The 64,008-nt window shown below is 40.4% G+C and overlaps 2 protein-coding genes across 2 annotated transcripts; one reads left to right on the top strand and one right to left on the bottom strand.

Annotated features, from left to right (window-relative positions):
• Positions 1 to 9,486: 9,486 nt before the first annotated feature.
• Positions 9,487 to 16,089, top strand: NELL2 (NEL-like 2 (chicken); the record flags this gene model as incomplete). The annotated part of the gene is made up of 4 exons (XM_008945950.1): positions 9,487 to 9,680; positions 10,622 to 10,798; positions 12,944 to 13,168; positions 15,294 to 16,089. Coding segments are annotated over 4 exons (647 nt in total), but the record flags the coding sequence as incomplete, so codon positions are not given.
• A 34,863-nt stretch (positions 16,090 to 50,952) lies between these two features.
• LOC103778366 (transmembrane protein 117-like) lies at positions 50,953 to 59,988 on the bottom strand (the record flags this gene model as incomplete). Its single annotated transcript, XM_008945949.1, is given in 2 exon segments — positions 50,953 to 51,593; positions 59,801 to 59,988. Coding segments are annotated over 2 exon segments (829 nt in total), but the record flags the coding sequence as incomplete, so codon positions are not given.
• Between the last annotated feature and the right edge of the window lie 4,020 nt (positions 59,989 to 64,008).

Below are 64,008 nucleotides of genomic sequence, written 5' to 3'. Positions count from 1 at the left end.
CCTAAATTATTCTATGATTCTATGATTTTATGGACTTAGAGCTGTGGCAAGGTGCAGGGGACAAGAGAGTGAGAGAGGGGACAAAGAAATGGGAAGGCTTTCTTTGTTTATGAACAGTGTTAAGGACAACAGGAGGTTACTAAGTCCACAGTTATTTTCAGATGCAGGTCTCTTCACATGGAATGTTATTCAGCTCTTAAGATATTGCATGCTGCTGCTCTTACATAAGAGAACAAATGAGTCTGTTTTCCCATGGACTACGTAGAGCAAAATTAGGAGCCTTTCTCCCTTCTGTCTCAATGCCGAAATATTCCGTGCTTACACAGTGTAAGCTTTCCTGCCTTGCTGTTTAAACTCACTTTGGTGGGCTGCATCGGTCCCAAAGGGAAGCAATTGAATTAATTTCACTAAGGCAGGCACACAGACAATTCTCCAGGAGCGAGAATGACCTTTTCAGTATCCCCATCATCAATACTTTATTTCAACACATTTTCACCACAGCTGAAAGCCTGTGTTCCCAGGGGGAATCAGCAATTTGAGGCAGCCATTGCTTTTGTAAGTTGAGCTTTCTTTGTCAAGAGCTAACTAAATGTCAGTGTTAGCTGGCTAGGTGTTAGGACAAGGAGGTACAAAGAAGAAGCTGTGATCCTTCTGATTATAATGTTGCCCTTCTGTCACTTGTGGCACAGATAAAGCTCTAGCCAGGCATTTATGGAAATACTCTCTATACCTCAAGTTTTATCTTCAGTGTCAATATAACATTTGTTTTGTGGGTTGAAGATAGTGGTTTGGCACATGCTATCTCAAGAGATATACGTGCTACACCGAGACTCTGTTAAGATGTGTGTGAACATGCAACAATTAAGAAGCAATTTCTAAGCAAATGAGAAGCTAAGGAAGAAGAATTATGGGGATTGCTACATGTATGCAGAAGTGGCAATTATTAGAATGTTTTGACCTTTTCTACAAAGTGCCAGCAGCTCTTTATTAAACATACACAGAGGATATCAAGTAATTAGAATTAAATCACAGATGCCAGGAACCTCTTTTCATTGCTGATAACTCTAGTCACAAACAGTGGAACACTTTCATTTTGATTGATTGCAGCTCCAAATTTTGGAATGCGTAGCAACTTGAGGTGGGGAGGAAGGCTTGGTATTTTTTTAATCTTACTATATCACATTGTATTGGATTGAAGCCTGTGACACAGGTGTCTCGGACAGAAAGTAAGAGACAGACTAAAATCCATTGCGGTATGGAAAGTTGAACTTCCAGTAGCAGAGCACAGTAGCACAAAAGCAATGGGCTTCTCTGCTGTCAGATCTCTCCACAGTGAGAGATTCCCCTATGAGGTTTAAAGACATAAGAAAATGGATTTCTTTTGTCAGTTCTTCAGTATCCCCTAGTTAGATGTAATTAGATTGAGCTGTTGGTGGATGGTCTTTTAGGTACTCAGTGTAACTGGAGAGCAGCATCCAGGCTGTACTAATCTCAGAATTCAAGTCTTGGTTCTTCACGTCTCACCTTCAACTCTATGAGCTTCTTGCTGTGTCCAGGACCAGTGTCCTCTGAATCTTTGTAGCTTGTGCAAGTGCTACAGCTTGCAGATCTGTAGAAGAAGCAGTGCAGAATTGCACAGAAGAGGAACTGGTCCTACCTTGATTTCTTGGTGGAACAAAGAATTTAAACCTCGTGGGGATTAGGAAATATTCTTCCAGGGCTTGTCTGTTTTACTTTCTGCAAGTAGTATTTTATATAGAGTGCATAATAGGCTTGCCTTTGGCTCATCTTTTGTACGTTTTAGTTGCTTTGAAGAAAGTTCCCACTTTCAGTGCAGAAAAACTTTAAAAGCTAAGGAAGTGTGCGTTCAAATCTTTTTTTTTTCATGATTGTTCTATATGGTCTGCCTCAAATCTGGGTCTGTTTGTGTGCCCTGGACATGTGCTGATAGTGCTACAGAGAGCACTTCTGTCATCAGTGTTAGTCAGCTCCTTGTTTCCTTCAGCAAAGCCTACAATTTAAAAAATTAAAGGGGAAACACCTCTATTAAGATCACAGATGCACAGGGGCATTTCCTTAACCTTATTTCAACAGAATACCAAAACTGCACCTACCCCTTTCACAGAAAATGGTCCCATTAGGACATCATACTAAATATTCAGAGCTAGAGGTGGACTCCTTGGTAGCATTAGACTTTGTCAGTATTCGATAATGAAATAATAGTTGCTGAATTTCCTGTTTTACACATATATTGACCTTGGCTATTGCTGCTTCTTTGGCACAAATGAGAATATTGAATATTTTGACTAATGTATTTGAATGCAGAAATTCATAATCCTATTTTATTGTACCTACAGGCAATGGAAGACCTAGAGATTCCTTTGCTATTAGTTTTGCTTCACATTATACTCCTGGGTAGACCTGTGGTCTCTATAACAATTACCAAGAGAAATTATGGGAATTGCAGCTTTAGGGCTTCAACCTCTTACCAGCACTTGCTGTTTTCCCCTTGGAAATAGGACTATGTTATGCATCATCCTATTTCCAGAAATGTGGTGAAAGATCAGCCATGGCTGATCTTTCTTTGAGGACTGCATGGCTTTGGGAAGTCTTAAATTTTATATATCTGTAAATACAGCATTCAGCATAGTATATTACCTGGTACCTTCCTCTTTGCCCCCCTACAGCTTTTCTCTGTAGTTTCTTTACACAGTCTTATTTGTGCTCTGAAGGTTGTCGCTTATGTGCTATTTCATAAAAGAGAGCTAGGCTAAGATAGTACATATTGCAGCTTCAAGCTTCATTGCATTAAAAAACTGGAACCACTGAGGGCATAATCCTAAAATAAGAACGTGCAGGCCCAGTTCATATTTGGTCTGCAGTTCTCTGCGGGATCACAATTCCTTTGATTTTGTCCCCTGCAATGTCTAAAAGCTTCCAAAATCAATTGAAGAGAAGGGCTGTATTGTTTTGTACCAGAATAGTGCAGGTTACACCCCATCAGTTGTTGGACGTTTTGCATACTTGCACATGTGAGGAATAGCTCACCTAATTAATGCAGCCCCTTAGGACTTAGTAAGAGTATCTGGCAGGTGCCAGCTGTTGATACAGAATATGAGATCAACATACCTTCGCTCTCAGCAGGTACCACATTCCTTAAAGGAGGCAGATGCAAATGAAAGGATTGGAAAGCATCAAACCAGAATGCCAAATTCAAAAAAGGATCTTTTTTGGTTGTGAGGGTTTATCTGTATGTGGATCTTGGTTGTAGTGAGGCTGGTGTTGGTCTCTTCTCCCAGATGACTGATGATAGGATGAAAGGAAATGGCCTCAAGTTGCATCAGGGGAGGTTTCAATTGGATATTAGGAAGAATTTCTTCACTGAGAGAGTGGTTAGACACTGGAATGGACTGCCCAGGGAGGTGGTGGAGTCACCATCCCTGGAAGTGTTTAAAAAATGAGTAGATGTAGCACTTGGGGCTATGGTCCAGTGGTTAGGGACATGTTGGGATGGAGGTTGCACTTGATGACCCTAGAGTTTCTTTCTAACCATAGCGATTCTATGATTCTGTGAACTCACAGTTTAAAATTTCTGTTCTGAAATTTCTTGCTATGTTTTTCTTTTGCTTTCCTGCTTCCAGAAGTAGAATCACTTCCTTCGCCGTGTGCTAGAGCAGGCTTCATGGCAACACAGAGCTCTGGGGCTGTACTTTAACAACGTTTTCCACAATCCGGGACAATGAGGGATGGAGGAATGTTACAAGCCTCAGGATGCTCCCCAGCTTTAATGAATAACAAAGTCCAAAACAGTCACATCAGCATCCATGTCTCTAGGTCTGGAAGGCAGAGGAATTGCTGACTGTCAGAATGTCTGAATTTATCTCACAGTACATCCAGTATTTTAACTAGTACAGGACATTTCTTGTAATTGTAAAACCGCTGTCAGTTTGGAGTCCTACACTTAGACCTTTCTACAGTGCTGGTAATGTTTAACAGATGCTTTGTTATTGATAGCACTAAAGGAGACAGGAAATAAGGAGTCACCACTCTTCAGCGGGCAGTCTTACTAGCACTCATAAAGCTCCATTGAAGTCCTTTTGTCTTTATACATGATCATAAAAGGTCAACAAATAAAGTAACTTTTTTTCCATCCATTCCAAACAGAGCTATAGGCATTAAGGCTTCATTTTTCAGTTTGTGAACCTAACTTAAACATCCCCAAACAGAAGGCAGATATGAAGACAGATTAGTACTCCATATTCTGGAGTGTTGGCAGAGTTTCTCATCTTTCATGAAAGAACTAATAAAACAGAAACTCAACCACTACATTTTATAAGACAGTAATTTGAGCACATTTACTGTTTTGGAAAACAGCATTTCTGTGAAGCTGGTGTTACCGGCATTTGAAGTCTCAGCTCTTCATCTTCCACATCTGTTGAGCACTCTGACAGCTGGCTTGCATGAAGTCAGAAATAAATTATTCAAAATTCACTTGCTCTTTGAAGAATGATTACATCAGTCAGTACATTTACTTAGGACAGAGAAGAACAGAAACCAAACTTTCTGCTCAGACAAGCTTGGGCTCCCTATCAAATGCACCCTTTCTTTTTTTTGCCTTAAGCAAAAAGTACCCTGGTATCCTGATGTTGTCACCTTCCTGAGCTAATGCTACTCCTCAGAGCTAAGGTAACAGAAATTTCAGTTGTTTCAGAGCAAAGGAACTCTCCGCCCTCCCAGCCCATTTCTTCCAACAGCGTATTTCTGAGTGATACAAGTGTTCATCTTTTCTTTACACAGATGACACTCTAACTGGTATCAGAATGATTCTGGTAGGAAATAATGTCTGAGAGAGACCTTTTGGGGCTTCCTGTGAACATCCAGCATATAGGTATGGGTAGCTCATCAGAGGAGGGAAATTTGCAACTTTCCATCAGCTGTATCAGAATGGGTCTCTGAGCCCTTTGTCACTTCCTAGCAAGATGTACACAGGTTTTTCTTCTAATCGTGTTTTGTGTTCCTTGTGAGATTACTGCAAGTTTTCTCATCTGTTGTCATCAATATTGTTTTTGTGTTTTTTTTTTTTGTCCAAAATACTACTGAGCTGTCATTTTTTTAGAGCTATCCACAGTAGCTCCAAGATCTCTTTCCAGAGCAGATCTGGGAGACTAATGTTATCTTTGAATGGGTATTTCCCCATGCACCTTACAATTCAATCTCATCTGACATATTATTGCTTACTCAGTCAATATCATGAAATACTCCTATATTTCACTGTCATTTTTTTTTGTTTTAATACTTTCTTATCAACAGTCTTTTTAATCTCACTTTTCATCCATTCTCCCAGATGACAAGTATATTGGGCAGAACATATTCTGGCACATTCTTGGGGAACTTCCCTAAGACAGCTCTTCATTCTGACAACCTGACCATTTGTTGCTGCCTTTTATTACTTACTAATTTACCCACTATTTATCTGTGAATCAACAACCTCTTTTATTCCATGGCACATAGTTCCTTTAAGAGTACGTATTATGCAAGGAAGCTCATGAAGTTTTCAAATAGTAGTATTCCTTTAAAGGCTTTTTAATTAGTATAGTATATGTTTACTCTGAATCTGTAATATAGTATCTTTAAACAATCTTCTTTCTGTCTGAAAACGTGTTATCTTTTTGGTTGCTAGTTTTAATTCAATTTTAAAACATCATCATTTTAACATAATCCTGTCTTTGAAGTTAACCAGTACCACAGAGGTTTTTTGCAGCCCTTTAAATTCCTTTAAGGATATTGAACTTGCATACATAGTGGTCACTGTTGGTCACCAATACAGAGTAGTTGCTCAGCAGAGACATTTTGAATCAGAGCCTGCACACTCCATAGGGCCAAGTTAAATGACACTTTGTGCCTTTGGAATTCTTTGTCTATCTATTCTAAGAAACAGCCAGGAAATCTGTTAAGTACAGCCTGGGGCCATAGTCTATTGGGGCAATTGAAAGTCCCATTTTTATGGAGTTTTCTGCCTTTGCAGTCCAGGTGGAGTTTAGTCATTCCAGGTACTGTCACCATCTTGTATGGCTTTCGTGCACTATTATTCCTATGTAGGCATGAAACTACTTGTGACACAATTGACTCCTAGTGTTCTGTAACATGTATTAATACATTGTCATTGCAACCTTAGGTTGTAACAAGAGATGATGATAAGAAAAGGAAGATCCTTAAGAGCATGCCATATCAAAGCTGCTATAATTTTTAGTGTAGGTTAGATAAATAAGAACTGGTCTTCAATTTAGCACTAGATAACTAGTTACATTTTGTTTCCATTTTTTTTTTTCCTGAGGCAAACCTCCGAGTCTTTCGAGACTTAATGTTCTAATGTCATAACATTCAAGCTGCTCGATCCCTAAGCATTGTGTTGTAAATTGCCTGTAGTGAATTTTTTTTTTTTGCTTGTTTCTTTTGTTGTGTCTTGTTTATTTGTTTGGTTGGTATTTAAGCAACATGAGAATGATAATAACATGCCTCTGTGGCTGGATATACTGGAAGCATGCCACATGTAATCCTGCCCTCTCCCTTTTTCAAATACAAAAGATAGAGGGACCAGTGTATCCTGTCCATATGGTTATGGAAACTGGAGAACGGGTTATGTGTGTAATTAACATGTCAGTAACATAATTCACCTTCCATTACAAATCCAAAGTAAAAAAGCTGAACAAAGTTTTGCTTGGTGTGGATGATTTGTGTGCAAGTTCTTCTGCAGATAATGCCTGAAGTGCAGTGTGGATAAATAATGCAGATGAGAATTTCATGCATGCAAAGTTTGTTTCCCTTGCTGCATCATAAACACACTGCTGTTTCTGATCACATTAGAATCAAAATGTAAATAGCTCCTGCTTTATCCAGGGATATTTAAATTGCCCTATCCTGAACATTTGTTTTCATGAATCAACTGAAAAAAAACAGGGTTGGGATTTTTTGTTAGTTCTCAATGTTCGATAAGCTCGGTTCAGTACCGGAGTCAATGATGAAACCTCAATTATATTTAGTAACAATGCACTAACAGTTACTGTGTTGGAAAACAAACCCTAGAAGCCTTTTTTTCTCATGGGAGAATTGTTAAATACACTTGTACAGGAGTGCCAAATGCAGACTTGGTGTTTAAACAAATGAACGCAAGTGTCAGAAAGTAATTTATTAAAAATTGCTTCATTGATAAAGAGAATCCTGCTGTTAATCTGAATAATTATATTTAAATAGGATTTGTGTTCTCTTGATTGGATAACTTAAAACCAGTTAGACTGAGTATATCGAGATCTTAATTTTAAGTTGCCAGATTATATTACTTTCAGTATGGATTTAAGAGAAAGTAGAGGAAGAAGGGAGTAGCTCTTCCATCCCTCTGCTCTGCTCAGACCAGCAGCACTCAAACCATTCTTGCTAGCTACTTGTCTAAAAAAACCTTCAAGGCTGGAGATTGAACAACCTCAGCAGGACTGTCTGTTCCACTAATTATGTATCCTTAATTTTTGAGTGGGTTTCCCTGTGTGATATGCCTGTTGACATTTAAGGTGTTCAGGTCCATGCAAAAGGCCACACTGGATTAGGTTCATGATCCCAGTCCTTCTGCCCTGCTGCAACAGTGGCTGACTCCAGATGTTTCAGAAGATCATGAGGTAAAGGATGTGGAAATCTGAGATGATTTGCCTCTTCTGGATTATCTGGTACATAAACAGGGGCACCATGGATCCTAATGCATGAAATGTAATCTCTCTTCCAAAATCTGTTAGCACTGAAAAATTAATATTCTTGCTAGCTTTATATTCTTTTGGCTGTGCAATTATTTTTCTCCCCTCTTAACATTCTGTGGCAGTGAGTGTCATAGTTTGTTTACCTGTAGTATGAGAAGTTATTTCCTTTTATCAGGTTTAAATTTGTTGTCTTTCAGTTTCATTCGCTGTCCCCTGTCTTGTGTGTTGGGCAATATGGAGAACAAAAGCTCTCAACATGTCTTCTCTGGAGTACTCATTACTTTTTTTGTCATATCCCTTCTTGCTGATGTTCTTTTAGAGTTGAACAATCAATTTCTTTTCAGTTCTTCTCAAACAACATTTTCCTCATCTTTCCCATAAGCCCTAGTAATTTTGCAATACTTTATTTTTTGAGACAGTGCTATGGTTATTGCACATGGGATTTGAAGGAAACCCACAATGCTGATTATTTATACAACGGAATGCTAATAATTTCCCTGCTGTTTTTCATCCCAATTCACACTTATATTAGCAACTTGTTTACTTTTTTTTTTGACTGCAATCACATTTGGAATTGGAATTTTACTTATTTTGCTTTAAACTGAATGTATTTGAGGTGAATTGGAGGTTTTGTTTCCATTATTGAATCCAAAGCTGATTATTATATTTTTATGCTGATGGTGAAAAGATACATGCCTGACCTTATTGCTTATTTTGTCTTGTACTGTTCTGCTGTATAGTTAAATATCCCAACGCTACTTTTTAATGAACTCTTATTAAGAACTTGGGCCAGACTGTTCTGAAATTATATTTAGAGTTGAACTCAGTGTATTATATTTACAATTGCCATAGACCTATTCTTTACTCTTCTAGTGTTTTCCACATTTTATTGCATATAGCTTTTTACTTCATGCCCTTTCAAAGATTTTTTCCCAGATAACTTTACTGTATATGGACAGCTGCAAGAGCTAAACAAAGACTATTTAAGTAGAAGTCAGTGTGTACTGCTAGTTTGCCCTTGCAAAAGAAATGTGTGTGTAACGGAGGAATTCACTCAACAGGAAAACCTGTTACTGATGAAACAGGCCTGCAAAGGTGCTCTTGAATTCTTTGAGATAAGATTTTTTTGAAGTCATTTACCTTTTTTCACTGGAGACATTAATTTTTTATTTTCTATGCCAGACACAAGGGCTATAGATGTCACTGCAACTTGAATAATTAAAATATTCTAGTTTGCGCACCCTAATAAATGATGTAACTTAAAGCATGGTGAGCTTGCTGGAATGAACTTACAGGTCAGATGCCACCTTTCACATTAGCTTTTTTGGCAGGTGAACTCACATATGCTAGACAGAGCCAGCAAAAGGGTTTGAAAACAAGGTTCTACAGCTTTCCTTGTTTCACTGAACATGCCTCACGAGTGGTTGCTACAAACTAATGCTCTTTGAGGAGCTGAGAATTACCTTTGTTCTTACATTTCCTGTGATTTATTCATTCTACCTTTCTTGATAACAGTCAGTTAGAAAGATGTGCAGGAGAACTCAAAATATCATGTTTTAAAAGTTGATGTGACTCGAAAAATATTTTTTGCAAACTTGTAAGTTATTTCTTCCCATTGTCGTGAAGTGCAAATTAATTTTCAGCTGAAGGCTTTAATGGCCAAGAATAATTTATATTGACTGCCGCAAGAACATTTTTGTTAATTGAATGTGGTTTAAGAGCATTACATGGCATGTTTTTGCAGACATTGATGAATGTGCAACTGGAAGGCATAGCTGTGCCAATGACACCGTTTGCTTTAACTTGGATGGGGGGTATGACTGCCGATGTCCCCATGGCAAGAACTGCACAGGAGACTGTATCCATGAAAACAAAATCAAGCACAACGGTCAGATATGGGTGCTGGAGAATGACAGGTGCTCTGTCTGCTCGTGCCAGGTCAGTAGAAACAGAAGCAGCTGCTTCTGCAAGATGGTGGAAGGGATGAAGGCAAGAGTTTCATGGTTCAAGTGAAATTCCTTGTTTAGCTGCCTTCTCAGGTATGCATGTGGTGCTACAGAAATATGGAATTCTATATTATATACAGTTTTAGGGAGAATTTCTCCTCCAGCTTACATGAGCAGAACTTCCATGGGAGGTTTGTTATGGGATACTGGGAGAAGGGTGATAGTACTGTTTTGTTAGCAGAGATGCCACCTGTGTTTTCTTGGTGAGAGTAACAGAATTTCCATGGAATTAAACCGCTATCTAGACACATACTGGGGTTGGTGACTGACTTCAGTGTCTCTAGCAGATGGCTATAAATAGAAATAGGTTCTGTATCTGCAGAGTAATTCAGCTTAACTTTCTCAAATGTTTGCTGTGGGAAGCTTGATCTGCAAGCTAAGTGCTAGTGGAGAATAAAGGCCCAATAGACTGCTGACAAAATCCTAAGCATTTCAGCAGCTCAGGTTTCATGGGCGTGAATTTAATTTCAGAATTCCTATCATCTTCCTTATGTGAATAATTACAGATGAGAGGGATTGCTCTGGAAGCTTAAAGAAAGGCTCAGCCAGGCATCCATATGAGACTGACATAAACAATGCAATCCATTAAAATTTGACCCTTGGGAAAGACACTGTTGGGTTTCATCAACTTAAGTGATGAAGGTTGGTTTTATGAACAGTGTGTATCAGACAACGGGGGAACTTCTTGATGAGCGTGTATTGTGGTTTCCACCTCTGTTGAATTGTGTTTTGACAAAGATTGTATAGTGGAAAAATTTGTGAGCTGCTAATGGCTTAGAATCATGCCAAAAAATCAAATTTTGGTTGACTACTGCTGGAGCTGGTCACATTTGTGCCATCACTCTATGTGATGTCTTGCCTGTCTTCCAACAGAGTGGCTATGTGATGTGCCGGAGGATGGTCTGTGACTGTGAAAATCCCACCGTTGACCTATTTTGCTGTCCTGAATGTGACCCAAGGCTCAGCAGTCAATGTTTACATCAAAGTGGGGAGCTTTCCTACAACAGCGGTGACTCCTGGATACAGAACTGTCAGCAGTGTCGCTGTTTGGTAAGGCTCCTGACTGCAGCAGCAGAGGCAGGATGGGAAGAGGATATGAGATGTTCTCATCTTTGAATATTTAATTTTCATGCATTAACGTCTATTTAATTTCCTGTGGAGTATGTGTATAATGAAAATCTGGTTTTCATGAGTATTTGTCAGTATTGTCAAGTTCCAGTCAAAAATGCGTTTTGACACAATAGACACAACAGAAAATATTTAATCATGAAGATTGTTTTAGCAAAGACTGGAGGACATTTGGATGTGGCACTTACACAGCAACACTCATGTTTTCACTCATTCAAGACCAATGAAGCTGTATAAGGAAATTCTAAATATGTATTTATTATCACGGTTGATAATTTCAAAGATGCCCATAGACTAAAATTTGTTTATTCATTCAGACATTCTGAGTCACAGAAAAAATAATAAGATTTGATGCAGTTTTAAAATAGTGAAATAAGGTTTGAAAAAAAAATCTGTTAAAACTCGTGATCTTTTTCCTAGGCATGTATTTCAGACTCAAAAAAAAAAATATTCTGCATAATGCTGCTCAGGAAGTTTCCATGACAGAAAAAAATACCAAGATAAAAACAACTAGCTTTTATCACAGGTTCTCTCCAAATGTAAAGCTTAGTCCATCTAGCTGCTTTCCCTTGTCAGACTATCATGAAAGACAGCCAGAAACCAACTTGTGTAGACACTGTGCTTTCAGTGTTACCACTGCTAAAATCCAGTGAAATAGATTCCCAGGTGCTTCATTAAATGTCTTCAAAACAATCTAAAACAACTTACAGTTTGGGATCTCAATAGATGTCTCTTTTTTCAAGGTGCTACTTCTGTAACTAAAGCTTCCTTTCTTTCAGTTGTCAGGGATTTTTTTTTTTTTGGGTGACGGTGTGTTGTCTGCTCTTTGTACTGTCCACCACTACAAAAAATAAATAGAAATATCAAGATCAGTGACTGGGTTTAAGATGGATTTCATTCTTATTATCAAGTGATTTAAAAAGACTAAAATTGACCCAGATGAGAATTTTTTAAAAGTCTAACTTCACAATACTGTCTACAACAAGGGAAGTAAATTTTCATCTATGGCAAATCCCTGGGAATTTTTTTCAGCTTTTGCTCTGATGATGTTCATTCATTCTCAAAGCCTTCAATACAGTTTTTGTGAATAAACTTCTTTTCTAGGGCCAAATGCTGTTCTCTTTGCCTTCCTTAAATCCAGACTACTCAATCTGTTCTCAAATGAGCTAAGTTGGAGGTCAGAGATGGACCTGCTCCAAAAGAAAAATGTAGTAATGACTTCTGTGAAGTCTTTACTTTGACCGATAGATCTGGAACTGTGGTGCTTGCCCAGGGTTGAAGGGAAGCTGACCCCAGCTCCTAGTAACTGACATGTGTAATTAGATATCTTTAGATTTGTGGACAGGCATGGAGTAACTTCCCTTAAGAATATTCTGGCCCAGCTCGAGTCTCTCTTTTGACCTTTTCATACCCTGACTGTACTGAACCCATCATGCAGAAAGTGTGATTAAGTTTGGAAGTTCAGATTTTCTGATCGTAACATCCTAAATGGATGGTAAGGGGGTGAAGGTCCTCTCACTGAAAACATGCTGGTGTTCTCTGCTGCACTGGGCTGCTGGTAGCTTGACAGCCTTAGTTCAGCCAATGCATTTGCAACCATGGCAAAGATGAACTCAAGCCCATCCAGAGCTGAATTTGAGGGCTTTCTACGGCCAGCCACCAGTCTGAATAGAGTTAAGAACTAGATGAAAAGGAAGATTTTGAAGCAGTTTTGCGATACAGCCCTATTATGGCTTGTGTCACTTCCAGAAGTAGGACTTCCCAGGGACATATCCGTATTCTGTATTGCATGATGTTTGTATAGAATTTTCAGCTGCAGCTTGATGCAGAGAGTGTTGAAGAAAGTTAAATCTAATATACTTCATGAACAGCACGCAGGAAAAAGCACCTAACTTGCTGTGTCTCCCACAGGCAGTGAGTATCAGTGTTCTCTGCACTGACTCCTGAGTAGGACCAGATGGATAACACTAGCCAGCTAAGAAACTCTCTGCTGGGTCAGAGGAGTGGGTAATGAAAGAAAAATAAGAGCTAATAATCTTCCCTTGGTCTTGTCATATTTGTAAACAGCAAGGCGAAGTTGACTGCTGGCCCTTGCCCTGCCCAGAGGTGGATTGTGAGTTCAGTGTCCTCCCCGAGAAGGAGTGCTGCCCACGCTGTGTCACCGACCCCTGCCAAGCGGACACCATTCGCAACGACATCACTAAAACTTGTCTGGATGAAACCAGTGTTGTTCGCTTCACTGGATCTTCCTGGATTAAGCACGGCACGGAGTGCACCCTCTGCCAGTGCAAGGTAAAGAGCAGGAAAATTAAGCTGAGAGCTGAGATGCTTCTTTCCCAGCTTGTTCTGTGGCATATAAATGTGAATGCACTGAGTCTGGTCAGTGGATAGTTGGTGTCTACATGTGTTTTAAAGCAGTGGAGATAACAGTAGAAATGTTCTGCTTAACGAGTTTTACTCTTGCATGTATTAGAAGGATGGTTTAATGTGGTAGCGGGTCAGAAGCAGGACAACAGCCCATGCTGCACTGTGCTGTGGACACAGTAGTGGTCTGGTTTCCCACCAAGCTATCTCAATTCAGGTTTGACCAGAGCTCTCAGTGTATGGCTCCATGCTATCTTGGAAACATATGCCATAACAAACAGGTATGCAAGACTTGACTTCACAAAAGAAAGTTGTTCTATGTGATACTGTAGTATTAGCAGAACTGATTTAATTGCTTTTTGAGAAGAATAATTGTTTTGAGAATTAAAGGGCTAGTTACATGTTTACATAGCTTTCTTGCTTTAAAATTAATAGTAGAATCAACGTGTTTAGAACATTTAAGTTTTTGTCGTCAAAGGGATTCACTGAGGAGAAAAAATGGCTATGGGTTTGATGTGAATTCTGTCATCTCTTTTTAAAGATGCAGAAGAAAAGGAGATTAAAATAAGTTTTTCAATTCAAAATAAACCTGTATAGTGAACTGTATTTTCCATCATCTAGCACTGAAGAACGACAGTGTTTCTGCAGTAGTCAAGGAGAGAGAGACAGCAGGATTCATCCAGAGGTGTTTATTAGTGAAATTCACAATTGATTTTGATCTTTATCCCATGTCCTTATGAAGGAAGATACTTTCCAAACTCAAGTACATGATACAATTAACTGATCTGAAAAGATGCTAATAAAGTATATCTAACATCAGCACCTCCTGCTGGGAGAGATGGGAGGTAACAGATCTCGTAGCAGCTGTTAAGCACCAACTTCTTCCACCACTTTGTCTGATGCAATGGTGTGCTCAACAGCAGTTACTGCTGCTGAGGCAGAGTCCTTTTATGAGAGAAGTGGTACGTGCCAAATAAGTGTAGGCATTTGCCTTGATGCCAGAATGGTGGTTAAGAAGAAAATTATGTGACCTAACAGAGTGGTTAGTGGTTAGAAAGCCAGCTGCCACACAAAGGATGTTGGAACAGGTTTACAGGCAGAAGCCCGTACTTTTTGGGTCTGTAGCTGGTGGGATACACCAATTCCAGTGCTTGAAGTTAGTTTTTGCTTGGGCAAGTTGCTGAGGTTTATGTGCCTCAGTTTCTCCATCTTTAAAACAGTTGTGTGTGGTTATTCTCTAAAGCACTTTTGAGATTTGGGGGTAGGAAATGTGTTGCTGTTGTACTGCTAATCAATGGCCGTGCAGAAGCCATGGAACAGTTCTGCTGACGGTCACCTGTGTGCTGCCTCTAACTGCAGGAGTGAAAGAAAATGTTGGAGTGATTTGGATGGTCTTTAATCAATCCTAGCAGTTTAGTTGACTGAAGGTACTTGGAATAATTTAAAAACAATACACACTTTTTGTTTGCATTGTAAGAATCTGACTTAAGAAGTAGCAGAGATGCAAAAAACAATTTCTCCAGTACTTTAATAATGTCCATAGGCAATTTGTTCCCTTAATTGCTAGAATTCTCAGAAGAATGCCTAGACTGTCAGGAAAAACTTTATGGATTAATATTTGCCTGTGTTATAGCCAGGATGTATTAACTTGAATCATTCAGGGCTAGATAAAACCTGGAGTCCCTTCTGCTTGATGTAAATAAAACTCCCAAGTACCTTGTCTTGTACAACAGCTTTGTGTACTTGCTCAGGTGCCTGACACCCTTTAGTCAGGAGTATTTCTCCCATTGATCCTAGGTTTCAGTTTGACTGTTGTAGCTCTGGGATACAGACCACAGCAAACTAGGCAGTTAGAAGAATCATAATAGCTCATTCCCTTGGGCAAAGGAAGGACACGATGGCAATGTCATGAATCTGATCAAAACCTAGAGATGTCTTGTGTTTTCATGAATGTGTACGTGGATGGGGGATTGCAAACAGCTGAGATTGTTAAATGGACTTGGTTTGTACGAAGCACTCATTGTTCCACTCTCTCTGTTTTTCTTTCCTTTAGAATGGCCACGTCTGTTGCTCAGTGGACCCACAGTGCCTTCAGGAACTGTGACAACAACAACCATCTCTCACAAGCAGTTTCTGGTTAAAGAATTTTCCTTCACAAAGTAGACCCTTAGACCAAAAATCGTACAAAATTAAAGCTAAAATGAGATTGGTTTTGTCCATTTAAAGTGCAGATACGTGATGGACTCAGTTACTTGAATCAGAGTAAAATTCGTGGGACTCGAGACAAGCTCAGATGCGTAAGCCTTTGTATGAGGTCAGGCCCAAATCTTCTGGCTATTTGTCTGTCTGACATCATTATGCAGAATATTTAGGTTAGTGTAAAGTGACACATTGTATTCCTGTACATAACGATGTCAAGATCCAAAATAAACTAGGAGCTCTTACAGGGTCTTCCAAAGCTTTGAGAGTCCAACACTTGACCAGATGCAGAGATTTTTACCTATTCATATTTGAAACTGAAAAATGTGTTTGATTTTTCACTGCAGAATTTAGCAGATGTTTGAGTAAAAGGATGAAGCCTTCAGGTATAAAGAACCTAGCAGCTAAGATGTGATATGTACAGTATGTGTGCTGAAAAAAAAATAAAAGATAGACGTTATTGTAAAAACAAAAACTAACAAACAAACAAGAAAACCCGTGATGCACAGGCATGGCTTCTTAATGTTTTCTGATGGGAAAAGTCATCAATATTTCCTTGTTTTACTGCACTTACTATTATTTCTTGATTGAATTTGTTCAGTATAAGCTCGTTATTGTGCAAATTTAAATAAATATTTCTCTTACCTTAAGTTTCTGTTTTTGCTGTCTTTTCTTTTCAAGGATGTTGTTTTAATGCATGTTATTACTGTTTCTTCTTTGCCAGAATGAGTAGGTAGGTGGGCCATACAAGTGGAGCATTGCTTGTCTAGCTCCTCTATGCATGGCAGCTTCTTCCAAGCACAGCCTCACGCCCGTCATGTCTTATCTTTGTTATTCTTCTGGGAACACATAAGTAGCATCAAACATCTGAGTCATTACAGTGGATTGAACAGAAAATTCATCTGCCGAGAGACCAGACCCTGCATGCCAGCAGGGTGCTGTCAGGCAGAATGGGTTACAGACCATTTCTGTGTGGCTTGCATCTGTTCAGATTTATGGGGGATCTTCGCAGATTTCTCCTCTCTCCAGCTGCTAGGGGTTGGTTTGTTTTCTGTAAACTCCACAGCTGTTTTAGTTGTTTCTGTAAAGTATCTTAATGCATGGGGATAGCTTCAATATGCAAACCCTATTTTCCCTACTGTACTGTTGGGACAATAAATAGAAGAGGCTTTGTGACCAAAGCTGTGCTATTCTGGAAGAGAAAGAGTAAAGCAGTGCTTACAGATTATGGGCTGAAAAGGCTGAATTTGTAAGGAATACCTCACAAACACTTGAGACAAAACAGGAGAGGAAGAAAAACTGCCCAAGATGACAGCATCCTTTAAATACTGCTTTAGTAGTCATGTTCTTTTTGAAGTGCCTTGCTGCTCTTCACCATCTCTTACCAGTTCAGCAGATTGTCATGCAACCTGGACAGGCAAAACTTCCCATTATGTTACCCCGGTGTATTATTAAGTTACAAGGGAAGTGCATGTATATGTTTGTTAAAAAAAAAAAACATAATTATTTTCCTCCAAGCAGATGCTACTTCACAGTGTTTCATGTACAGCAGGAGGTCAAAGGAATGCCATGCAACTGCATGTGTATGGTAGGCATTTGTTGAGCCCTGAGTACTCAGCAGCCCTAGTGTCTGGTGAGTACTGAATGTCTTTGGAGCAGGAAATAGAAGAGACGCTAGGCCACTGAATGCAAATAATACAAACAAACCCAAGAAACTAAAAATCTGGGAAAAAAAATCAAGCAAACAAAAAAAACCCACAAAAACAAACAGAAAAAAAACCCACAGCCCAACAAATTGATAGTCTTCATTGGACCATTAAAGCTATGAAGATTTCCAGACCAAAGAAATCTTCTTCCTTACCTGGTCCATAAGCAACAGCTACTGAAGGATTTTACTGCATTGTCCAGTTCCTGGCAAACTGCAAAATACTTTAAGAGTGTTAGGTCCTTGAAAAACAATCTGTTCTCTGTACAGTGTTTTCTTGCTTCCTGGTAACTGTTAGGAGGACATGTTTTCCCCTCAGATGCAGAAACACATCTTCAGTGGATGCTTCAGGCCTGTTTCTGAGAGAAGGTTTAGCAGACAATGTTGCTGCTTAAGAATTACATTTCTCTTTCAAGAGTATGTGTCAGATAGATAGACACAGGAAAAGCGTGAAGACCAGACTTCTTTTTTTGAAGAGAGCTAACATTTTTCAAGGGCAGAAACCTCATACTCTGTCAGGGACTGCAGAAAACTGAAGGAAAGCAGTGGAGCTGGTAGAGGGAAGGGCAGATGATAACCGCAAAACAGTTGTAAGTGTCCCTATTTTAGGTCCAGGGATAAATTATGGGTGAGGCAAGTCTCCATGACCTCATTCTTCTTCAGTGCATCCACCGACATCAGGTTTAGACCTATAACATACATGAGAACTGGAAAGAAAATGATCTCAAATTTTTTCCTCAATCCTTTCTGGAAGGCAGAGTAATACTGGTGTTTAATCCCAGCTTTTAATCAAAACTAAAATGGTGTGCAGACAGAAAACAAGCATCTCTTTCCTTTCATTGCCTACTCTGACCTGTATGTTGTAGGATCTTTCTGCTGTTGTAGGTTCATGACGCACAATGAACTATAAAACAGACTAAAAAGACAAGAAAACCTTGAATCAAATCCTTGGAAGAGACAGTCGTCGTTACATGTATGTAAAGAGCAGAAGTCATACTGCTGAACAAAGCTGGAATCCTCTGCTAACTAAAAAATGAGAATGCATTAAGTGAATATTATCTAATTTATCAATGTTCCCAATTACTAATCAGTTGGGAGTTCTTCTAAAGGTCAACAGACTCCAATGAGACATCTTGGTGACTCTCATTTTCATTCCTTTTCACCCCCTCTCCCCTATCTCCCTTCTGTTCAGTCAAGCCAGTAATTAGTAGCTCATGTTTTTAATTTTCCTTGAAAAGTAAATTTAAATATTATTAAAAATTGATGTGTAATTTCCAGGCTTAAATTATCTGTCAGATGATACAGTCCATAAAAAAAAAATGGTATTTCTGAACGATGCAGGTACGTTGTGCTCTCTTAGTGGCCTTTCATTATTGATGCACTGTTTGCAGTGTTTGCAGTACCAGAATTCAATAACTTGCAGAAAAGAATTGTCACCTCTCTGCAGAGTAATTGCCCTAAGTTAATAGACCCATAGATATAAAGGCGAAGATGTCTTCAGTCACAATGCTGGCTTCGATGCTGTGCCGAAACAAGTTGACAAAAAGCAGCAGTGTTGTAAACTGTTGAAAAGGGAGCTAAACGTGCAGCTGCAGATTTGTGGTACTCACAAATTTACTATGGGCAAGAACAAGGGCTGGCTGCCTCAGTCCTCTTTGTGGCTAAGGACATCTTTGCCTTCTGTTAGATGTCCACCTTCAACAACTGGTGAAATATTAGTCATATCAGTCATTAGTCATAGCTGGAACACTGGCCATTGCTTTTTTTCTAGGATGCATGAAAGCAGATATTTATACAGGGATTGCTGTAAAACTCCCCTCCTTCAGTGCCAGCATAGGGGCTTGCCACTAGCAGATGACTACAGCCTACAGCAGATACACCTTGAGGCACCTCAGAGAAGCACAGCCCCATGAGCCACAGAGCCACAGATCTCAGATCTTGCTGCGATACAGCATCCATAGCTGCTGACTTCAAATGCAGGATGTGTATGGGGTGGCATCTCCTCCTTCAGGGACATGGTGAGTCTCATCTCAAGTGGGTCACCTGGGGGGAAGTGCTTAGCTGTGGGGTAGGTTGCACGGGCCAAACAGCACTTGTGATTCGCCTCCAAACTGGAGGAGACTCCCACTGCAGCACAGTGATGGTGCTCAGCTCACATGGCCCCTCAACAGGCAGGGATTCCCTTGATTTCTCAGATAAAAATAGCAGCAGCTTTAAAGTAGGACTCAGCTAGTTATTTTTTAATGGTGAAACACTTAGAGGCAAATGCAGTTTAACTTGTCCCTAAACCAGTTAATAATTTAAGTTAAAAATCACCAGATAGCTTTTCCTATCCATATAAAGAAAATGTTTCAGAGTAATAGGAGTAAAAAGATGAGAGCAGCTCTGGCATCTCCTGAGTGGGTGACCCCTGGAGAAGTGTCTCTTCTTCAGTGCATCAGTAAATCTCACTGCAGTTGTGTCTTCCACGCAGGTCGCAGCTATATTCACCAAGTCACAATCCTGGCCATCTCTTCTATTATTATTTTAACTGCTAATCAAAAATTTAGAACTTCTTGTAGCTTTAGCATGGTGGCCAAATCTCTGTCCTGGGAGAAAAGACAAAGTGTACCACTGGATTTTTAAATAAGAAGAATTTTAGAGGGAGTGTCACAGTTTAGGGTCAAGGCTGCCCCCATACCTATAACTGATGCTCTCTGTTAACCCCTCTCCCCTGCCAAAGGGGAAGAGAAAGGGAACAAGGGAGAGAGACTGGTACATTAGAAAAACAAACCAGCTTTAATGAAAATAATGATAATAAAATGGAATATATAAAAATATCTACTAAAATAGTATCAAATCCAACACCACACCCCCAATGGCAATTATATCACCATCATTACTGATGCTGTGGAGCAGGTACTGGGGAAACTCAGAGACTGGACTCAGTGCCAGACAGGAACCGGATACAGGAGCTGTTTTCTGGAACTGGATTCAGGAACACACAGTTTGGGATCAAAGGCAGAATGAGTGCAGTCCTCCTTGGATGATGGCCATTGAAGAAGAGAACTTGACCCTCGTGATCCCTCAGCTTTATACTGAAGAAGACATATATGGGATGAATATCTTGTTGGCCAATGTAGGGTCACCTGTCCTGGCCACTTGCGCCTGAAGGTGTGGCACACCTCAGTGTGGTACACAAGATTTAGCAGTGACCTTGATCTGCAGCCCAATCCTTGGTAGTAACATCAAGCATTATCACTTCTAGAAGCAGACGCTGTCTGTGAAAATATGCCATTAACTTCAGAAAGTGGAGGTAGTCAGAAGAGACTGAGCTGAAAAGTAAAATCACTGAACAGAACTAGTTCTGTTCCAACTCAAACCAGGAAAGAGGGCCTGAAAAGAAAGAGATTGTGTTAAACCCCCTGTTTCTCAGATCTCTGTTGCTTTTCATCAGCCGTGAGAACAATCACTAGCACATCAGCATATTTCCCTCTTTTCATTTTTGTCAGTATGGTGCTAATGGAAAATGACAAAAATAAAAAATCAATTGTTAAAATCAATTACTCATCTAGGTCTGCACTAATCAGTACTTTCTTATTGCCAGAGTTCACACAGTCTGTAAAATGCCAAATAGACATTGTTTACTATAACAGGAGATTTGCAAACCTATATTCTACTAATCTGTTCATAGATTATTTCTATAACATGAAACTTTTACTACTACAAATCATAATAATTTATTGATCACATATTTCATCCATAAGTTAGACAAACTCAATTATTATGCTTCATCTTAAAATCTGGTTTTGTCAGTAATCTCATTTTACCATTTTAGACTTCAGATTAACTCCTAGGATGTCATTTATGTATCAGCAGTATTGCTTGGAATGGTGAAATGAAGTTATTTAAGGGCTTATTTTAGGGCTGAGTCATATTTGAAAATCAAAGTAATTAGAACTGCATCACCACAGCTAAAGCATCCATCTAAACAGAACAGCAGAAACAACGTCCTGACTCAAGTGCAGTTTCGTGGCAAGGAGGGAGAGCAATTTCATTGAGGGGACAGGGGAACAAAACAGATAAACAACCAGCAATGCCACCGATGCTAACTTGGCCTGGTCCCTCTTTCAGTGACTGCTTATCTGAACAAGAAGGATGCAGACTTTTGCATGGCTACCTCAGTTCCTACAAGAAGCTCCTCAGCAGCTGCTTCTTTTCAATATTTCATCTGACTGGGCAGGCCACAGCCTTTTCCTGTTTGTTTTCTTAGTGCCTCTGGCAAAAATGTAAAAAATGCTCAGGACCATCACAATGCATTTTTTTCCCCAGGTTGGGATGGTCTCACTTGGAAGGCAGTCGGTGTGCTGCAGCTGGAGCATCCTGCTGCCAGGCAAGCTGCAAGCACCAGTCCGACGGGCGTGGAACTGTTAGTGCAGAGGGCTGCAGGGATAGGGCTGGGACTGTCCCAAGAGCTCCCGTGTCACCCCAACACATGCAGCCCACAGGCCAGGAAAGGTAAGATCTGCCTTCAAGTCAGGGACAAGAAGCCAGACACTCTTTTATTTCCTTTCCAAAGCAAAGATTGTGTGTTTGCCTCATTCACGCGGGCCATGGCCAAAACGTGAGTGCTCACAAACAGATCTCAAAGTGCAATCCTCTCACCACTTTGGTGTTTCGTGGTCATACAGCTCTGCAGGAGTTACCCCAGCCAGCTAAGAGAGAGCTCCCTCCCAGTGCCAGCTTTCCTTTTGCAGGACCTTTTTGGGGAGATGCCTGTGGATGTCACTTTGCAGATAGTGCCTGCATGGCCTGGACAGGGCAGCCCCACCTTGCCCTGCTCAGCCAGGCTGGGCTAGTGACAAAAGGATCTCAGGCCCAGCTAATGCAGATGGTGTGAAAATTTTGGCCATGCAGAGATTGCCTGTGGCAAGGTGAGGGAGTAATATTGATGCTGCTTAAATTATCTTTTTTTAATTAGTCTGTTTTTCCATTTTAAGTTTCCATTGGGTAATAATTATGCTTGATGGATCCTGATGCTCCTGTGAAGAACACAGCAGGTGAGGAAGAAATGATTCTTTCCTCACTTGGTAAACTTGAGAGGCTGCTCAGCTGCTGCTGCCTTCAAAGGAAGGAGAGATGCAACCCACAGAGCCTGTGATCCCACCAAAACCAGCACAACTCAGCAGAAAAACACATCCCACCCAGACCAGTCACTACCTTCTCTGGGCACTGGGTGCCCTCCAGCCTCAGCAGCAAAAGCACTTGCCTTTAACATCCCCATCACAACAAATTAACTCATTCACCACAAAGCCACAAGGTTAGCCCCCTCTGGCTGGAAATAGATTGGGGAAAGGGCAACACAGTACGTTTTGCAACCACATTAACCTCTGCTTGCTATTTTATTCATAAAATTATGTGCTGCTCCCACCTACATCTTCTCTACGGGCACCAGTATCAGTACCTGGCAGTACTAGTATACCTGAAAGTACACTATCAGTGCTGACCTATCTATCTCAGCACAGCACTGATGATTTCCATAACAAACAGATAAGTTTATTCTGCTATGTCTTCAAACTTTCTTACCCAGAATTTATCACTCTTTGGGCTAGAGAACACTCACGTTGATTTAGAAGTTTCAGACAGTGTTAACCATCCCTTTACAAAAACTAAAATATATACATTCCCACTGTGCATTTTATATGTTCCTAAGAATGTACAATTAACGTCACAGAATCTGAATAAATTCGAAGTCAAATTCTTAATTTAGTCTCCATTTTCACAGTTCAGACTCATCTGTGTTTCCTATTGCTCTGGGTCTTGAGCCAGAATGAGAAAGTGTTTGCTGAAATCCTGTTTGTCTTTGGTTTCCTTTAATCCTCATTCAAAAGAAAAACAAAGATATAGTTGGGGGGGGCGGGGGGTGGAGGATGTTGTTTGTTTTTCTAACAGAAGCAGCTTCCAAAATCTGCAGCCCAGAAGGCCAGTTTGCATCTTCATGCTCATAGGTCTAAATTTCTGAATCACCTTACACCAAAATTTAAAATGCTTCATCAGTTCCCACCAAAGCTGTAGATATTTAGACACTCATACAGCCCATTTCAGTGATCTTTTTATTTCTTATATAGCAAGTTTTCATCATTTGTGTAGCTTTCAAATGTTTTTTGCATGCTTCATGTATTTGAATTGCTTCTCGTGGGTAATATCCATTTGCACATAAAGCTTCTCAACTGTTGCATTTTACTTTCTTGAGCTATTAGAATTTAAAATTAATATATGAAATATATACTTGTGTACACCTGGTCAGCAAAAGCAAATCCTACAGAGCTTTTTTTGTCTCACTGCACATAGTAGTGAAGGCAAACTTGTTTGATGTACTATTTGACAGAGTTTCTGTGTTTTATTGTATTCTTCAGCTATGTTCCAGCAGTTTTGCATTAATCTAGTTTATAAGTATAAACTTGGATTTCTGAGCTATCAGTCAGTACAAGGTCAATGGCAGCCAGTGCGTGCAGTGAATCAAAACTTAAGAAGGGTGGACATTTGTAACAATATAAAGAAACAGAGGTTTCACTGTAACCAGAATGCTTTTTGTGTACAAAAAGAAACATACAGAATAGTTTCAGGTGAATTAGGTAATAAATTTTTCCTAGCTAGTGAGAGGAAGATCAGACAAAAGCTTAGATGTGAGTTTGTAGTGTATTTGCTGAGTGCTGGGGTGCTCTATACCAAAAAATCCTGATATGACACTGACTGAATTGTGCAGATAATGGTCAGCTGTTAAACTTCCTCAGGATGAAGAAATATCCTGGACTGAAAAACTTCTGGTGCTGAGCTTTAGACATGTTGCACAACTGATTAAAGGCACCTGAACACAGGCCTCCACATGATGGTGGAGGAGCAGTTTAGGGATGCTGCTGTCACCCCCTCTCTGCTGTGGTACAGCTGACTCCTCTGTAGCTCTCCTTTTGCAGTGGGTTATGAGCAGGCACAAGACAGCTACTGAGCTGAGGCTGAAGGTCTTCAGGAGGTGGTCAGTCACTATTACTGTCACTGCTTGTGGATGTCTAGCCACACCCTTAGTAGATTTTCCTTCATCTTAGGACCTGGGCCCTGAAATATTTATGCTCACTCTAAATGAGAGTACTATTGGCTCATGGATTCTGTAGCACTTCCACATCATATCTAGCATGGTGCAGACGTGCTCTTCCATCACTTTCTCTGCAGGGATGAAGTTCAAAGAGGCTGAGAATATATATAAACCTGAAAATTGTGTTGACTGGAAATGAAGTTCATCTAGTTTGTTTGACTGAGGCAAAAAGAAAAAAAGTCAATCTGTTTTAAAGCTGCTCTGGTTTCCAAGAGGGAGCTTGGGTTGGTAATGTCAGGAAGGCCCTGACTGTGTCCCCTGAAGTGTCGCAAAGGAAATGATCCATTCGACACGGGTCAGCTTTTCAAAGGGTGAACAATTAGGGGCAGCGATGCAAAAAATTAAAGACACAAAGAACAAGGAAGACTTGCAGACACGTGACCGAAACACCACAGCTGTGAAAAGAGAGGTCCAGCCAGTCCAGTTGTGCGTCTTGGTCCCCCCAGTTACAGATGCAACCTGTTGGCATATCGTCAACGGCTTAGCAAGATTACTTTCACAGTGGTTCTCTGATAAATGTCTGCCTTCTCATTAACATAGCTGACATTTCCTAACTCTGCTCAGATTTTCAGCCTGAGCTAATCCACATCCTATTTAGTTCATAGGCTAAAGTTCAAATGGAACAAATTTTTGATCCTATTTGTGCAACTGCATATAATTTCCCTCCTGCCTTTATGGTCAGAAAAATAGCTTCAAATCCAGGGGAAAAAAGAAGGGGAAAAAAAAAAAGACCAAAAAACCAAAACAACAACAACAAAAAAACAAACCCAAAGCCTAAAGCAGCAGAAAGTTCATTTGTATTTGTTCTGAGACAAAACTTCCTTTGAATGCAATTTCTTCCTAATCCCTTTCAGCTTTAGTTTGGCACAGTAGCAGTTTCTCAACTCTGTATTTCTGTCATACTTGGGCTATGCTGTAGTTTTATATATGCACCCCCCTAAAACAACAAACTTTTTTTCAGTGTATTTAATTAAAATAGATATAGAAACCCACCAGATAATGTGTATTGTTAGAACTGGCAGTGATTTTTATGTGGGACAATGACATAACACATCAAACCAAAGTCTATCTTTAAAGAATACCGTTTAGCACAGCCTAAATTTGTAAGGTATATAAAAAGAAATGTTTAGCCTAAAGAAATGAATAGAACTTTGGAGATCATTTTTTGCTGAAATGTTTGCTTCAACACTGTAAATTTTCAGGGGGCAGTAATGAATCAGGTGAATTCTTGATTTCAACGGTTCCTTGGACCAGCTAGAATTATTTGCCAAAATAAAAGCTGTAGTCAGACAAGCTGTGTTGCAGTGGTACATCTTAGTGCTCTTCTGGGATGGAGGAGCCAGGAGTTTAGGACTTTTCTCTGCTTCCTTCCTCACTTGCCCAAGAAATGAGTCTGCATCCTTTACCCTGTGCACCCTTCTGGTACCATCCCCAACTTTTCCCAATGCTTCTTTTTAAACATGATTTAAAAAGCCATCTATCCTTCCAGCAGAGTGCTGTAGCCTTGAGCCTAGCCATGCTGTCTTTAGCTCATTTTTTTGGCCCAAGTCACTTGCATTCCTGGATGTCCAATTACTGCAAGGCATGGGGTGGGCAAGAGGAAGGACCCATCATGAACGTGCCCCCAGCCCTGTGGTTATGGCTTTCAAATGTCCTGTTTCTTAGGAGACAGAAAGCCGAATGCTGCAGACCAAGGACCCAGCGATAACGGGTTGTCAGCACCACAACCCACATAAATCTACTGCTAATAAAACAGCAGAATGACAAGTGATCATTAACTTGCTCATTTCATTTATGGACTGATAACTCTTTTTTGGAAGTATTGTCTTACAAGAAAATAACAAGCTTTTAATGAATGATTTTTAATTTAAAAAATATCCACATGGGATATAATTTCAGTGTCATTTTAAACTTACTGAGTAGCTTTTACTCACTGGACTACGCAGTCTTTTGTTAACATCCATGAAAATTCAAAGATGTCATATTAGTCATTGGAGAGCTCCCATTTTATTTCACATCTACACTAGAAACAAATACAGATTTACAAGGGACGCATTAATAAAAAATTGACACTAAGGGCTGCAAGAGCTGATGCAAAGTGCATTTCCTCATATGCATCAGGAGCTCACAACATCAAAAATTCTATACAATTCATGCTTAATATACTGTGGTTTGATTTTTCAAAAAGAACAACATACTTTACACTAGACCTAAAATTTTCTCCATAAATAATATACCATTTGAAAGCATTAGATCAGTGTAGATTAGCAGAAACTGTGGCATCATAATGGCTTGTGTTATGGCACAGTAGAGTCCCTCCAATGTTCAGGTATAACAGATAGGTAAGGAACTTGATCCTTCTTTTCTGATCACAAGTGATATGGAAGAATTAAAGTCAGTGAACCCCAAGGTTGGGCACAACACAAGTGACTAAGAAGTGATGATTCTGCACCATATTTAAACTAAAGGACCTTACTTGTTTTATTTCTGTGTGAAGATATTTTCCCCTATCTTTGAAGGCAGTTAATGGGACAAAAAAAAAAAAAACAAAACAAAAACACAAGCCAAAGGCTCAGTTTAGGCATTTTTCATCCCCTCTTTTCCTACTCTTGTTTTGCTGTATTCCTGGGGTTTACCTGCTGAGGTTCCTGTCCTGGCACTGTATGCACAGTGATTTCACCCATTAGGCTTGCATTGCTTTCATATTCTCTGACCACTAAAACCAAACCTAACCAAACAAGACACTAAGAAATATCCAGCAGGTCTGGAAAAGCCAACAGGGCTGTTAAAAGATGAATACATAGACGATGCATTGCATGAGTGAGAGGCAATTTAGAAGAACAACCTCATGTCTTCATAAGCAAAAGTGGCTCATTTTCCATGTCATGGTACACTTTGGAGCCTTTTTCTTGTCTCCCAATTATATGCTTGTCAAAGATAGAGCCAGAAGGTCACAACCACTTTACTCTCCTCACTATATAAATCAGCCATCCAAAACTACATTTCAATTATTTATGATCCCAAGCCTAGTTGAACAAATACACTTCTAGGACTGAGTCTGAAAGCTAAAAGAGAAAAAAAGGCATCACAAATCTATATAAGTGGTCAACACCAGACTGGAGAGTATAGGCTCCCTTAAATAGTGAGAAATCCTCCCGGAACGGCTTCATTGGACCACAGGTCATGGGGGGGTGTAAGGAATTTGGTTTTCATACATTGTTCAAAGTATTCATTTGAAATTGAACCATCATGATGTGCCATTTTAATGTGCTGTTTGATTGTACAGCCGAGACACATGCAAACACATACATATCTCCCAAACAAACAGACAGGGTTTAACTTGCGTCACACTAGATGTGCTAGATAGCTCAGCACCTAGCTCCTGCTGAAGCCTTGATGGGAGCCAAAACAAACATCTCATCAGTTATGTCTGATCTGATCTGTATGCTTCGAAGATGTCCTTGCCCAGCTCTCAAAAGCAAGGGCTGCCATCAATCCTCCCTCTTACTGAGTGCTGAATCTGGCATCCCCCGAGACGGGACCCAGCCACATCCACCTGCCCCTGGACCGTGCACCCAGATGCCCCATTCCCATAGACATCCCCCTTGGCCCCCAGGCCACATGCCCCTATTGCCAGCTTGTCTAGCTTGGTGTTACCTAAGGCCACACACTGAGAGTGCACCCTCATTGTGCTTTGTGCTCGGCGCTGTGGGCAGACAGGGTTCCCTCCCCTGGTACTCAGAACCCCCTCTCCCCCCTCATGTGCACAGCCCAGAGAGCCCTGTACCTTGGAAAATCACTAGACATGGAGTTTAACCAGAAATCAGGACTGACTGCATCCTGGCCTGTGCCTCTGCATGGGACCAGCTCCTTTTCTCACCCTTTCTCTCTGTTTTCCCACACTTGTTCCTCCAGAAACCACCACAGTTTCTTCCTTCCCTTATCTCCCCTAAATGTCGCACAATAAGTCCTGTGTAGTCCCAAAATTCTCTTCCCTGCAGCCCAGAGCAAGCCTGATATTCCTGGGCAGTCCCCCAGTCTGTGGGGTGCCCCAGAAAGCCTCCTGACTGACTCCTGGTGCTGGATGCCCCAAAGCCTATGGGACTGGGGCTGCCCTGGAAGAGCCCTGGGGGCAGAGCAGGGGCTACTGTCTCTGACTGAGGCATTGGGGACCCCCCTGTAATCATGTCTTTAGGTCTGTGGGGATGAGCTTTTCATGGGTTGGTGGCACCTGTGAGGTCCCAGCAGGAGCTGGATGGGGGGTATTGGTGTTCTCTTGGTTGTGGTGTTCTTTGAGGGGGGGTGGGTATGTTATGGGCAGCTTTTTGTCATGTAACCAATCTCTCCCTGTCCAAGAGCACAGCAGGTGACTCTTGGCTCAGAGGGACTTCACACAGTTATTGTGCCATAGGGGATTCTGGCGTAAAGAGCTCTCCAGAGGTCTCATTTGAAGTAATTTGTAATAAGAATGCCTTCTCTGAGTAATGATCAATACCATTTCGTGTCAGTACAGAGTTTATGTACCTCTTATTGTTGTAGTATTTAAAGTGCAATGGAAATGCTTTAGTAGAAGGAAGAGGGTGTCAGGTCCTGTAAAGCTTTCTGGGACAGAGCAGGTTGTAGCTAAACAGTTATACTCTCCTGAATGGTAAAACAGAGTGGAAGGGCTATTCAACAGTGCAACGAGTATTTTGGGCACAGTATTTCAGATAAAAAATGGAACACCTCTATCCCTCTTCTCATGGGAAACTCCTCACTCCTCCTTGTCTTTGGCCAGACGACCTATGTCCCAAAAAAGAAAATCCAACTGTTCAATCCAGCTAAGAAGAGGTATATCAGCCCTCATGCTTCTGCCCAAGCTGCTGCTGAGAGGGGTGGAGATTCCCAGGGTTGTATGGGCATGGGGCAGAGGCCAGATCTGGACCTGCAGGGTCCAGCACAAAAAGGCTCAGGTTTTGAAGGGACAGTGAACTTCCTGACAATGTGGCAGGAGAGGGAAGCTCTTTACATAATGTACCCAAGAGGTACCCACCGGCCCTGGTTAGGCGGCAGAGGCCCAAGGATAGGGCACAAAAACCTGACTGAAAACATCTAAGGCATGGAGGATGGGTTACACACACTCCACAGGCTCAGCTTAGTGCTGGTCAAGGTTTAGACTCTGTCATTTTACGCTTTCCTCACTTTTATAGAGATGTGTAGGTTTGTTTCTTGTGCTTTTGCTATGAGGGTTGTTTATGTTTGCTGTTGGGGGGTTGCTTTGTTTTATTTTACCTCCTCTCATGATTGCAGAGTCAGGTTCTGTCTGTGTTTCTGTTCACTTCCTTTGGGGAATATTGAGGAACATTCCCACCTCTTAACTGGCTTGCTTTGAAATAAATCCCAGGAAGCTGCTCATCATGCAGCCCATGAGATGAGCAGGGTCTGTGGGCCAGGGGCATGCAGCTCCTCCCAGGCTCATGTCTTTGGCTGTGACCGTCCCGCTGGCATTTTGTCCATCTCACTGGTAACACTTTCTAAAATCAAAGTAAGCCTATTTATCCCCTGGCTTATTTAAATGCAGACAGGCTGATGCAGTGGCTATTTAAAGAAATGGCAGTCAGCAGAACAGATGCATAGGACGTGAGCGCTGGTCTGTCGTTAAAAGAGTTCCTGTGGGAAACCACAGCCCTCTGGGACTCTTTGGCTTATTAAGAAAGTTTTGAACTACTGTATCTCTCTAGCAGGGATAACATAATGCGAAGTTGCCGAATATTGTAGCCAGCAGCATGTCTGTCTTGTTCCCACTAAAGTTTCTGGATCTTCAGACTTGTCTATTTTGGCTCTTGCAGGCGAGTGACTTTGAGTGGAAAGAATGAAATATCTGATGTTGTTACATATTGAGACCTTAATTTCTTGCAAGTAGCTACAGGTTTTTCTGACTTTGTCTTGTAATTTCTTAAATATAATACATGACATTTTCCACTCTGTTTTCCACTTATGTACCATTTTCTAGATAAGACACCATTCCAGGTGCTTAGAACGATAATTTAAAGGATACAGAGTTGATTTGGATGTACACATTTCCTTGAAATGAGCAGCAACTGTATTTCTAATTTAATGGAGTGATTTTTAAAAAAAATCACAGCTTATTTTTAACAAAGGAAATATTTCCTTTTAGTGAACAAATCATCTGTAACATGGAAAGCTGCAGCATGTAAGCCAGTTCCTAGCTACATCAGTTCTCACCAGGAGGAAATCTAGTAGTGTGTGTTCGATATTACTTTGGTTAATAATGTGAATTAAGTTGCATTTGGTAAATAGAAAGATGTATGTTGCAAAAGTTTTCCAACATCTCACTTAGAGTGTAATAAACCGTGTGCTGTTTGCTAGCTTTGTGGCTCCTCTAAGTTTCTGATCGTATGGTATAAGAAAAATCAATATCTCATTTCTCACTTCAGCCAGATGGATAGGCCAGGCAAGAGCTTCAGCCAAGGCTTTCTGCCATTCTGACAGGGAAAAAACACGTTTTCCCTATTTCAAGCTCTACTGTTTACAAGCACCTATTGACAGCTTTGCAGTACTTTCTCCAGGTGAGATCCATCATGGTAGAGCTTTAAAATCTTGCTGGCTCTGCTGTATTTCTTACGCCCCTCACTTGCCAAGTACAGTCATAAATTCTTAAAGTGGTTCTTACTTTTGCATGTGCTTGCTGAATGTTGAGATTAGCCAAGGAATAAAGGAGATATGCTGAATTTATGGTCAGCCTGACTCATGCTGATCTTTACAAAAAAAAGGTGTCATGAGATTTTGGCTTACAAATAACTGGCAGCCACACTTCTATGCCCTCTGATGAAATTAGTTTTTCTGTATGGCATGGCTCTTTATATCTGTTGCAGAGTAAATTGGTGGAGAACCAACTGGCAGTAGAAACTGTTTTTCTGCTTTGGGGATGTCATGGAACACATTAAAATAACAGGTAATTTTTAATACCAGGATTAGGGAAAATACTAATATTGGTATAAAAAACAATCTTCAAAGTTAGAAGAGAGATGAAAAAAATTATATTTTGCAATGTGCTCACTAATAAAATTAAAAACATTATTAGCAAAAGCATTGATTTTCTACTTGTATGCACAATATATCATAAACACATCCAAAAAAAGAGTATTAGAAGATAATTGGACCTTGTGATTGCCAAGTGAATCACTCATTGTATGGGAATGCCAAATAAGAATTATCCATTTAGCTCTGGTTGGCCATCCCACTCACAGTGCTTATTACACATAATTTTTCCACAGATTGATGCTCCTTGGCAAAAAGAAACTGTGTTGATTTGCCTGATTCACGCTTTCTTGTAATACCTCTGCATTAGCAGGGGCTGAGTGCAAGAACTATCCTCCATGACAATTTCTTCATAGCTATGTCACTACCCATGAGATGGTTGTGCAGTTGGCTTCAAGAAAGTTAGTGCTAGCATCTCGTACATCTAAAGCACTATCAGTATGGCTCAGTTCCGATTCAGATGAAAGGTTCTGTTTTGGCCAATGTCAATTAAAAGCTCAAAATCAATGACACCACATATCCACAGCGGCAAAGACAGAATATAATGTTCCCTACTGTACTTCTTGAGGCTTACTTCTGTTAAAAGCATGCTATACTGTTCTTCTGGAAATGGAATCTAAAAATCATTTTATCAGAGATGTCGCAAAGTGCAAAGAAACAACATTTGCACAACTCATTTTCGGCTGGTCTAACTTCAAGACAGGAACTGGAGTTGAGGAAGGAGCACAAACCATGACATAAAAGCAATGCTTCCTCCTTTTCTGGATAATTGCATTCTCAGACTGCACTTAAAATTCTCAGGGTATGCACAGATTGAGATGAAATATTGGTTTGGTGTACTGGTAGCGTGGAGATCATAACTGTAAGCTGTTTTTGTAGAGTGTAAATCAGTGCCTAAGCACCAAACCATGGGAGTCTAGCATTCAGTTCATATACTATCACTAATTATAATTTTTTTACTTGACAATATATCACCACTCATGCGAGTAGCTATAAGCTACTTTTCCCACCCATAACCACACAACTTGCACACAAGGTGAGGACTGCTGAAATCTGCCAAGTGTAAATAAGAGAAAGGATATTTCTGTTATTGGTGATTCTGTGTCCAGTCAAGAAACTGTTCCTCCTCACTACAAACCAGGGCACTGAATAGTTCTTTTCCAAGGAGTTTGTTTTTTAATAAGGCAAGGCAAGCAGAGGCCCAGAGAACAGGATGCAGCAGTCAAGAATCCAGGCTGAGTGACAGCTCTTAGTCGGTATGTTAATTCAATCCTTTTTTTTTTTTCTTAAAAAAAGGAACACCTGAAAACACTGTAAGCAAGGATGGGGCACAGAAGCTGTAAGAGAGAATATTGACAGCCTTGAAACAAGTGACTAATTAGTATGGAGGAGGAAAGGCTTAAAGTTCAATGTGCTGCTGTGAGTTGTTTCCTAAACTGTTGGCTGTCTTGATCAGCTAATTTTCAGCATTTCTCAGAATATGCCCTCATCCTCAACCTGCAGCTGAGAACATTGCCTCTAGAACTGGGTTCTGCAGAGCAGGTGCCAGCAGTTTCTCTCTGGGCTCACGGCTCATCAGTGGCTCACAGATGTCTGCTGGCATCAGCCACAGATGTGATCCACCCTGCAGCCCTTGCTATAGCTGTGTTTATCCCGTGTCCCCTGGCTGAAGATGTCTTTCTGATCTCCCATGCTGCATCCTTTTTCTTCTTTTCCCACATCTATGTCAGTCAGAGTGTGGAACACCCATTCAGTCGAAGAGCCCAACAGCATTTGAGGTCCACCTCGGATCCGCTTTACAGTGTTTTGGGGAGGTTTTTGGAAGGAATATTTATTTCCCCTTAATGTTGTGATTGAGTTGGAGCAGCTCCAGCTAGCTGGCATTGCTCTGATATGATAAAGAGGAGCTCAGGAGACAAAATGGACTGAGCTTATCTCAGTCCCTTGCCTTTAGCCTGTTCACCAGAGCCTCCTACATTACAACAAAACCATGCCAATTGTCCTGCACAGGTAAAAGAGACCCTGCTGGTTTCAGCCAGACCTGCAAGATCTCACTGCCCAGAGGGGTGATGTGGTGACCCTGTTCTTCTCAGATCTCCATGACACTTCCTGTAGTCTTCCAGTCACTGCTTATGCTGGCAATATCAACCACATCTTCTACCCACTGCTAGCAATCTTCTGTGGGGAGTTTGCACGGCTCCTTCGCAGCAGCATACCCAGATAACAATGGCTGAAGTGCCAGCGAGGTGAGTGTGCACAGCAAGTGTGCAGAGGACACACAAATCTGTGCATTGTGAAAAGGTGGTTGCCCAAAACCGGTAACACCATGAAGAAAGTAGGAATGGTGAAGTTTACTGGAGACAGCAAAAAAAGTGATTCTTGATGTTCAAAGGGAACCTCCTGTGTTTCAGTTTGTGCCTGTTGCCTCCTGTCTCGCCACTGCAAAAGCCTGGTTCTGTCTTCCTTCCACCTTCCCTTCAGACTTTATACACCCCAGCATGCACACACATAAATGCAGAGCTAACTATTCAAATGTACAGACTTATTAAAAACAGCCAAGTCAGTGGGATACAATGACCACCTAACGCAGTGAATTATTCCAGGGGATGCTTAAAGAAAATGAAGCCTCCTAGAGCATGACTCTGCTTTCTCAGCTTCTCTTTCTTGGGTCTTTTGGGAATCCTGAAAATTTAATCTACAGATCATATGTGGTCACTGCCCTGGAATAGTTTAGTACTGAAGTTAGACTGTGCCAAGGTGCGGAAATAGTGCTTTTGAGATACGACCTGCCATGGTCAGGCTTTATTTTCTCTCAGACTCGCAGGGTCTACCTCACACAAAAGCAATTTTCCCATTACACATGCATTAGAGTCTTAGCTTTGATGTACTTGCAGCGTGCTGACATTCCCTGTAGGCTACCGGATGCTACAGCCCTGACAAAAAAAAAGAAAGTCTGGGGGTTGGAAAAATTATTTTTGCCATTATAAGAACAGGTACCTGTAAAGCACCTCAGCTCTGGATCTTTTTGTCTAAAGTTCAAACTGGTGTTGCTTAAAGACACACTTGAATCCGTAATTTGCCACCTATGCATATAGTGCCTGTTTGCAAAAGACTTGAGCATCCTGTTTCCATCAAGACTTGCCAATGCAATATAGTCTAATAACAGATTTTACCTACTGTAACTCAGTCTTTCTCCTCCTTTTCCTGCATTGATTACACCTCTGTAGAAGTGCTTGAACAAGTCCAAGAAAGCCACTTTAAAACATGACAGAAGATATGGACCTGACCCAACCCTCTGTGCCCCCCACTGCTGTTGGTTTATAAGGAAGGTATGTTTGAACAGATTGCTGCCTGTGTCAGCTTCTGACACTCAGCTGCTAATATGCTCTTGATAGCATGTTACTACTACCTGGTATTTGATCTTACCACATGCCCTACTCGGGGCACATCTGATTGTCTCTGTATGAAGTGTATTTACATGGATCTAGGTGTTTGCTGACATATTTCTTTTTAGCTCTAGGAAGGCTTGCCACTGCACAAGAAACTCAGTGTTGTCTCTCTGTAAGATGAAGACTGCTGGAGGAGCTGACTCTTGGCAGTCATTGATTAGGACTGGTAATGGCCCTAGGATAATTAGATCCAGGAAAGAAAAAGATGAATTTCAGTGCTATTGGGGACAAGTATTGCCATCACCAGCAGAAAACCCCCAGCCAGAGTAAACCAGAGGCAGGACTCAACGACACTATGGGCACTTTTGAAACTCTTCAAGCTCCATCAGTTACAACCCAGGAAATCCCTGGTGTCCTTCACGTGTCACACCTCAAGTCACTCCTACCAGGAGACTTTGCACTTTCCTCACAGCTGCAGCTATCATCTCCCCTGGTGCAAAATATAGGTGGAACACCTTTTGAGCTATGTAACACAATAAGTTATCTGGAATTGACTTAAATTCTCCAGTGTGACTCAAGTTCCTAGGTTTTCCTGGAAACCAAGCACATGGTATTCCTGGGTGTCTCTTGGGAGCTAACTCTCAGCAGCACCTTTCCATCCCTGCAGACACTAGGAAACTTCTTTAGAAGTGATGCAAAACAAGCCAGAGGAATTAAAGCAGTACCTAGAGTGAAAGAAGTGTCTGCAAGTCTCTTAGCACCACAGGTCCTGCTTCATCCCTGCCCACAGAGACAGGCTGTCAGGCCATACCTGCAGCAGGGGTTGAGAAATCTCAACTCTTCCTGTAAATCCCCACACTCTGCTGGGGCTGCAAAACAGACCACCCACACCAGTGCTCAACTGCAGATTGTTCCAGGAGGGGAACACCGATTTCTTTCAAGATTAAATTGTAGACCTGCTCACAGTTCAAAGTTCATCCTTCTACCCAAACAAGGACGTTGCCAAATTAACTTAAGGACAGTGTCGTATGAGATAAGGAAGAAGAGTGAACATGACTTTCTTACATTGCAGTTATCTAAGAGGCTGACAAATTTTAGTTTCTTTCCTTTCAGATTGTTTTAGGAATTTTTTTTCTTCAGAGTTACAACTCTGATTAAAACTGCTGTTATGCCATCTGGTAAATCTCCCGTGCTGGGAGGAAACAATATTCAGGCTCTTCTGCCAACAAGAATAACCAGTTTAGATTATTAAATCTCGAGGCATCATTGAATTAATCTGCAAAAAGATGCAGTCAGCAGGACAAAATTCTACTAGTCTTACATACCCTAGTACTGTTGTTCAAAGTGAAGCTTTGGCATGAGCTACTAGAAAGAAGGAAAACTTAAATCTGGATGATAAAGCTGCAGGCAGATACATGTGTTTAAAAGAAACAGGTCTTGGATGAAGAAAAGAGTCAAGAGCTGATCTAATCTGCCCAGAAGGGGCCGAATTTATCTTTCCACAGGCAGGACAGTCTTCCATTACAGTCAATGGGACCTCTCCCACACAAAACTGAATTTGATTAGGAGGAAGTGCCACAGAAGCAAAGACATAAGAAAGAAGGGGTTGTAATTTTCTTGTCTCACTATTGTGCAGACAAGGTATCAAACAGTAATTTTATTGTGAGTGGGTCCTTTGCACAGGTGAAATATTTTCAGATCATATGCACAGGTGTTGTAGACAATAATAAAAGAGGAATGAGAGTTGTTACACCTCTTTACTTCCTAAAAGCCTACTAGTGTTTATTTGCAAAATTCAAAGTCTGTGGCACTCCATTTTGATAAGTGAAAATGCTAAACAGTTTGCAAGGAGGTGCAGGTTTGCTGACTTTGTATTAAAATGAGGCAGATTATCAGTTCTGAAGTCTATCACCTGGTAGGGATCCATACAGCCAGCAGCTGACCTGCAGAATTGATGCAAAGCCCACTCCATGCCGTGCCTTTGTGGCACTTTGGATGCAATGTAAGATGATAAGGACACTTTGGATTCTGGGACAAATATCAAGGTTTCTGTAAGGTACAAACACCCTAAATGTTTAGAAGTCTTCTGATAGCAGCATGGTGTTGGGCCAGACCTGTAATTACTTACTACTGAGTGTCCACAAATTTTTAGCTTCCTCGTTTTAGCATTCAAATGACCCTTCAATATCTTCTGTCATCTTTGTCCTAGGGCTTGCACCAAAATGCTTCTTTTCTGGCATACAAGGTGCACTTTAAGAGTGACATGTCAGGAGTGCTTTGAGATTCAGGACGAGAGAAAAGAGAGGTTATTCTCTTGCTTTGAAGTCTAAGCCTTGGGCAAGCATAACCATAGGAGGTGCCTTTTTTACAATACTTCACTTAGGCTGGGACAGTCAGTCTTAGATCATCAAGACAGCTAGAAAATGATGATTCTAATAATTTAATTCTAATGATTCAATAATTTTTGTAACCCTCTAAATTTGAGTCTGTTTGGCTAACGATTACAATGTTTACATGTGCATGCATGAATTCTCTGCACAGATGCTCAGGACTGTGATAATTCAGCCATGTCACATTCAGTGCCGTAAGAAAGACTGTCCTCTGGGTTAATGGTGAGGCTTGTGGGGACAGTTGAGCAGCCTCAGCTGTTATGTTAGGAATTTGCACATGTGGTGTTTGGAAATCACCCCATATCCAGCAACAAGAACTCATTGTGCTTTGCATTTCTGAACACTCTCTCCATGCTTCTCACCACTTCACTAGTGGTGGAAGCTAGCAAAGATGTAGTTTATTTCTGCTGCCTGAGATGTGGCTTTGTGATCCTTTGGATTTTCCAGGAGGAGCCATTGAATTCAAGACAGATATTTCCAACAGGATATGCAAGTATGTTAGAAAGATCATTTTTGCTGTAAACCGCATTGTCCTGTACAGTGGCTTCAGCAGCATGGGAGAACTATGTTCCTTGGAAGACTGAAGCGAAGTGACAGAGACTCTAGGGGAAGAGGGGACACTGCAGGCCCAAAGGATGGCCATGCTCCTGTCCATACAAAAACAGCCCTGTGCAGAGTACACCCTTGGAGTGGTGGGTGGTGTAGAGCTGGGAGGGGAGGCTGAGACAGTGGGCAGTCATCCTGCCATGCAGAGAGACTGGGGTAGGCTGGAGGAAGAGCTGGTCCTGGGAACATCATAGAATCATGGTTTGGGTTGCAAGGACCTTAAAGATCATCTGGTTCCAACCCCTCTGCCATGGGCAGTGGCACCTTCCACTAGACTAGGTTGCTCAAAGCCCCATCCATCCTAGCCTTGAACAGTTCTGCAGGGACAGACACACTCACAACTTCACTGGGCAACCTGGACCAGTGTCTCCCCACCCCGACAGTAAATAATTTCTTCCTAATATCTAATCTAAATCTACCCTTTTTCAGTTTGAAACCGTTATCCCTTGTCCTGTCACTACACTTCCTGATAAGGACACGCATGTAGCCCACACTGCAACCACATGCATGTGCACCAGTGTGGATGACCAGAATGTTTGAGGCTTAGACAGTTCGTTAGGCTTGTATTAGTGTTTAATAACATTTACCAAGTGTCTATTACTATGGGTTATCTGCTGTATTGCTGGTATCAAACCTGAGTGTATAATCCACTCATTGTTGGTTACTTACGTGCTGTTAATCGAATAAATCATGATGATGTGATTTAAAGCACATGAGCTGAGCAGCTTCGCCCTATGGCTGCTGTGGTTTGTGCAACCCGGGGAGGGCTGCCCTGCTCAAGACTCCTACAGGCTCCCACCATCTCCCCAACCTCTCTGGGGGCAAGTGTAGGGCAGCTGGCCTCTGCCACCCCTCAGCACAACCTCAGTCCCATAGCAGGTATCTTACAGCAGTCATCTGGTGGGGCTCATCTACTTTCCCAGTTGTAGCGTTGACTAACACTTGGATGAAAGCTGCACCTCCTGTCCCCCACCCCTGCATCTCCACTTTGTTTCACAGACAGCTGCAGTGAGGAGTGGGAAAGATAAGCTGAAGACCAGTGAGTATCCCTGGAGCAGCCTCCTTACATATGTTTTTGTGCCCAGTGGCCCTCATAGGATCAAAAAGCCACCATTCACCCCTGCAGCTCAGCCACACTGAGATGCACCTGCACACATCTCAGCACGCCTCGCCTCCAGCCAACCCCCCCCGTGCTTTTGCACTGTTGCCTTCTGACATGCCATTTTGGCAAGCGCTAAAAGCCTTTCCTGGTCTCCAGACAATCTTGGAGCAAAGGACCCATGCCAGCATCCCACTGCTGCAGCACCGAGAGCTCCATACTGTGGGATGCTGCGTCCTGCCCATGCCAATGTATGTTGACATCAGTATGAGACCAAGGTTTCAAAGATGAAATGCAAAAGAAAAGTTTCTGTCTCTGCCTTATAAAGTAATGGACTAGAAGACTCAGGGTGCAGCCCTGTTCCCCACTCTGCCCCATCACCAGACTAGGGCAGAGGCATGGGGTGATGCCCCCTCTCCTGGTGCTCACTGTTGGCAGAGACATCTCACTGCTTTTCAACCAGGAGCCCCTGCTCACAGAGAGCTTTGGCTTTCTCCTCCCACCTGTGGAGACTGCTTAGAAATCAGGTTACACTGACCAAGTTTAACTTACAGCAGCAGCAGCAGCAGCATGTCAGTGAGCAGTGACTTCCCATATGCATTGGCAGCAAATTGCCAGGCAGCCCCAAACCAGGGCTTTGCATGTTTGCTCACATGCACTCTGACCGAACTAATGTTTCCCCTCATCTTGTCCCTAAAACAATAACTAAAAATATTAGTTATCACACTGACACTGGCAGGGCTCTTTCACATCTCAGACAAGACTGTATATCAGGACACTAGATGCAGAATCCTGTTACAAATAGATTGTTGTTTTAGAGGTGTCCCTGTTTCATCGTTCAAGCAAAAATTAACACACTCAGAACATACATGACAGGAACATGGTAGAAGAATATTTTTCAATGCTTGTCTTTTGAACTTCCAGCACTGCTGCTCAATGATACTTGATACAGCTGAAGGAAAAACACAGCCTGGTATAAATGCTGAAGTTGCCGTCATATAACTGCTGGCAGTCCCTGCATTTACTATGAAAAAGAATTTAATTACTTCCTTTTTGCAAAATATAATTTGTAAAAAATCAATAAGTTGTCAACATTTGTGAGGATAAAAGAGCAGCTTTGTAACTTTTCATGTTACCTGCTGTGATTCGAAGCACTCACTGCTGAAGTCTGTTTTCCAGATTCACAATGTCTGAACCCAGACTGAGATGCGCAAACTCCGGAAGGCAGCTGAGGAAGAAGGGAGGTATTTCCACTTCTCATTATGGACACCCTGCAGGCATTTTCATGGCAGGAGACGGTGAGTTTCTGATGCTAGCAAAACAGCCTTCTGGCTTCAAAACCTTCATTTCTCCAGATGGAATACATGTCAGGGTGAAACGTGCCTAATCCTGTTTCATGCCATGTCTGTGTGTATATCATGAAGCAAGTAAAACTTTTGATACCAACAAATTAAAAAGGCCACGGTCCTAGTAAAATAGACAAGCAGTGGGATACCTGCGTTCTGGGAACGTCGGCAAGTGATTTCATGTCTTTTAATTTTATTGTCCACCTTTACATGTCTTTTGTATTACAAATTCTTCAGGTAGTTCTTCCCAGCCTTTATAGTCTTATTCGTCTAAGACACTTGCATGCTACTGTGGTATAAGTAGTAACAAGAGCAATACGATGAGTGAGTAGGTTGAGTAAAGTACATTTTTTCAGCAGACCACAAAAGATGGAACAGAGAGGTCTCTAGGATCTCTGACTTTTCCTGACGAGACTTAGCATGGTTCACTTCTCCAAAGACATGGTGGATATTTTTTGTGATGTAAAGTATGACCCATCAAAACACTAGAAAGGACATTTGCGCTATTTGTGTTTATTCCTTTATGTGCCTTTTGCAAGGCACTAAAATACACCCAAAGGAATTAGATTCCTTTGAAGTCTAGTCAGACCATTATTACACTGTCTTTGTAAAACTCTTCAAAGCAACAGGGCTAACTGTTCAGGTACATAAAACCCTAAAATAGCCATATAGCTCATGTAGACCTGACATTTGGATGGACCTACAAGAATTTCAGGAACCTGTTAGCACAGATTTGTTGCTGAGAACCCATCACTGTGCTCTCTTATATGCCATATGTATCAGCTGGGCTTGAAAACTGACCTCCCCACCTCTTTTACATCCAACGCCGTGTATTTCCATGGAGGTTTTGTAAAATACTTCACACTAGGTCTACCCATAGTTGGTAGGTTCAACAAATAATTACACTGACCCTTGCAGGCAGACTTGTGAAAACGGAGCAAGAGGTTTCTGTGGACTTCTGCCAAATCTGCTCTAGCTACTTTTATATAGATAACAAGCTCTTTAGACCTTGGAATCAATATTCTTGTTTCTTTTTTTCGTATTTTGAATGAACAATGCCTGAAGTCTCTCCAGGACCCTATAGGAAAGAGTTTGATCTCTGTCTGCTTTGGAACTGTTTCCGAGAAGTAGCTTTGCTGTGGAGCTGGTGGGATTTGTGCAGGTCAGAATTGATGGAAAGGGTAGAAAGAGAGTAAAGAGATGGCACACATGAAGGGAAAATGACTGTACTGTCTGCTCACAATTTAATTTTAACCTTGCAGAGATTTTGGAAAGTGTTCTTTTTTTTTATATAGTTTCATGAAGCAAAAATAGAAAATTTTCTCTTTCCAGTCACCATGGAAACATAGAAACAATGATTACTGGAAATTATCTGTACTTGTGGGATCAGGCTTGTGTTATTGCTGTATGACAGAGAAGTTAAGCCAAACATGCATCCTCAGCAGTGTTGCCTGGCAAGGCTGCCACAGGCAACAGGGAATAAACCTCACAAGGATCCCCAAACATCTGGAGCAGCTGCAGTTCTGGAGTTTATTAACTCTAGCTGCTGTTGGCTCAAACTATACCTACTTTCAGCCAGTGATTTTATGAACAATTAAATACTGAAACCATGACTATGTCCAAGCATGTGCTTTGTAGTCCAAAAGACTTTGTAGCCATCAACACATCAAATCCCCTTATGTCCCCTTAAATCTCTCAATGGAAAGGTCTGCAGTGTCTCAGAAGAAGTCAAAATTGACATTCCTCTCTATTTAAAGGGAGGGAAAGTCTTCAGTACTTTTTTTAGAAGACGGTTCTGAATAAGGTAGTCTCTTATTTGTCTATTCTTTAAAATTGCACAGGCTCTTCAGATAAGCTGTGCTTTAAGACACAATTGAGATTAAATGGTATTGATTTATTTGATTTTGCACATTTATCCTCTCCTTTATTGCTTAAACCTCCTGCTTTTCTGCAAAGTTGTCAGTCTCCCTTTCACATTTCTTTAAGTAATTTGCCACCTTATCAGACAAGAACTCGAACAGGGCCAACTTTCTTCTGATTGCTTCTGCTAGGCTTGCTGGGAGGGAAGGGCTTTTGTTACACCTGGTAAACCTTAATCAAAACAAAACAAACCCCTGACCAGCCCAGTCTTCATCCACATTACATGCAGGCATCGGTTTCTAAATTGTTTTTCCTTTTAGAGATCAGTTCTAGCACTATTGTGTGTGCAGACATACATGAGGATAGTAATGGGAAGTCAATATGAATGGAAGTCTGAGAAAAGTCTTTTTTTTTAGTTAATCTAAATGATTTTTCAGTTAATAAATATCACAGTATGGTTGTATAGATTAATGGCTCAGACTATGCAGAAGTTCAGTTATTCAATTTGTTTTCTTCTGACCAGTCCAAACAGGTTTTCCAAAATTGTAATAATCCATTCTGTTAATGGGTGCTACTGGTTCTTCTAGATGAAATGTAATAAAGTATGACTCTTTCATGAATAATTTTAAACATTCAGTCAGGGTAATTGATTACATGAGCTAAGGATTGCAAATTAAAGAGATAATTGGCTTCTTCAATATGCAAATACCATACCAGGCAATAAACAGATACCGGTTATATCAGTATGAAATATAATTACAATTAACTTCAGCATCACGAAAAAAAAAAGTCTTGATTTTTCTCAATGCTTGCATGCCATTTTCTGCTTTCAGTTATGCCTCTGTTACATCTAGTGAAGAGCTGGCATGGATATGTTCCCACAGGGCAGGGTGTACCTGAACAGAACTACGCTCACCTCTTGACATCTTTGGCTTCATACTATGTCACTTGTCACAGATGACACATAGTTTGATCTTTCCCATTTATTACTATTGGGAATCTCTTTCAGAGATTTCTACCAGTGGCAACATTTGTATAGCAATACTGAAAAGGTTTGGAAACAAGTTTCTCAGGGAAGTTGTGCAGTCTCCATCCTTGGATATTTTCAAGACTGGCAAAGATAAAGCCCTGAGCAACCTGGTTTGAGCTTAGAGCTGACCCAGATCTGTGCAAGAGCTTGGGTAGAAGCCCCTGACAACCTGAATTAGTTATTCTATGAAACTTTGAATGTAAAGGGCAGGCAGACAGAGAGGAAAGGAAAAGGCCAAATGGAAATCAAGGAGATTTAAATAGGGGGAAAAGGGAGGAAAAGATCCCATGGGAAAAAGAAACAAGGAAAAAAAATTAGTTGATAGTTGAGGAAATATTCTGATCCATCTCAAACTGCTCCTCTGAAAGACAGCCAAAAGGGGGGAGCAAACAAGCAGCCAGTATTGACTTTTTAGACACAAATACTGCATTTTGACTACAACTCCTTTCTGTGTGCCTCTCTCATTTCATTGACAATAAGTAAGAATTAATACCATGGCCACACACACCAACAGTTTTTGTCTATCTGAAAAGAAGAAAGGACCCTGACTTTATTAAAACCCCTCACCTTGAAGCTATGCCAGGCAGGACACACTGAGGCTCTGTGCATGAGCAGGCTGAAGTGAAGAGCTAGAATGAAGGCAGGCTGGAGGAAAACATCTATGATGTTCACCTGGCTCATGCCTCCTTTGAATGTAGCTGAGGGCAAGGCAGGTTACTTGTAACAGAAGAGACAGGGCTCTGGCTGTTTTAAGGAGGTTACAGTTATGTGCCTTCTCTGATTGTACCATGAAGTATTGCAATGAACCACGTTCACACTCTGTCATCTGCCCCTAGATTGTGACAGAGCCTCAGGAAGGGTACCCTGTTGCTTCTTTGGCAGAATATCCTTGGCTGTGTGCAGATGGTACTGCATAAATAACAGCAATTATAGGCCTTTGGTGGACAATTTGCAGCTTGGGTCACTAGCAATAACAATTTATTGGAAATAAAAACAGAAGAGGGAAACAGACTTTAGGTGGGGTAAAAAAAGAACAAAGGAAGAGAAGAAGGTATTCAATATGCAGAGAAGTGCTCTGGATGTCACAAGGCAGCGTGAGACCCAGGTCTACAACCTGCCTGCAGAAATCAGACAAGCTGCTCTTCTGCAGATCCCAGTTGCTCAACATCAAATGAAGAACATGAGATTAGAAGTATCTCTGTGACTGTGATGCTTCCATAACATATTTCTGAATGAATTAGATGCCATTTCACTCCTCTTTGCAAAACAGCTGAATTCATGCTTTCCTCTCTCCAGTGAGGATCTTGCTGTGGAGATGTTCAGCCTCATGGGGCTTCTCCTTTATAAGTTTCTTCCCTGCTTCCCATTCAGAAAACTCCCCCTTTGCCTCAAACAGTGAAAAGCCACCAACATCTCCCATGCAGAGGAACTGTGAGGAGGGAAATGAGACCTAGTCACCCAGAGGAGCTACTCGTGCAGAAATCATCTGGAAGCTGAGACTTGTTTGTGATCACTTGGGAACAGGGACTTGGTGCTTCTGCTTGAATATCTGAAAGGGGATGGAAATTTCTAGTCTCCATTTGTCCCCTTGTGTTCCTATGAAACAGGACTTCCATTTATATTGATTTGCCTCTAAAATGGTCCCATAGGCCATTCTTCTTCACTTCAAGGCTGTGGACTTCCTTCTTTTGCCTGTCCTTGGTTACCTATTATACAAACTGCAAGTAGGACATCACAATGACTTGTCACATGACATTCAGGGAGCTCAGGCTCCCCAAAGGACAGTTCTGAGTGCACAGGGAAATGAACAACCCCTTTGTCATTGGCAGCTTAGAATGGATGGACAAGAGACTGACTGTATGGTAGAAGAGCTGGTCTGTCTGGTGTTTGCAGTGGCATCTCTGTTGATAAAGGGATTGCAACAGTTTGTTAATAAATACAGTGTGAATCTTGCATGTCACTGTCCATAATCCCAACCACGGGGTCACTAACATCTGATAAATATGTGTTTTGTCTATATCCTGCATTGTGCAGCTACAAGTGAATCAACTTTATGTTCTTATTCACAGTTTGGTCTGTCCCATTTTTACGGTTCTTGTCTCTGCTCTAAGTTTAAGCAGGTTACTTTAAAATGCAACTTAAAAAAGCTGAAACACTCTGCTTGCAGAACTGTAACTACTTCATGTTTATGGCCCAAGATAAAAAGTCCTCTCCCACTGAGCCCCTCCTAGGAGGCTGTTAAAATTAAGGGCAGTGTATTAAAAAACTGTTAAATCTTTTACTAGTGAGTCATAACCTGTTCACTTGTGGGAAAATGAGCCTGCCAGTATAGTAAGTGTCTGAATTACTTTCCAGGCTTTGAGAGGCATGTGTGCTTTGTTTTCAGGTGGTTCTCAGGATGGACGCTATCCACCACAGGAAAAGCAACAATTTAACATGTACTGTAATACAGTGCTGTAGCCCAGAGTATGATGATACTAGCTGGAGAGGACAGAGATCTTTTAAAACAGAGCAAATTTACTTTCTGCATAAATTAGACAAAAAATGTACTTGGGGGAGCAGATAGCATGATTAAATGTTCCTTTTTTGGCGTTCTATTTTCTAGGCAATAGAAGTGGAGGCAGAGGAGATGAAGCAACCTGGAGTAAGTATTTAATGGAGCAATGTAGAATAAAGAGGGCAGAAGTAAATAATCTGCTTAAAAGACTCAGCTTTTCCCCCAACAGGATCATCTAATCCCTATGCTCCTAACATACATGTCTTACACAATTGGATTTTAGACATATATATGCACTTCCATACACACAAATATTATATTTAAGGTACTTTCCACAAACATTCTTACCTTCTGTTTGCTCCATGTCATTTCCATCTCAGCAAAGGTAATTGTTGAGGACACTAAGGCAATTTACAGGCACCTGTGAGCACATAAATCTTACGTGTTTATCCTAGAGATGCCTCTTCTATGTATGCTACTTCAGGCAGCACCTATCATCTATCACTGTACAGTGTATCTACAGTAAAAAAAACCCAATTGTACCAAATCTGATCTCTGACAGAACAGACACAGGCCAGCCCTGCAGTGATGGCAGCTGCTAGATGGTTTATTACAGGAGGCAGGATGGAGACTTGTGCAACGTGTGAAAGAAATGACACTTACTCCAGGTTCTTCCCTTCTATGGATTCTTTAACTTCAAGGAAAAGAAAAAAAAAAATACTAAAAAAATTGTGTAATAGTTAGGTTTTCAGGTAAAGGCCAACTATGCATATCAAGGTCCCTATGATGGGCACTAGACTAGAAAGCATTTCAGAATATTGGTAATGAACAACAGCTGCAAACAATGAATGTGCTTGGAGGAGGAACTTTTCCATTTCAAGTAACTAATTTTAGTTCTTCATATTGATATATATATATACACACACTTATACTTAGTTACCCAGTCTCCCATGGATCCTTCTACAGTCCATGGAGGAAAACAAGTTGCTTCATGAGAACTGGTGTGCCTTGGGAGTCTGTACTGGGACCAGTGCTGCTTAGTAGCTTCATCAATGACATGGACAGTGGGATCAAGTGCACTCTCAGCGAGTTTGCAGATGAAACCAAACTGAGTGGGGCACTCAAAACACTTGAGGGACAGGATGCCATTGAGATGGACCTGGACAGGCTTGAGAAGTGGGTGTCTGTGAACCTCATGAGATTCAATGAGACCAAGTGCAAGGTCCTGCACCTAGATTGGTGCAGTCTCCACATCAATACAGGCTAGGGAATGAAGGAATTTAGAGCAGACCTGTGGAGAAGGACTTAGGGGGTACTGGTGGACAAAAGGCTGGACATGAGCCAGCAATGGGCACTCACAGCTCAGAAGGCCAGTTGCATCCCGGGCTGCATTGAAAGGAATCTGGCCAGCAGAACAAGGGAGGTGACTCTGCCCCTCTACTCTGCTCAGATAAGACATCATCTGGAGTACTATGTCTTCAGCACAGGAAAGGTGTGGACCTGTTTTAGCATGTCCAGAAGAGGGCCACAAAAATTATCTGAGGATTGGAACATCTCTCCTATGAAGAAAGGCTGAGAGAGTTGGGGTTATTCAGCCTAGAGAAGAAAAGGCTCTGGGGAGACCTTATTACAGCCTTTCAATACTTAAAGAGAGCTTAAAAGAACAATGGGGACAATCTTTTCAGCAAGGCCTTCAGCCTTTCAATACTTAAAGAGAGCTTAAAAGAACAATAGGGACAATCTTTTCAGCAAGGCCTTTTGTGACAGGACAAGGGAATAATGGTTTTAAACTAAAAGAGGGTAGATTTAGCCTACATAAGGAAGAAATTTTCTACAATGCATACTTAAAGAGAGCTTAAAAGAACAATAGGGACAATCTTTTCAGCAAGGCCTTTTGTGACAGGACAAGGGAATAATGGTTTTAAACTAAAAGAGGGTAGATTTAGCCTACATAAGGAAGAAATTTTCTACAATGCAGGTGGTAAAACACTGGAACAGGTTGCCCAGAGACGTGGTAGAAACCCCATTCCTGGAAACATTAAAGGGCAGGACAGGGCTCAGAGCAACTTGATCTAGTTGAAGATGCTCCTGCTCAATGCAGGGAGGTTGGAGTAGATGACCTTTAAACGTCCCTTTCAACCCAAAGCACTCAATGATTCTAAGACTGAGGATGACTCTGCATTAGTAGCTCTGCTCAAGAACTCTTCTGCTGACCACTTGTCCAGTATAGAATGATATAATCTTTAACAGGCAGACCAGCAACCAAACTCCTCCCTCCACTACCACATCACACACCAGAGATCCAAAGTGCCAGACAACCAGAGGAAGGAACAAGTCAATGCACTCACCCACAACAGTGGACATGAAGAAGGGAGCAAGCCAGGTGAGGAGCCAAGCCATGGGATATGGTAGCAGCCAGGCCCAGTTACAGAGCAGAGACTCAAGAGACAGCTTCATGTTCTAGCCCTGTCACCCTGGGAACTCCTCTCTCACACACCTCCCAGGCCCCCTACAAGCTGAGTCAGCTCTTAAAAGAGGTGGCTTCTTGCCCCACCTCCAGGTTAATGTGGAAGGTGGGGGCACCTGGTGGTGATCTTCTAATCAGTTCCCACCCAAGGCTGGCCAGACCCTGGGTGAGGGTCTGTCTTCCCTGGTTGTGGACACTATCCACATGTCAACCCTCATTCAGGGCTGGGGGTTTAACCCCAGCACCTCAAGAATGCGCTGTAGATTGTGCCCACTTACTCTCCCCTAATTCAAACTGCATGGTCTCTGCTCATGATCAAGATTTGTCTGAAATGTACTCCAGCCACTAATGTACACTCAGTTTGTAAGGACCAGATGAGAGTTAAACTGAAGTAAAATCCTGAAATGCATAAACTGTGGGTCCTGGGTCCTGAGCATCAGCTGTTTCACCCCATAAACCCATTTCTGCTGAGCTGTGCTACTTGCTAATGCAGAGATAAATTACTAAGTTAGGTACCACATCACCTTTAGAGTGTTCAGCTCCCAAGTCTCTGTCTTCTTCAGAAGGAGCTTAGGGTCAATTCAACGCTGGAAATGGAGAGTGGAAGTACTCCTCTCTTCTCCTATCTGTGCCTATGTTTACAAATGAGACTCCCACACAACTGAGGAGTCCTTCCTCCTTTAATTAAATTGATGAGTTGACCATGGTGAGTGGCTACACTAAATCTTTTAACTTCTTATGAATTCATGATATAAGCAGTCTCTCTGCTTGACCATTAATTTAAATACTCATGCAAAATCTAGGATTACTTGATGCTTTTCTCTCTTTCATGCAGGCTTAAAATGACCTTAAAAGCATTAACTCAATGTGAGGTCACAGAATTATTTTAGCTGCGCATCAGTTGCTTAATAACAGTTTTCTCAGAGTCATGCAGGGTGTGAGGCTCAAGTAATTCTTTCATTTTCAGCCTACATATTAATGGATTTAACCACTCCTATGCACAAAAAAGAAGAAATCAGTTAAAGGGAGATTTTCAGTGCTTGGGTTTACAGTGTCCAAAACATACAGAGAAGCATGTATCTGAAAAATTAATCAGCTATTTCTCTAACTACTCAAGAAATCAAATGCTATTTGAAAGTCAAACATCAATATAGCCACCTCTTATATAGTACAAGCACGTTCTCAGTGTTTTACCATCAGTAATTAATGGCTTGTCTTTGACTATATCTTAAGTCAATGAAATGAGCAGTAGGCAAAAGTTAATAGATTTATTTTTAGTCATAATTTTTAATGGATAAAAATTTTGTCTGATTATAAAGTGAATTTTCTCTTGATGAAATATTAAATGTTTCATAAGCAAAATATTTGATTTTTACATTACTGTGAAACTGCCTGTCTTTTTTTAGTGTCAGAAATATTTATGATTTTAAATAGGACAATGCATTGGTAAAATGTTTAAAAAAATCGCAAAACTAACAGAATATGTTCCTGCCTCATAATAAACAATTGTTGAATGATGTTTATTAAAATTGTTTCTCAAGTGACAGTTAATAAATGCATAACTCTATTATGCATGCTAAATTCAGCATTCCAAAAACTTAAAAGCAGATAGATCAAAACAACGGAGATAAAAAAGTCACAAAGACAAAATACAGCAACACCAGTAAATGACAGGGAAATAATTCAGACTCAAAAATGACTTATTATTTAGCAACTGATAACAACAATTTATAGAACTAAATTAGAGGCAAATCAGAGGCTTTCTGATGTTCTAGATATGCAGTTTCTCTAGTGCATATAGTTTGATCATACAACAGAGGAATGAATTCACATTACAAAGTCCCCTTCAAAAATGCAAACCCCAGTTCCTCTGTTTCTGCTTCCAGGTTACACTTATTAGTGAATAATGAACAAAGGGGGAAAAAAAGGGTGCAATAAAATTCAGTTATTAATATATTTTCATTAAGACTCCTAAACACTTCTGCAGTATTTGGAGAAGTGAGACAGACTGGATGGGGTGTGATTCTATGTATGTTTCATGCATGCCCAGATCATATCAGCACTGAACTACACAACTACCAGATTTAATGGGTATTATGTCCTTTACTGTAATTACTCCATTGGCTCTTTGATGTTGCATAGCTTTGGTGTGATGATGGAAAGAGGTACTTTGGCCGTATATTTTCACCCCTGTTTTTAAAAGGTGAAGGGCAAAACTTCTTTTAATCAAGAAGCAGTTTATCTTTAATTGGGAAAAATATAATGAGGTATTATCTCCTCATTGCTCTTACTGATGGAGAAAGTCATATTTTCACAAGTAGTGACCCATGCTGTACTATCACTCTGCTGTTGACCGCATAATGAATCTGTATTTGTGTTTGGAAGCTAGCCAGCAAAAATTAAAAGGTAATCAACATGCTTCTCTGCAGTCCGGTCATCAAAGTCACTGGCTTCAGATGAGTAAATAACAAAGTCAAGTTGTGATGTTCTAACAGAAACCCGTCTTTAGGAATAGCTATATTTATCTCCTCTGTAAAGACATCAAATGATACTTGAAGTAACCATATACAAAAAGCTTTGCAAAAAAGATTAGAAGAACTGTGCTATACATCTGGTGTTGAGTTAAAAAACAGTTTAATGTCTCAAGGCACCACCACGGTAGAATTTTATACCTGCAAGTAATCATCTAATACACTATTATACAGTTAAGGTAATGTATTAATCAATAGCTTGTGCAATTTTGGGAAGCAATCTATAAAGGAATGTTAGATATACAGTAGGCACGTACTATAATACAAATAAAACCCAAAATTCCTAGAAAAAGCATGCTGAGCACCTTTTGGTATAGGTTGAGTTTCTTATTCTAAACACTATGTAAATCTTAACTTACAAAAGGTAAAACTGAAATCTTATAATAACTGCTTATTTAAATTTATTTTCCTGGGTATTCGCCTCTACGTCACAGGATTACTCTTAGGGACAGAGGACTCTGGTCCTGGCTGTAAAGGGCTATCTTGTTCATTCAGTTGTGCGTTCAAGTTTTCAGAAGTTAGGAGAGAAGAATTAAAAACTATTTCGCTTAAGTCTGATTTTATGGATACGAGATGTGGTTCTTGAAAACTTAATGGTTCTTCTACTAACACCTGTGTATTTTCTCGTGTCATTCCCATATCTGACGGTGACTTCCGCTTCATTCTTGTGTATGATTTGTCTAAATTCTCCATGCCTTGGTCAGTTTTCTGAAATCGCCCAAAGAACCAGATGAAGAAACCAAACAAAGCAAAAGCCAGCAAACTTGGAATAAAAGCCAGACATTTGACATCAAGGCTAGAGCCAATGAATCTGCTGTGTAAGAACATGTCTCCTTCAGCATAGGTCCGGTTGGTCAATGGGTTGGTGTTATTCGATCTCCACTCCCAAGATAGCTTAGTTCTATTAAGGTCTTTCAAGCTTTCTGAGTCCTTCACTGTGTAGATCTTCTGTCCAGGACCAATATATTGACCATATTCATGGGGTTTGTAAAATATCTGATTCTTCCACATATTCAGATCCAGGATGAGAACAAGGAAGATAATTCCATAATTGAACCATTTGCCTGTTTGGAAAAAGAAAATTCTGTCATCTGATAAATACCTTTTAGAAGCAGTACAAGTGCAGTTGTATGTAAAACATACTCAGAGAAAAGAAAACAACCTCTTTTTTATTGCTCTGTAAAGCAAAATTGTTGTAAAATTTCTACCATAGTCAAATTTATGCTGAATATCCCCTAGAATTACACAATTAGGTCTGGGCATATAATAAAATATTTATGTAACACAAGTACAGCAGCATAACAACTGAATTCACATTGCAGCTTGCAGGTGACCTGCCAATTAGACCACTAGGTAATGTACAGCTCAATAAACCTAAATAAGCTTAATTCCAGGGATTAAAAAATATTCAGATGGAATTTTTCCACAAAAAGGCCATATTTGATAGAAGTGTTTCCAAGTCAGGAGTGACTGAAGTGATTGAAGTTTTGGAGGTCATGCAAATTTTAAGAGTGTATACATACAGTGTTTGATATACCAACCATGGTGTGCAGATATATTCAGGTGGGGGCAATCAGATAAACTGTGATTTAAAGCTATTACACCCTCAAGAAATAGCAAGGGCTAATTCTGTAGTCTTGGGAGGCTAGTCAGCTCCTCCAAGGAGTGACTCATAGTCTAACATTAAGCTCCTAAAATACTGGAGGAGGAAAGCTTTCTCTTTTTATTATTTAAAATTGCTCATTTTCATGCTTCCTCCAGGCAACTAAAAGACATAAAAGTTAACTTTGTGCAACTGCAAAGCTGGCTCTGCTTTAAGTAGGGTGTTGGAAGAGATGAACTCCAGGTGTCCCCTCTAACCTAAACTATTGTACAAACGCACAAAGGAAATGATACTCTTTTCATAATCGAAGCATCTCTTACATTCTAGCTGGATGCATGTTGATCTTACCCATGCTGGCAATGAATGATATTGGCCTACACTGGAATGACATTTAGGTATGTTTCAAGTGAAAAAGAACATGAACGTATCAAGTGATTTATGCCGTTGGCTTGTAAAGAATAAATGAATTCCAGCTCCTGAAAACCTGTGTGTCCAAACTGTACAACCAGAATGCTCCAGGAGGGTAACTCCTTGTATTTCAGCAGTTGTGTTTAATAGTCCGCTTCAGCCTAGGTTATACTTAGAATGAAGATGAACAAGAATGTTCATTCTCCTGTGTTATTGTCACTATACAGAAATCAAACTGCACTGAAGACCTTGTACCAAATACTGTTCACATAATTCCTGAATAACTACTCTCTTTTTTCCTGGGTTTTCATCAATATTATAATTGACTTGTTGCAGAAAATAATGGTTTTCGAAGTTTATCACCACATCGCATAATATTTTAGTTTCTTAAATAAGCTCCAAAACACTGAAAATTATGCTAAAATATGAGGCTAGACCAAACTAGATTGATGCCACTTCCTGAGGATTTTTTGTCCTGTCTTTTATTTATTTCTCTCCACCAGAATAACCTTAGTTCTCCCATCCATGTATGACCTTTCAACAGACAGGGACAGAATATATCTTGCACAGTGTGTGTTGATGGGCTGGCTGGGACACACCTGTTCACTGATTTGTTGTCAGACAAGACATAATGCCTGACATCTCCCTGCTTTTTCCTCAGCTGAACACTCTAACTTAAGATGATTCTCCTTTACCTAATCACCATTTCTTAGGACACAATGATAGTGTCATTATTTTTCACATTCCCATCCTCTGAAAATGTTTTAGAAACTGGCTGTGGGTTCAAAAGTTATTTGACACTGAGTGTTGGACAGAGAATGAGACCAACCCAGAGAACATGATCATGTAACTGATTTCCTTAGGAAAATAGGCTAAACACAAATTACAATGAAACAAATATAAAAACTATTGTCTGTTTACCTATGGACAGTTTGAAAGAAAATATCATCTCCTTCATTCTAAACGGTCCTTTCCTGTTAAGGTTGTTCACTTGGACACTTTTTGAAATAATAATTTATTATCAAGTACTACTCTGTGTTTTAACCAGCAAGCAACCCCTTGCTGCGTAGCCCCAGAGTTAAATCCTTAAGCCACATTCTTTTCCCAGGAAAATGCATCATACACCTGTGCCAAAACATCTTCCACTTCTTTTGCTCTTGGCTTCATCAAAATGTTCTCTGTGATACTTTGTGTTTCTGCAGAGCTGAGACAGGTGACTTTTCAGAGAGATCTGCTAGAGACTAGGGATGGTGGGTGCTTGGTCTCAGATTTCACATAACATCTATCCTATACTGTGGTTTCATAACTTCAAATATCTTCTAAGATGTATCTGTCTAAAAAAGGCTCCACCCCTCTTATGTTAAGAATTTGAATGTTCACCTGATCTAAGAAAGATATGCATTTCAATTATTCCTCTTTCATAAAAAGCATGAACTTGAAACTCCCTCACCCATTCAGCTCCTAGACCAAGTTAGCTTATACAGCTATATATATATAAAGAGCACTTAGGCAAAGAGGTTAGAGGGAGACACCCCAGTTAAATAAGATGAATTGCAACCTGTATGTCTAAGTGGACTCTGGCTGCCGGAGACCTGCCTCTATACTGGATGTTCTCAAAACTCCTTAAATTTCTCATTTCTAGAAAATTTTTCCATCCTCTGCATCACTGTCATGCTTGATGAGCTCTATGATTTTTCCTTTTCTTTTGAAAAACCATTGTCACCAGAACCAAAAACTGTATATGCTTAACAGTCCCACTATAACCATCTATGAACACAGTGACATCTTCCCACTCCTACTCAGTATTCCCAGTAGCCAAGGGCTGCGTTCACCTCCTTTGACTCAAAATGACTGGGAATTATGCTCTCTTGGGTACTTATAGAAATATTTGCCTCTTTCTAGAATACAGAATCCTCTGCTGCCTATCATTCTTCAAGACATGTGGTTTACTGCTGTAGTAACAGGCATGATAGCCAAGTAAGTCCAGGTGAACAAGCAATCCTTTCAGAGCAGTGATAAATGTGTTGAAGGACAGACTGAACCGTGAGGCCTGAGTGTCTCCACTCACAAACATCTGTTTGGTGATGGTTTCCTATGACAAGTAATTTTTGAGACTTACTATACTTGTAACATTATACACGCATATAATCTATGTATATGAAATCATTGTCTATTGCAACTTAATTTTAGCATAGTACTTTTTATAGCAAACTTTAAGTCATATATCAAGCTTAGGCATAGATTTAATTTTATTTTTACATAGATTTATAATTTCTTTACAGTGATTCATCTTAACCAATTTCAGTAGGATTAGCACCACTATTTCTCTAGGGTTGGCTCTACTCCAGTGATGTCTGTGTGGCCAAGGACACTGGCATATACCTGGCACCATGCTTGGAGCAGGTGGATTTTTCATAGATGCAATCTACAGATCTGCTCTCAAGACTGGAAAGCTAGTCAAACATTTCAGCAAACATGAAGAATTATACCCAGACCCTTCAATGAAGTTACAATTAAGAAAATAAGATGGTAAAATAGGCTGTGTCATTCAGCCATGTGTTACTAAAAAAAAGACCTGGTTAATAACTGGCATTCACAGTACTGACATCCTTACATGTTACACATGACATGAATCTGTTTTGATGTAATGTAATATTGAAATTCAGTGCAAGATCCCAAACCAGAAAACCTGGAGGTGTGCAGCTAGCCAACAGCATGCACTGGGTGTCCTCGTGAGGGTGTGATGCAAATTGTGAAACCTTTTCCCAGGTATTATAGTCTACAGCCACTCTTTGGGGATGAAAACTTGATTCCTGTTTTCTGAGGAAGCATGGCTGTTTAGGAGGATTGTATCCTCATGGCTAGGGCATTCACAAGAAGGGAAAACCTGATGCTAGAACAATGTCCACTTACAACAGCTTGGCCTTGTGTCATAGGACCCTTCTCTGAATATATTTTGATTTTTGTACATCCACTCTGTAGCAGAACAGTCATGTCCTAAAAAAAGAGAACTCATGTAGAAGCCAGCCCTCAGCATCCTTCCTGAGGTCAAGAGTAAATGTAAAAATTCCACTTATTAAGGCTAGACTCAAGCAGCCTCATGCTGTGGAATGGCAGCCAGAGGCTAGTGTAGGAAATGTTGATTTTAGACTCTTATCCCAATTGCAATTTGTGTCTAAAAACACTCAAAGTAAAACATTAAGGTACCTTTAAAATATTCTTCATATCTCCTGTCACATTAGTGTTATTAGCTAGATACATGCACACCGACCACACACAGCTGAACTAACCTGCAAATCCTCTGAGGATTTTTCACATCTGTGTGCATGGACAGCTTTGTTTTCACCCTAACCTTCCTATTTTTGCCCATGGGCTCCCTCAGGCTTGCCTGTGTAGGTGATGCTTGGCCTGAATCTAGACACACTTTTGATTTAACTTCACAGGCCATCCATGCTAGGCACTCGCCAGCCACGAAGATGATGACTTCTCCCTTGGGTGAAAGGGCACTCTTGCTAGATCAGTACTTAGAAATACATTCATAAACAGCCAGAAAAATCTCCCATCCATTTTGACAAACAAACCTTAAAATTTCCTATTTGAAACTTATCCACATACTTGACAGATGATGCTATTGGATCTCCAGTGCTGCTATTAAAGGGTACCAGCCAGGGCCCTAGTGACTTTTAACCATGAAAGACTCTGAAGTAATAAAATTTACTTTTAAGTTTTACAAATTTCCCTGGGTATTATAGAAACTAGGCTAGACTATGTATTTTTATAAACAGCAGCCCAAGAAGGAAACCACACACTTTGCAACAAACCATCTGTCAAGGGAAATACAGATGAATTAAGCAGATGCAGGAATCCAAGTTATTTTTGATGTTCATAGATAAAAGCAGCTATCAAAACAGGATAAAGATATTTAATACTGAGTAGATGCTTGCCGGGAGTTCCTAGATGCAAAGAAATTTGAGCAAAATGGGATACTTAGTTACCAGTAAAAATAAGATGCTTTTGATAGTACATTTAAAATTATACTGAGGCATATCAGCTAAAGGCTGCAGATGTTAATTCGATATTACTGCCAGCTTAAAACATTCAAAAATCACAAGTCAGGATAAGAAAGCATGTTATTAGTTTACAGTAGCAAAATGGGTTAAAAATAATATACTCAGCACTGTTTTATTTAGCTGCTTTTTTAGACAAGGAACTATGTAGAAGCAGCATTTCATTTTTCTTCTCTGCAATCAGGAGCTTTATTTTATGAAAGCTGAAATTCTCATGTAGTCACTGAATTCAGGAGCTAAAACTTTAAGACAAAATAAATAAATAAGTAAATAAATAAAGCACCTTAGACTTGTGATAAAATCAGGAGAGCTCGCAACACAGAGCATGTAACTGTGAAATCCTTCACCTATGCAGAACTTGGACAAAGCCAATAAGCACACACCACCAGAAAGGTGGTTTAAAGTCCTTTACTTCTCTGAATGCCCCTTTACTGAGGGCTGCTTCTCCGTGGGACTGTTGCTCATTAGATCAACCCAGCACTGCTCAGGGGACTTGTAAGGCTGCTCTTATTCATATCAATCAACAGTGACCAAAACAGACTTTAAAAGAACTTATGAAGAATAAAATTTGCCAGGAAAAGGATGGTAAATTTTATTTCAGCTAAGCTTTCTTTTTCCTTGCTATTTGGGAGAAAAGGGTTTCCAGTTTCTGCAAATCAGGGCACAGGTCATATATTTAGAGCCTGACTTTATCCTTATAGCAAGTCCTAAAATAAATGATATTCAGGTCTTAGTCGTCTTTTCCTGCTTCTTACAAAAAAAGAACTCCTATGGTTAAATTTAACATTCTGGACCCCATGCATTAAAAAGGGCTTAAATACAGCAGGCTTCCTGCCATTATCAATGTCCTAGCCCCATGTCATCTGCAGTTGCATTCATGTGCATGACTCTCTACCCTCATTTTAGATTGGATTACATTAATTTTGTTATACCGAACCAGTTCTTTCTTTCTTTTATTAGCTCCTTTGATTTGAGTAGAAATTTACAAGTATCTGCACATCTACATATAACTAGAGCTTGAAAATGATCCAAGATGATACCCTAACCTAAGACAAGAACTTACGGCAAGAACAGATGGTTCAAGCAAAACTTACCCAAGGGGAGGTTCTTGTGCCATGTGTTATGGCTGTTTATTAGATTTCCTAAAGGGTGGTGTAGCACTGAGGTAAAACAGGCACTCAATAGACAGAGTACGTGATGTGCAGTCAGATGGATTGATTTGTCTAGTGAATCTATAAATGGATCTTGTTAATGCTGAGCAGGGGAAAATATTCCTCAGCCACTATTCATTAGCTCATCCTCATTAAAAGAATACCTTCTTGCCAGAAAATCAGAAAGGGCTCCAGTCCTCTCTGCAGAAGACTCTACAGTGCATAAATATTGGTTTCTCTTGGTTGGTCTGTTTCCAAACAGCAGCACTGTTGTATGTCTGAACCCTAATTTATGTTCTTTGCTGTTGCTTATTCTTTGCTCTTCCCTGATCACTATCATTACCCTTGTCTCTTTTACAGTGCAAAACTGTTCTTTGCTCTTCAGTCCCTCTTCCACCACCCATCGTTTTTCATCTCCATTAATTACATCCTGAGTTTCTCTATTAGATGGCACAGCCCACCCTCCCATGTTTCAGTAATTGTTCATGCTCTTCTGTGCACCCATTCCACTACTTCTCCTTATACGGTGGAATAACTGCAGGGTATCTGGGAGCCTTGTAGGACTAAGGCCCTCCAAATTCATGTTCTAGTCTTGAGAAGTAAAAAAAAAGTCTTTTTCACTATCCCTGAATACCATGCCTAAAATTCACATCAAATATTTGATGCTTACACTCTTCCCCCCCTCTTCTCCCATGCACCCCCTTTTCCCTTTTTGCTCACTTGGAAGAGAAAAATGTGTCCATCATGTACACATCCCATCTTCTTTCACCTTCCAGTCACTGACCATGAGATCATTTACTTCATCCTGTTCAAACCACTAGTGGTTCAAATGATCTCGCACAGAAGGGCCCCAGCCCTTATTTCTTCTTGTGGATTGTCTATTGCAGCAGGGCACTTACATCCACTTTTGAAAAACTTTGCATCCCTTTGTCTGCACTTTCTACTGGTCCTACTTGCCTTCCCTCATCCACTAGCCAGCAGGAAACTTGTGCCCTCATTTGCTACTCTTTTCTAATTTTTAATCTGATCACTCAGATTTCTTGCTGATTTCTTGCATTTTCCTTGCTGAAAATGCTTTTTCTGAGGCCTCGCTCAGCCTATCTTGTCTGAGTCTTGTGTTCATCATTCTTTCCTCCTTGGCACATTTTCTTGCCTTGGCTTTTGCTGCCTAGTGAGCTTGTGACTCACCTGCTAGCTCTTGGCCTTATCTTTGTATCATCTCTGAATGCTCCTTTTGTTTCTGCTCTGCAGGAGTTTCCTGTGGCTTTGTCATTGGATGTCCTCATCTATCTTATTCCTTTACAGTATCATATGCTGAGGTTGTTTATATTAGCAGTTAAAGACCCCTGACAATTCACACCTGCATTCTTTTGCTATCCATTATTATCCAATTTTTTCCCAGTGTAGAGAGAGGAGCTATGCTCATTCTGCATAGCTTGAAGGTAAAACCAAATACTTATTCCTATTTAACCTTATCTTTTTCATTCCCTACTGTTATTAAAATACTGTCTCACAGTATGCAAAGATCAGGGACTTTTTATCTATATGTACCATCCATTTGAATAACTGCTATTTTATTTGAGGTTATTTAGCTGTCGGCTTCTGGTTAAATGAATGATGGAAGTATGGTTATGAGTGGGTTTTGCCAGATGAGACTGACCGAAGTTATGAAAAGATATTAGCATAAATCATAGCAAAAGCATTTGAAAGTATAAGAGACTTGAAAATTAAATAAGCCACTAATTCCCCTGGAGAGTAGTTTTAGATAAAAGATCTTTGAAGCTACATTAGGTATTACTTAGTGTCACAAGAAGTTGCTGGAATCCATGAAAAACAGCTGGTCTCTCTGATCCATAAGATACATGTTCCTCTTTTCTCTGAGATGTTTATATAGGGATGATATGGATATGGACAGATAAACAGAAAAATTGTGATCTAGGACACACACACAAGAAGTATGTGGTTAAGAACACGTTAGCATATATTTATTACGCAGAAGCAGTTCACTGTGTGGCTGTGTCACAATCTGCAAGATTACATACCTGTGATATGTATGTGATATTCCTCTTTTAAGATCTTTTGGAAATAAGGTACTTTGAACTGCATGTGTGCAGATGGTAAGCCTGGAAGGTTCACTTCAACATCACCCATAAAATGTGGAAACTCCCAGTCCTGTTAAAACAAGAAAAGCAAGAGCCCAAATATAAGCAACTCATGGTATACTTTTGCTCTTTAAAATTGTTTAAATCAATACAACAGAAAGTTTCTATTTTTAAGCCTCCTATTACTGGATTTTCTCACTTTATGTTTCACTGAATCACTCAAAATAGAATAGCTTGTTTATATCAGATATTACAAAATGATTTTTACTTTAGCTTCACGTAATTACATGTTTGAAAGTTCAGTTCAGAATGACCCACTGCACCAGCTAACGGTACAAAATAGTCTAAGCATATGAATACCTATATAGCAACCTTGCAATACCAGTTCAAATTTCTATCACTAATTTGGCAAGCAATTTACAGGTAAGAAATTGGCAAAGAAGGCCTGACCCTTTCAAACATTTCATGCATCTGCATCCTACTTTTTGCACTTACAGGGCGTTACCTGTATTTGGCCTTAATGCATCTAAATAAACACCTCCAGCAAGTGCAGGTTCTTCACTATAATCTGCCTGCACCAATCCAAGCACAGTTTTCTCCATTGCTGTCTTTCAGCTGACAAGGTAAAGCTGGAAATGTGGAAGTTCTTACCTATCATTATGCATATTTGGGTAGCATGTGGCAATCTAGCTGAAGAGAGCTGCATTTAAAGGAATTTTTTGCTTGGTTATCTGCACCAACCACCAATCACTTGAAAAAGGGTATAATATCATAGCTCATTAGAGCCAAGCCTGAAAGTCTAACAATAGTGCTAGAACCAGTAGGATTAGTGCCAGACTGGTTACTCTGCTACAGATTGTTGGTGAACTGTTATTAAAAATATACTGACCCTGTTCTCATACAGATCTCTGGATTTGTATCCCACAAGTTAATGCAGCAAGTACCTAAATTACTACCAATTAGATAAAGAAATCTGAAATGTGAGGAGCTTTGTGAGTGAATTGTGCTTCCTTCACATGCAAATCATTTCAGTGCAACCGTCTTTCCAAGATAACAAATTCTTTTTTTTTTTTCTTTTCAGCTTTATAAGGCTGAAAAATTTCCTATCAGAGTAATGAAAAAAATTATTCAAAGCTAAGAATCATTTCTGAAAGACAAATTACTAACTATAACTTCACTTTCAAGAATTGCTAAGTGCTCCAACATTTTCTACAGTGGCAGGAAAACAGAAGAGTTTTTATCAGCATGAAGTAGCATGGCCCAAACACTTAATAGCAGCTGATTTTGTGTGACCTCTTTGTGATGCTGAGCTAAATGGATTAACAAGAGTACAAGCAAGGAGAAAACCTGACCCTCTGTACCAGGCTCTCAATGTTCACAGAGATATTGAAAGTGCCAATTTACAGATGAAGAAGATAAAAGAAATAAGGATGCTGTCCTTTTGCCCTATCACTAATGCAACGCACACACGCCTGATCATGAGGTATGGTAATAACAGCCCAGCTGAACAATCCCTTATATTGCAACCATCCCCTTCCAGGTGGTAGACATTCAAAATGTGCCTAAGGATAAAAATTGTATGGGTGTACGCTCTTACTTCACAGTATCTACTTTATATATCTCTGGACTGGTGTCTCATGTTCAGTCACACGTACTCTCGCCCAGGAGTAAACAGAAAGAAATACATTACATATTCCTGAAGATAAACAAATGCAGAGCTGTGGACTCTGCATTAGAAATCAGTAAACATGGGATTATAAATCCAGCCTCCTGCTCTTGCCTTGCTCCAATGCTCCTACTGTGCCTTTTGCTGGTTTTCAGGTAAGATTCCACTGCACAGAATTTTGTACTGGACTGTGTCTTTGTATCTTAGTTATGTAAAAAAGTTCAGTACTTCTGATTTGTACGTATATTACCTGATAATTAGTAACTGGAATGCCAGCTCTGTCAGATGTGTAATTCACTGTATTATTTGTCTCAGAAAACAGCTACTAAGACTGGAAAATATTTTATAGAACAAAAGCAAACCAGAGAGATCCACGCCCAACGGTGTGCTCCTATTTACATTACAACAGACAGGTGAGTGGAGAGCCCTTTAGGAAAATACATATTTGGCACTCCACATTATAACTACCTTTCCTTGTGCACATATAACTACATTTCCTTGTACCTACCTTGAATTGTATTATGACCTTTGTTACCCTGTAGTCCGATGGTATTGCCATTGCTAGAGAGATGGACACAGACTGGCACTGGAGACCTCAAAGCTGTAAACAGATCACTAGTGCTCAGCTAAAGAAATGTAGATCTGAGGCTGGACAAAACTGCTTCTAGGGGTAACGAGGAGAACAAAGAAACTTCTAAAATACATGAGAGGTTCCGTGTTTACTAACTCTGGCTGTAACATGGAGCTTCAGATCAGTGAAGAAACAGCAATATCTAAAAATGTGTTAGCAAATATAAAAATGCCCCCAAGTAGATCCTAGAGCGAGGAAAAAGGAACCATCATAACAAACATTACATCCTTACCAATGACATGCCGTAATGCCCCCATCCACCACCACTGTAGTGAAACTGCCCATTTCAGGACCCAGCAGCAGGGGGCGGGTGGACAAGACACCACAAAAACCAGCAGAAGCTCAGAAGTGTGTAGTGTACTTTTAACATTATTACTATTACTGAAACTTTTTCTGCACAGAAGTATCATTTTCTGAAAATAATTAGATTTCAACTAATAATGATTCTTGAATTACACTGTTAAAAATTAAATAATACTACTAATAAAGCATTTGCTTTATCTATGAGTTGTTTCTTTTTCACCATAAATAACATTTCAAACGTAACACCTTTATCGGTATGATTATGAAGTCTGTTATTTAAGTACAGTTCCACTGGAAACAGAGAAATAAAATTAAAAAAAAAAAGCCAAACATAAAACACAATAAAATGTAATTGAAAGCAACATTTAGAAAAAAAGGAAACCAATAGAATGAGTTAAACCTACTGACTTCTATGAAACAGCCACAACACCTGGGAAAATGAATCTTCGATTTAGGTGATTAAATAGCCTTCAGGGCTTCATTTGACTCACAGCTTTGGTAAGTGTGAGCATTTATTCTGATCTGTTTTAGCAGAGGACTTTAGAGCCCTAATGGCTCAATGGTTAGACTTGATGATCTTGGAGGTCCCTTCCAACCTAAATGATTCTATGATTCTATGATTTACTGTCCACATAGTGACATTATCACCTTCAGACACATAGCTGTAGTATTATTACTTCACAGGAGAAGAAGAGACGACTATTAACCTTTGGGGCTAATGTCAATGTCAGGTTGTCAAGCCCAAACCAAACAAAGAGGTCATTTTGCTACCTAGATTCTAAGTGTTGTCCAAAATTTTTTGACTAATTTTTTTTTTCCTTATTGACAAGCAAAAGACAAGTCAATTACAGCAATATCCAGAACACCATTTTTTTTCCAAGAAATTCAAGGTGCCTTGTAGGAATGATCTACCTCATTTGTTACACTATAGTGTAAATGCACATGCCCATAAATCTATCTGCTTAGCTCTCCAGAACACAGCCGAGGTCTGCATCAGGCTGTCAGACATACTGTTTTCTCTCCATGGCCCCTGATATCTGTCTGTGCTATCAGTCTGTTTTCGCCTCTGGGACATGAGTGACATATGCTATGTTCTTTCATATTCTCAGTTCATAATTATGCAAAGTTCACTCGATTTGGTTTAGTCTTTGTTGCTGAGGTGCCTGTACTCTGCCATATCTGGGATCTCATTAGGAACTGGGCCCAAAATACTGTATTTAGAATGTACCTCTACTTGCACAGTTTGAAAAATGGAGCCGTACAACCATACTGTTAGCTCATATTTGTATCACTCACACTGCATGAACAGACTGTTTCTTTTTTAAATCCATCAGCATCAAATTTCTAATATTCATCTACTTCAGTGTCCAACCTGGTGGGTCTGCAGTATACCTCTACACAACCTATGAAGAAGAAACCAACCCAGAACCAGCAGGCTTAAATCAGCTGCACAGAGGTCTCTAACCTCACTGGCAAGTTTTCTGGGATGTGCAAATCACATGAGGTTATTGCCTCATTTCACTCCAGGAGCAATGTATACCAACAAAG

This window comes from Merops nubicus, unplaced genomic scaffold, assembly GCF_000691845.1.
Source record: "Merops nubicus isolate BGI_N331 unplaced genomic scaffold, ASM69184v1 scaffold9328, whole genome shotgun sequence".
NCBI classification, from domain to species: domain Eukaryota; kingdom Metazoa; phylum Chordata; class Aves; order Coraciiformes; family Meropidae; genus Merops; species Merops nubicus.
Note: the sequence above shows the minus strand (reverse complement) of the source record. Positions and strands in the feature narration are given on the sequence as shown.